This window comes from Triticum urartu, chromosome 6A (assembly GCF_056163025.1).
Source record: "Triticum urartu cultivar PI428250 chromosome 6A, HENAU_Tu73, whole genome shotgun sequence".
Classification (NCBI taxonomy): domain Eukaryota; kingdom Viridiplantae; phylum Streptophyta; class Magnoliopsida; order Poales; family Poaceae; genus Triticum; species Triticum urartu.
In genome coordinates, this window is record NC_141878.1 from 164,877,983 (window position 1) to 164,950,071 (window position 72,089).

General features: G+C 45.2%; 1 long non-coding RNA gene and 1 pseudogene across 1 annotated transcript; one reads left to right on the top strand and one right to left on the bottom strand.

Moving 5' to 3' along the window:
* Positions 1-27,649: 27,649 nt before the first annotated feature.
* On the bottom strand, positions 27,650-31,171 carry LOC147964594 (uncharacterized). Its single transcript, XR_015607757.1, has 2 exons — positions 30,578-31,171; positions 27,650-27,972 (listed from the first exon to the last, which is right to left on the bottom strand). It is a non-coding gene; the product is annotated as an uncharacterized LOC147964594 (long non-coding RNA).
* An 11,062-nt stretch (positions 31,172-42,233) lies between these two features.
* LOC147964595 (uncharacterized) lies at positions 42,234-43,611 on the top strand (annotated as a pseudogene).
* Positions 43,612-72,089: the final 28,478 nt, after the last annotated feature.

Genomic DNA, 72,089 nt, shown 5'->3' on the forward strand with positions numbered 1-72,089 from the left:
TTGGAGATGCCCCCGAGTTGAAGGAAATATGCCCTAGAGGCAATAATAAAGTTGTTATTTATATTTCCTTATATCATGATAAATGTTTATTATTCATGCTAGAATTGTATCAACTGGAAACTTAGTACATGTGTGAATACATAGACAAATAGAGTGTCACTATTATGCCTCTACTTGACTAGCTCGTTAATCAAAGATGGTTAAGTTTCCTAGCCATGGACATGAGTTGTCATTTGATGAACGGGATCACATCATTAGAGAATGATGTGATTGACTTGACCCATCCATTAGCTTAGCACTATGATCGTTTAGTTTATTGCAATTGCTTTCTTCATAACTTATACATGTTCCTATGACTATGAGATTATGCAACTCCCGAATACCGGAGGAACACTTAGTGTGCTATCAAACGTCACAACGTAACTGGGTGAATATAAAGATGCTCTACAGGTGTCTGCGATGGTGTTTGTTGAGTTGGCATAGATCGAGATTAGGATTTGTCACTCCTCGGAGAGGTATCTCTGGGCCCTCTCGGTAATGCACATCACTATAAGCCTTGCTAGCAATGTGACTAATGAGTTAGCTATGGAATGATGCATTACGGAACGAGTAAAGAGACTTGCCGGTAACGAGATTGAACTGGGTATGATGATACCGACGATTGAATCTCGGGCAAGTAACATACCGATGACAAAGGGAACAATGTATGTTGCTATGCAGTTTGACCGATAAAGATCTTCGTAGAATATGTAGGAACCAATATGAGCATCCAGGTTCTGCTATTGGTTATTGACCGGAAGTGAGTCTCGGTCATGTCTACATAGTTCTCAAACCCGTAGGGTCCGCACGCTTAACGTTTGATGATGATCGGTATTATCAGTTTATGTGTTTTGATGTACGGAAGGTAGTTTGGAGTCCCGGATGTGATCACGGACATGACGAGGAGTCTCTAAATGGTCGAGACATAAAGATCGATATATTGGAAGGCTATGTTTGGACACCGGAATGGTTCTGGATGAGTTCGGGCATTTTCGGGTGTACCGAGAGGTTACCAGAACCCCCCGGGGAGTCAATGGGCATTATTGGGCTTTAGTGGGAGAGAGGAGGAGGCGGCCAGGTGGAGGGTGCCCCCCCCAAGCCCAATCCGAATTGGGTGCCCCCTTTCCTTCTCTCCTTCTCCCTCTTCCTTCTTCTCCTACTCCAACTAGGGAAGGGGGAATCCTACTCCAATTGGGAGTAGGACTCCCCCTTGGGCGCGCCATAGAGAGGGCCGTCCCTCCCTCCTCCCCTCCTTTATATAAGGTGGAGGGGCACCCCATAGACACACAAGTTGACGGTTGTCCTAGCCGTGTGCGGTGCCCCCCTCCACAGATTTCCACCTCGGTCATATCGTTGTAGTGCTTAAGCGAAGACCTGCGTCGGTAACTTCATCATCACCATCATCATGTCGTCGTGCTGACGAACTCTCCCTCGGCCTCATCTGGATCAAGAGTACGAGGGACGTCACCGAGCTGAACGTGTGCAGATCACGCAGGAGCCGTGCGTTTGGTACTTGGATTGGTTGGATCGCCAAGACGTTCGACTACATCAACCGTGTTACTAAACGCTTCCGCTTTCGGTCTACGAGGGTACGCAGACACACTCTCCCCACTCGTTGCTATGCATCACGTAGATGGATCTTGCGTGTGCGTAGGATTTTTTTTGAAATTACTGCATTCCCCAACACAAGTGGCATCCCCTCTTTCTTCCAACGACCATCGGTATTTTACTTGAAGCTATATTTTTATCCATCACATGATATGTGTTTTTCTTTGAGTGTCTTGTATGATATGAGTCTTTGCTTGTTTTATTTTGTGTAAAGGGAAGAAGGGGAACTTCAAGAAGAATGGCAAGCAAGTTGCTGCTCGAGTGAACAAGCCCAAGTCTGGACCTAAGCCTGAGACTGAGTGCTTCTACTGCAAAGGGACTGGTCAATGGAAGCGGAACTGCCCCAAGTATTTGGCGGAAAAGAAGGATGGCAAAGTGAAAGGTATATTTTATATACATGTTATTGATGTGTACCTTACTAATGCTCATAGCAGCGCCTGGGTATTTGATACTGGTTCTGTTGCTAATATTTGCAACTCGAAATAGGGACTACGGATTAAGCGAAGATTTGCTAAGGACGAGGTGACGATGCGTGTGGGAAATGGTTCCAAAGTCGATGTGATCGCCGTCAGCACGCTATCTCTACATCTACCTTCGGGATTAGTTTTAGACCTAAATAATTGTTATTTGGTGCCAGCGTTAAGCATGAACACTATATATGGATCTTTTTTGATGTGAGACGGTTATTCATTTAAATCAGAGAATAATTGTTGTTTTATTTATATGAGTAATATCTTTTATGGTCATGCACCCTTGATGAGTGGTCTATTTTTACTAAATCTTGATAGTAGTGATACACATATTCATAGTATTGAAGCCAAAAGATATAAGTTTAATAATGATCATGCAACTTATTTGTGGCACAGCCGTTTAGGTCATATTGGTGTAAAGCACATGAAGAAAGTCCATTCTGATGGGCTTTTAGGAATCACTTGATTATGAATCACTTGATGCTTGTGAACCATGCCTCATGGGCAAGATGACTAAGACTCTGTTCTCCAGAACAATGGAGCAAGCAACAGACTTGTTGGAAATAATACATACTGATGTATGCGGTCTGATGAGTGTTGATGCTCACGGCGGGTATCGTTATTTTCTGACCTTCACAGATGATTTAAGTAGATATGGGTATATCTACTTCATGAAACATAAGTCTGAAACATTTGAAAAGTTCAAAGAATTTTAGAGTGAAGTAGAAAATCATCGTAACAAGAAAATAAAGTTTCTACGATCTGATCGTGGAGGAGAATATTTGAGTTACGAGTTTGGTCTTCATTTGAAACAATGCAGAATAGTTTCGCAACTCACGCCACCCGGAACACCACCGTGTAATGGTGTGTCCGAACGTCGTAATCGTACTTTATTAGATATGGTGCGATCTATGATGTCTCTTACTGATTTACCGCTACCGTTTTGGGGTTACGCTTTAGAGACGGCTGCATTCACGTTAAATAGGGCACCATCTAGATCTATTGAGACGATACCATATGAACTAGGGTTTCGCAAGAAACCCAAGTTGTCGTTTCTTAAAGTTTGGGCCTGCAATGCTTATGTGAAAAAGCTTCAACCTGATAAGCTCGAATCAAATCAGAGAAATGTGTCTTCATAGGATACCCAAAGGAGACTGTTGGGTACACCTTCTATCACAGACCCGAAGCCAAGAAATTCTTTGCTAAGAATGGATCCTTTCTAGAGAAGGAGTTTCTCTTGAAAGAAGTGAGTGGGAGGAAAGTAGAACTTGATGAGGTAATTGTACCTTCTCCCGAATTGGAAGGTAGTACATCACAGAAGTCAGTTCTGGTGATTCCTACACCAATTAGTGAGGAAGCTAATTATGATCATCATGAAACTTCTGATCAAGTAACTACGAACCTCGTAGGTCAACCAGAGTAAGATCCGCACCAGAGTGGTACTGTAATCCTGTTCTGGAGGTCATGTTACTTGACCATGAGGAACCTACGAACTATGAGGAAGTGATGATGAGCCAAGATTCCGCAAAATGGCTTCAGGCCATGAAATCTGAGATGGATCCATGTATGAGAACAAAGTGTGGACTTTGGTTGACTTACCCGATGATCGGCAAGCCATAGAGAATAAATGGATCTTCAAGAAGAAGAGTGACGCTGACGGTAATATTACTGTCTACAAAGCTCGACTTGTTGCGGAAGGTTTTTGACAAGTTCAAGGAGGTGACTACGATGAGACCTTCTCACCCGTAGTGATGCTTAAGTCCATCCGAATCCATTTTATGATTACGAAATTTGGCAAATGGATGTCAAAATTACATTCCTTAATGGATATCTTAAAGAAGAGTTGTATATGATGCAACCAGAAGGTTCTGCGATCCAAAAGGTGCTAACAAAGTGTGCAAGCTCCAGCGATCCATTTATGGACTGGTGCAAGCCTCTTGGAGTTGGAATATACGCTTTGATAGTGTGATCAAAGCATATGGTTTTATAAAGACATTTTGGAGAAGCCTGTATTTACAAGAAAGTGAGCGGGAGCTCTGTAGCATTTCTGATATTATATCTAGATGACATATTGTTGATCGGAAATGATACTAAATTTCTGAATAGCATAAAGGGATACTTGAATAAGAATTTTTCAATGAAAAACCTCGGTGAAGCTTCTTATATATTAGGCATCAAGATCAATAGAGATAGATCAAGACGCTTAATTGGACTTTCACAAAGCACATACCTTGATAAAGTTTTGAAGAAGTTCAAAATGGATCAAGCAAAGAAAGGGTTCTTGCTTGTGTTACAACGTATGAAGTTGAGTCAGACTCAATGCCCGACCACTGTAGAAGATAGAGAGAAAATGAAAGTCATTCCCTATGCTTCAACCATAGGTTCTATCATGTATGCAATGCTGTGTACCAGACCTGATGTGTGCCTTGCTATTAGTTTAGCAGGGAGGTACCAAAGTAATCCAGGAGTGGATCACTGGACAGCGGTCAAGAACATCCTGAAGTACCTGAAAAGGACTAAGGATATGTTTCTCGTTTATGGAGGTGAAAAAGAGCTCCTCGTAAACGGTTATGTCGATGCAAGCTTTGACATACGTATTTTTATTGAATGGTGGAGCTATCAATTGGTGCAGTTCCAAGCAGAACGTCGTGGCGGGACCTACGCGTGAAGCGGAGTACATGCTTCGGAAGCAGGAAATGAAGGAGTCTGGATGAAGAAGTTCATATCCGATCTAGGTGTCATACCTAGTGCATCGGGTCCAATGAAAATCTTTTGTGACAATACTGGTGCAATTGCCTTGGCAAAGGAATCCAGATTTCACAAGAGAACCAAGCACATCAAGAGACGCTTCAATTCCATCCGCGATCAAGTCAAGGAGGGTGACATAGAGATTTGCAAAATACATACGGATCTGAATGTTGCAGACCCATTGACTAAGCCTCTCTCACAGCAAAAGATGATCAGCACCAAGACTCCATGGGTGTTACAATCATTACAATGGAATCCAGATTATTAACTCTAGTGCAAGTGGGAGACTGAAGGAAATATGCCCTAGAGGCAATAATAAAGTTGTTAGTTATATTTCCTTATATCATGATAAATGATTATTATTCATGCTAGAATTGTTTTAACCGGAAACTTAGTACATGTGTGAATACATAGACAAACAGAGTGTCACTAGTATGCCTCTACTTGACTAGCTCGTTAATTAAAAATGGTTAAGTTTCCTAGCCATGGACATGAGTTGTCATTTGATGAAATGGGATCACATCATTAGAGAATGATGTGATAGACTTGACCCATCCATTAGCTTAGCACTATGATCGTTTAGTTTATTGCAATTGCTTTCTTCATAACTTATACATGTTCCTATGACTATGAGATTATGCAACTCCCGAATATCGGAGGAACACTTAGTGTGCTATCAAACATCACAACGTAACTGAGTGACTATAAAGATGCTCTACAGGTGTCTCCAATGGTGTTTGTTGAGTTGGCATAGATCGAGAGTAGGATTTGTCACTCTGATTGTCGGAGAGGTATCTCTGGGCCCTCTCGGTAATGCACATCACTATAAGCCTTGCAAGCAATGTGACTAATGAGTTAGTTACGGGATGATGCATTACGGGATGAGTAAAGAGACTTGCCGGTAACGAGATTGAACTAGGTATGATGATACCGATGACCGAATCTCAGGCAAGTAACATACCGATGACAAAGGGAACAACGTATGTTGTTATGCGGTTTGACCGATAAAGATCTTCGTAGAATATGTAGGAACCAATATGAGCATCCAGGTTCCGCTATTGGTTATTGACCGGAAGTGAGTCTCGGTCATGTCTACATAGTTCTCAAACCCGTAGGGTCCGCACGCTTAACATTCGATGACGATCGGTATTATGAGTTTATGTGTTTTGATGTACCAAAGGTAGTTCAGAGTCCCGGATGTGATCACGAACATGACGAGGAGTCTCGAAATGGTCGAGACATAAAGATCGATATATTGGGAGGCTATGTTTGGACACCGGAATGGTTCGGATGAGTTCGGGCATTTTCCGGAGTACCGGGAGGTTATCGGAACCCCCCGGGGAGTCAATGGGCCTTATTGGGCCTTAGTGGGAGAGAGGAGGAGGCAGCCTGGTGGAGGGCGCCCCCCCCCCCAAGCCCAATCCGAATTGGGGGGGTGTCCCCCCTTTCCTTCTCTCCTTCTCCCTTTTCCTTCTTCTCCTACTCCAACTTGGGAAGGGGGGTAGTTGGAGTACCGGGAGGTTATAGGAACCCCCCGGGGAGTCAATGGGCCTTATTGGGCCTTAGTGGGAGAGAGGAGGAGGCAGCCAGGTGGAGGGCGTCCCCCCCCCAAGCCCAATCCAAATTGGGTGGGGGCGCCCCCCCCCTTTCCTTCTCTCCTTCTCCCTGTTCCTTCTTCTCCTACTCCAACTAGGGAAGGGGGAATCCTACTCCTATTGGGAGTAGGACTCCCCCTTGGGCGCGCCATAGAGAGGGCCGTCCCTCCCTCCTCCCCTCCTTTATATACGGGGGAGGGGGCACCCCATAGACACACAAGTTAACATTTGTCTTAGCCGTGTGCGGCGCCCCCCTCCACAGATTTCCACATCGGTCATATCGTTGTAGTGCTTAGGCGAAGCCCTGTGTCGTTCATCATCATGCCATCGTGCTGACAAAACTCTCCCTCGGCCTCAGCTGGATCAAGAGTATGAGGGACGTCACCGAGCTGAACGTGTGCATATCGCGAAGGTGCCGTGCGTTCGGTACTTGGATCGGTTGGACCGCGAAGACGTTCGACTAAGTCAACCATGTTACTAAACGCTTTCGCTTTTGGTCTATGAGGGTACGTGGACACACTCTCCCCGCTCATTGTTATGCATCACCTAGATGGATCTTGCTTGTGTGTAGGATTTTTTTTGAAATTACCGTGTTCCCCAACATGAGTGGCATCCCCTCTTTCTTCTAACGACCATCGGTATTTTACTCGAAGCTATATTTTTATTCGTCACATGATATGTGTTTTGCTTGGAGTGTCTTGTATGATATGAGTCTTTGCTTGTTTTATTTTGTGTTTTAAGTCATCAATCCTTGCTGGACACCCCTATTTGAGAGAGCCAAAATTATTTCATGACTTGTTAGAATTGCTCTCTATGCTTCTCTTAAATTTTTATGAGCAATCGACTTGCTCTAGTGCTTCACTTATATCTTTTTGAGCATGGTGTGCTTTAGTATTTTTGAAGAAATGCTCTCTTGCTTCACTTACATTTATTTGAGAGTTAGTAATTTTTTTAAAGAAAATCTCTCTTGCTTTACTTAAATTATTTTGAGATAAAGAAAAAATTATGATCATGATCTTCACTTATATTTGTTTGAGCTTATGAAAAGCAACACATCAAAATTAGTCCCAAAGTGATAAATATCCAAGAAGGATAAGTAAAAATTTCATGAAGATCATTGGACAAAATAAACTTGATTCTTAGTAGTAGTTTTGAGATATGATGATGTGATATGTGATTTGTGTTGATGAGTAATTATGCTTTAGTAAGAATATTGGTGTTAAGGTTTGTGATTCCCTATGCATGCACGGAAGTTAATAGTCATGTAATGAAATTATATCCTACTTGTAGTGCATTATTCGGTGTTAATTATGCTTAATGCTTGCTTATGAGATTATACGTTTCTTGCTTGGTCGCTTCCCAATCTTCTGCTAGCCTTCATTTTGCACCAAGTATGATCTCTACTTGTGCATCTAAAATCCTTTAAACTAGTTTTTCCACATGAGTCCACTATATCTACCTATATGTAGTATTCTTTCGCCGTTCTAAGCAAATTTGCATGTGCCATCTCTAATTTTCAAAATAAACTTCTCTTTTGTGTATTTGTCTCGCTCACGGAACGGTAATGGGTGGCTAATATTTTCCATGCTGGATGTGTTATTCTCATTGAGTGTTTATTCACTTGTCATTGCCCGAGAGTAAGGCAAAGGTTTTAGGGATGCCCATTCCCGAAATGCAAAAATGAATTTACTTTATGTTGTCAAATAATAAATTCATTGGAAAGTGTTGGTATGGAGGGCAACCGTGGAGACGGCTAGCCATGGAAAGTGAAAGTATGGTGGAAAAAGGAATAAACTTTATTTTCTGTTTGGGAACCACCTATGGCATATCTAGCATGGAAAGTGTTCGGAACTCTAAGTCGTTTTCATTGGTGGGATGGATACACCTCCCAAAATGTTTTTATATCTAATTTTTTCGCTTTGAGCTCTGGCACCTCTACAAATCCCTACTTCCCTCTGCGAAGGGCCTTTCTTTTACTTTATGCAATTTTTATTTTTGAATTTGAGTCTCCATGTTCTCTTATAAAAGCACCAACTAAGAGGCAATATGATCATACTTGAGTATTGGGTGTAGCTAATATGCGAATGTGTTTCATGAATGGATCAATGTTTGAGCATGATGGGCTAGGGATAACTTATTTTAGCGTTGATATTTTGAAAGACATGGTTGCTTGTTGATATGCTTGAGTATCTAAATTACTATGTCAAAACTAGACTATTGCTTTGAATCACATAAAAGTCCAAATGTCCATGCTATAAAGAAAAGAATATGATATGACATGATAAACAGCACTCCACATCAAAAATTCTGTTTTTATCACTTACCTACTCGAGGACGAGTCGGAGTTAAGCTTAGGGATGCTGATACGTCTCCAATGTATCTATAGTTTTTTATTGTTCCATGTTGTTTTATTATCAATCTTGGATGTTTTATAATCATTTTATATCATATTTTGGTACTATCCTATTGACATAGTGCCAAGTGCCAGTTGCTGTTTTTTTCCATGTTTTTACATCGTAGGAAATCAATATCAGACGCAGTCCAAATGCCACGAAACTTCACGGAGATTTTTTATGGACCAGAAGGAAGATACTGGGCCCTGGTTGCACCTAGGGGGAGTCCTGAGGAGGTGACAACCCATGAGGGCGCGCCATGAGGCCCAGGCGCGCCCTGGTGGGTTGTGCCCACCTCGGGTGCCCCCGGACCGCCTCTTTGCTCTATAAATACCCCCAAAATCCAGGGTGCGCCATGAGGCCCAGGCGCGCCCTGGTGGGTTGTGCCCACCTCGGGTGCCCCCGGACCGCCTCTTTGCTCTATAAATACCCCCAAAATCCCAGAACCCTAGGGGAGTCGACGAAATATTCATCTAGCCACCGCAGAGTCCAGAACCACCAAATGCAATCTAGACACCATCTCGGATGGGGTTCACCACCTCCATTGGTGCCTCCCCGATGATGCGTGAGTAGTTGTTTGTAGACCTTCGGGTCCGTAGTTGGTAGCTAGATGGCTTCCTCTCTCTCACTGAATTCTCAATACAATGGTCTCTGGGAGATCCATATGATGTAACTCTTTTTGCGGTTTGTGTTTGTTGGGATCTGATGAACTTTGAGTTTATGATCAGTCATATCTTTTTATATCCATGAAAGTTATTTGAGTTTCTTTGATATCTTATAGCCTCGTATTTCTTCTCCGATATTTGGGTATTGTTTGGCCAACTTGATCTATTTATCTTGCAATGGGAAGAGGTACCCGGTAGTGGGTTCGATCTTACGGTGCTTGATCCCAGTGACAGAAAGGGAAACGACACGTATGTATTGTTGCTACTAAGGATAAAATGATGGGCCCTATCTCTACATAGATAGATCTTGTCTACATCATGTCATCGTTCTTATTGCATTACTCCGTTTTTCCATTAACTTAATACACTAGATGCATGCTGGATAGCGGTCAATGTGTGGATTAATAGTAGTAGATGCAGGCAGGAGTCGGTCTACTAATCTTGGACGTGATGCCTATGTAATCATCATTGCCTGGATATCGTCATAGTTATTTGGGGTTCTATCAATTGCCCAACAGTAATTTGTTTACCCACCGTTTGCTATCTTTCTCGAGAGAAGCCACTAGTGAAATCTACGACCCCCGGGTCTTCTTTCTCATATATTTGCTTTGCGATCTATTTTATTTGCACTTTTTATTCAGATCTATTAAACCAAAAACATAAAAAAAAACTTTGCTGCACTTTTTTTATTTGCGATCTATTTATTCAATCTATTACAGCCTTCTCCCATCCACGCACTGTTTGAGGCACCGTACCCGAAAGGGATTGACAACCCCTTTAACACGTCGGGTTGCGAGGTGTTGTTATTTGTGTGCAGGGGTTGTTTATGTTGTGTTGCTTGGTTCTCCTACTAGTTCAATAACCTTGGTTTCATATCTGAGGGAAATACCTACCGCCGTTGTGCTGCATCATCCCTTCCTCTTTGGGGAAATACTGACGTAGCTTCAAGCGACATCAGATACCGACGATCGAATCTTGGGCAAGTAACATACCGATGACAAAGGGAATAACGTCTGTTTTTATGCGGTTTGACCGATAAAGATCTTCATAGAATATGTAGGAGCCAATATGAGCATCCAGGTTCCGCTATTGGTTATTGACCGGAGATGTGTCTCGGCCATGTCTACATAGTTCTCGAACCCGTAGGGTCCGCACGCTTAACGTTCGATGACGATTTGTATTATGAGTTGTGTGATTTGATGAACGAAGTTGTTTGGAGTCTAGGATGAGATCACGAACATGACGAGGAGTCTTGAAATGGTCGAGAGGTAAAGATCGATATATTGGAAGGTTATATTCGGACACCGGAAAGGTTCCGAAGTGTTTCAGGTATTTTTTGGAGTACTGGGAGGTTACCGGAACCCCCCGGGGAAGTAGTGCGCCTTAATGGGCTTTAGTGGAAATGAGAGAAGGGCCTCAAGGGGTGCCCCCCATGGCTGGTCCGAATTGGACTAGGAGGGGGCGCCGCCCCCTCTTTCCTTCTCCCCTCTTCCTCCTTCCCTCTCTCCCCCTTGTTGGAATAGGAAAAGGGGGGGCGAATCCTACTTGGATCGGGAGTCCAAGTAGGACTCCCCCCTTGGCGCGCCCCCTCTAGGGTCGGCCTCCTCCTCACGCCTCCTTTATATACATGGGAGGGGGCACCGTAAAGACACACCAAGTCTTCTCTTAGCCGTGTGCGGTGCCCCCTCCACAGTTACACACATCGATCATATCGTCGTAGTGCTTAGGCGAAGCCCTGCGCCGGTAACTTCATCATCACCGTCGCCACGCCGTCATGCTGACGGAACTCTCCTTCGTCCTCAACTAGATCAAGAGCTTGAGGGACGTCATCGTGCTGAATATGTGCTGAACACGGAGGTGCCGTACGTTCGGTACTTGGATCGGTTGGATCGTGAAGATGTTCGACTGCATCAACCGCGTTACTAAACGCTTCCGCTTTCGGTCTATGAGGGTAGGTGGACACACTCTCCCCGCTCATTGCTATGCTTCTCCTAGATAGATCTTGCATAATCGTAGGAATTTTTTTGAAATACTACATTCCCCAATGGATCAAGGTGTCAAGCCGGTGACGATGGAGATCATGACGGTGCTTTGGAGATGGCGATCAAAGGCACAAGATGATAATGGCCATATCATGTCACATATTTTTGATTACATGTGATGTTTATATTTTATGCATCTTATTTTGCTTACTACGGCGGTAGCATTATAAGATGATCCCTCACTAAATTTCAAGGTATAAGTGTTCTCCCTGAGTATGCCCCGTTGCTACAGTTCATCATGCCGAGACACCGCGTGATGATCGGGTGTGATAAGCTCTACGTTCACATACACGGGTGCAAGCCAGTTTTGCACGTGCAGAATACTCAGGTTAAACTTGACGAGCCTAGCATATGCAGATATGGCCTCGGAACACTGAGACCGAAAGGTCGAATGTGAATCATATAGTAGATATGATCAACATAGTGATGTTCACCATAGAAACTACTCCATCTCATGTGATGATCGGACATGGTTTAGTTGATATGGATCACGTGATCATTTAGATGACTAGAGGGACGTCTATCTAAGAGGGAGTTCTTAAGTAATATGATTAATTGAACTTTAATTTATCATGAACTTAGTCCTGGTAGTTTTTTCATATCTATGTTGTTGTAGATCAATGGCCCGTGCTACCGTTCCCTTGAATTGTAATGTGTTCCTCGAGAAAGCTAAGTTGAAAAATGATGGTAGCAACTACACGGACTGTGTCCGTAACTTGAGGATTATCCTCATTGCTGCATAGAAGAATTACGTCCTGGAAGCACCGCTAGGTGCAAGACCCGCTGCAGGAGCAACTCCGAACGTTATGAACGTCTGGCAGACTAAAGCTGATGACTAATCGATAGTTCAGTGTGCCATGCGTTATGGCTTAGAATGGGGACTTCAAAGATGTTTTGAACGTCATGGAGCATATGAGATGTTCTAGGAGTTGAAGTTAATATTTCAAGAATATTCCCGAGTTGAGAGATATGAAGTCTCCAACAAGTTCTATACCTGCAAAATGGAGGAGAACGGTTCTGTCAGTGAACACATACTCAGAATGTCTGGGTACCATAAGTACTTGACTCAGCTGGGAGTTAATCTTCCTGATGATAGTGTCATTGACAGAGTTCTTCAATCACTGCCACCAAGCTATAAAGGCTTCGGATGAACTATAATATGCACGGGATGGAAAGACAATTCCCAAGCTCTTCGCGATGCTAAAGGCTGCAGAGGTAAAAATCAAGAAGGAGCATCAAGTGTTGATGGTTAACAAGACCACTAGTGTCGGTGTCAAAACCGGCGGATCTCGGGTAGGGGGTCCCGAACTATGCGTCTAGGCGGATGGTAACAGGAGACAAGGGACGCAATGTTTTTACCCAGGTTCGGGCCCTCTCGATGGAGGTAAAACCCTACTCCTGCTTGATTAATATTGATGATATGGGTAGTACAAGAGTAGATCTACCACGAAATCAGAGAGGCTAAACCCTAGAAGCTAGCCTATGGTATGATTGTTGTTCTCCTATGGACTAAAACCCTCCAGTTTATATAGACACCAGAGAGGGCTAGGGTTACACAGAGTCAGTTACAATGGGAGGAGATCTACATATCCGTATTGCCAAGCTTGCCTTCCACGCCAAGGAAAGTCCCATCCGGACACGGGACGAAGTCTTCAATCTTGTATCTTCATAGTCCAAGAGTCCGGCCAAAGGTTATAGTCCGGCTATCCGGGCACCCCCTAATCCAGGACTCCCTCAACTAGTTTCAAGAAAAAGGGCAAAGGGAAGAAGGGGAACTTCAAGAAGAATAGCAAGCAAGTTGTTGCTGAAGGGAAGAAGCCCAAGTCTGGACCTAAGCCTGAAACTGAGTGCTTCTATTGCAAAGGGACTGGTCACTAGAGGCGGAACAACCTCAAGTATTTGGTGGATAAGAAGGATGGCAAAGTGAAAGGTATATTTGATATACCTATTATTGATGTGTACGTTACTAATGCTCATAGTAGTGCCTGGGTATTTGATACTCGTTCTATTGCTCATATTTGCAACTCAAAACATGGGCTACGGATTAACGAAGATTAGCTAAGGATGAGGTGATGATGCGCGTTGGAAATGGTTCCAAGGTTGATGTGATCGTCGTCGGCACGCTACCACTACATCTACCGTCGGGATTAGTTTTAGACCTGAATAATTATTATTTGGTGCCAGCGTTGAGCATGAACATTATATCTGGATCTTGTTTGATGCGAAACGGTTATTCATTTAAATCAGAGAATAATGGTTGTTCCATTTATATGAGCAATATCTTTTATGGTCATGCACCCTTGATGAGTGGTCTATTTTTGTTGAATCTCGATCGCAGTGATACACATATTCATAATATTGAAGCCAAAAGATGCAAAGTTAATAATGATAGTGCAACTTATTTGTGGCACTGCCGTTTAGGTCATATTGGTGTAAAACACATGAAGAAATTACATGCTGATGGAATTTTGGAATCACTTGATGCTTGCAAACCATGCCTCATGGGCAAGATGACTAAGACTCCGTTCTCCAGAACAATGGAGCGAGCTACTGACTTATTGGAAATAATACATACTGATGTAAGCGGTCCGGTGAGTGTTGAGGCTCGCGGCGGGTATCACTATTTTCTGACCTTCACATATGATTTGAGCATATATGGGTATATCTACTTAATGAAACATAAGTCTAAAACATTGGCAAAGTTCAAAGAATTTCAGAGTGAAGTGGAAAATCATCATAACAAGAAAATAAAGTTTCTACGATCTGATCGTGGAGGTGAATATTTGAGTTATGAGTTTGTTCTTTATTTGAAACAATGTGGAATAGTTTCACAACTCACGCCGCCTGGAACACCATAGCGTAAAGGTGTGTCCAAACATTGTAACCGTACTTTATTAGATATGGTGCGACCTATGATGTCTCTTACCGATTACCGTTATCATTTTGGGGTTATGCTTTAGAGACGGCTGCATTCACGTTAAATAGGTCACCATCTAAATTCGTTCAGACGACACCATATGAACTATGGTTTAGCAAGAAACCTAAGCTGTCGTTTCTTAAAGTTTGGGGCTGTGATGCTTATGTGAAAAAGCTTCAACCTGATAAGCTCAAACCCAAATCGGAGAAACGTGTCTTCATAGGATACCCAAAGGAAACTGTTGGTTACTGAAGGGTTTCGTAGTAATTTCAAAATTTTCCTATGCTCGCGCAAGATCATGGTGATGCATAGAAACGAGAGGGGGGAGTGTGATCTACGTACCCTTGTAGATCAACAACGGAAGCGTTTGGTTGATGTAGTCGTACGTCTCCACGGCCCGACCGATCAAGCACCGAAACTACGGCACCTTCGAGTTCTAGCACACGTTCAGCTCGATGACGATCCCCGGACTCCGATCCAGCAAAGTGTCGGGGAAGAGTTCCGTCAACACGACGGCGTGGTGGCGATCTTGATGTACTACTGTCGCAGGGCTTCGCCTAAGCACCGCTACAATATTATCGAGGACTATGGTGGAAGGGGGCACCGCACACGGCTAAGAATATGATCACGTGGATCAACTTGTTTCTCTAGGGGTGCCCCTGCCTCCGTATATAAAGGTTCAAGGGAGGGGGGCCGGCCGGCCAAGGTGTGGCGCGCCAGGAGGAGTCCTACTCCTTCTGGGAGTAGGACCCCCCCCCTTTCCTAGTTGGAATAGGATTCGAGGAGGGGGGAAAAGAGGAGAGAGAGGAGGAAGGGGGGCCGGCCCCCTCTCCTTGTCCAATTCGGACCAAGGGGGGGAGGGGCGCGCGGCCCATCTCTGGCCACCTCTCCTCTCTTCCACTAAGGCCCACTAAGGCACATATACCTCCCGGGGGGTTCCGGTAACCTCCCGGTACTCAGGTAAAATCCCGATTTCACCCGGAACACTTCCGATATCCAAACATAGGCTTCCAATATATCAATCTTTATGTCTAGACCATTTCGAGACTCCTCGTCATGTCCGTGATCACATCTGGGACTCCGAACAACCTTTGGTACATCAAAATGCATAAACTCATAATATAACTGTCATCGTAACCTTAAGCGTGCGGACCCTACGGGTTCGAGAACAATGTAGACATGACCGAGACACATCTCCGGTCAATAACCAATAGTGGAACCTGGATGCTCATATTGGCTCCTACATATTCTACAAAGATCTTTTATCGGTCAGACCGCATAACAACATACGTTGTTCCCTTTGTCATCGGTATGTTACTTGCCCAAGATTCGATCGTCGGTATCCTATACCTAGTTCAATCTTGTTACCGGCAAGTCTCTTTACTCGTTCTGTAATACATCATCCCGCAACTAACTCATTAGTTGCAATGCTTGCAAGGCTTAAGTGATGTGCATTACCGAGAGGGCCCGGAGATACCTCTCCGACAATCGGAGTGACAAATCCTAATCTCGAAATACGCCAACCCAACATGTACCTTTGGAGACACCTGTAGAGCTCCTTTATAATCACCCAGTTACGTTGTGACATTTGGTAGCACACAAAGTGTTCCTCCAGCAAACGGGAGTTGCATAATCTCATAGTCATAGGAACATGTATAAGTCATGAAGAAAGCAATAGCAACATACTAAACGATCGGGTGCTAAGCTAATGGAATGGGTCATGTCAATCAGATCATTCAACTAATGATGTGATCCCGTTAATCAAATAACAACTCTTTGTCCATGGTTAGGAAACATAACCATCTTTGATTAACGAGCTAGTCAAGTAGAGGCATACTAGTGACACTCTGTTCGTCTATGTATTCACACATGTATTATGTTTCCGGTTAATACAATTCTAGCATGAATAATAAACTTTTATCATGATATAAGGAAATAAATAATAACTTTATTATTGCCTCTGGGGCATATTTCCTTTAGTCTCCCACTTGCACTAGAGTCAATAATCTAGATTACACAGTAATGATTCTAACACCCATGGAGCCTTGGTGTTGATCATGTTTTGCTCGTGGAAGAGGCTTAGTCAACGGGTCTGCAACATTCAGATCTGTATGTATCTTGCCAATCTCTATGTCTTCCACCTGGACTAAATCCCGGATGGAATTGAAGCGTCTCTTGATGTGCTTGGTTCTCTTGTGAAATCTGGATTCCTTCGCCAAGGCAATTGCACCAGTATTGTCACAAAAGATTTTCATTGGACCCGATGCACTAGGTATGACACCTAGATCGGATATGAACTCCTTCGTCCAGACTCCTTCATTTGCTGCTTCCGAAGCAGCTATGTATTCCGCTTCACATGTAGATCCCGCCACGACGCTTTGTTTAGAACTGCACCAACTGACAGCTCCACCGTTTAATGTAAATACGTATCCGGTTTGTGATTTAGAATCGTCCGGATCAGTGTCAAAGCTTGCATCAACGTAACCGTTTACGATGAGCTCTTTGTCACCTCCATATACGAGAAACATATCCTTAGTCCTTTTCAGGTACTTCAGGATGTTCTTGACCGCTATCCAGTGATCCACTCCTGGATTACTTTGGTACCTCCCTGCTAGACTTATAGCAAGGCACACATCAGGTCTGGTACACAGCATTGCATACATGATAGAGCCTATGGCTGAAGCATAGGGAACATCTTTCATCTTCTCTCTATCTTCTGCAGTGGTCGGGCATTGAGTCCAACTCAACTTCACACCTTGTAACACAGGCAAGAACCCTTTCTTTGCTTGATCCATTTTGAACTTCTTCAAAATCTTGTCAAGGTATGTGCTTTGTGAAAGTCCAATTAAACGTCTTGATCTATCTCTATAGATCTTTATGCCTAATATGTAAGCAGCTTCACCGAGGTCTTTCATTGAAAAACTCTTATTCAAGTATCCCTTTATGCTATCCAGAAATTCTATATCATTTCCAATCAGTAATATGTCATCCACATATAATATCAGAAATGCTACAGAGCTCCCACTCACTTTCTTGTAAATACAGGCTTCTCCAAAAGTCTGTATAAAACCAAATGCTTTGATCACACTATCAAAGTGTTTATTCCAACTCCGAGAGGCTTGCACCAGTCCATAAATGGATCGCTGGAGCTTGCACACTTTGTTAGCTCCCTTTGGATCAACAAAACCTTCCGGTTGCATCATATACAACTCTTCTTCCAGAAATCCATTCAGGAATGCAGTTTTGACATCCATCTGCCAAATTTCATAATCATAAAATGCGGCAATTGCTAACATGATTCGAACAGACTTAAGCATCGCTACGGGTGAGAAGGTCTCATCGTAGTCAATCCCTTGAACTTGCCGAAACCCTTTTGCGACAAGTCGAGCTTTGTAGACAGTAATATTACCGTCGGCGTCAGTCTTCTTCTTGAAGATCCATTTATTCTCAATTGCTTGCCGATCATTGGGAAAGTCAACCAAAGTCCATACTTTGTTCTCATACATGGATCCCATCTCAGATTTCATGGCTTCAAGCCATTTTGCGGAATCTGGGCTCACCATCGCTTCTTCATAGTTCGTAGGTTCATCATGATCTAGTAGCATGACTTCCAGAACAGGATTACCGTACCACTCTGGTGCGGATCTCACTCTGGTTGATCTACGAGGTTCAGTAGTATCTTGTTCTGAAGTTTCATGATCATTATCATTAGCTTCCTCACTAATTGGTGTAGGTGTCACAGAAACAATTTTCTCTGATGCACTACTTTCCAATAAGGGAGCAGGTACAGTTACCTCGTCAAGTTCTACTTTCCTCCCACTCACTTCTTTCGAGAGAAACTCCTTTTCCAGAAAGTTTCCGAACTTAGCAACAAAAATCTTGCCTTCGGATCTGTGATAGAAGGTGTATCCAATAGTCTCCTTTGGATATCCTATGAAGACACATTTCTCCGATTTGGGTTCGAGCTTATCAGGTTGAAGCTTTTTCACATAAGCATCGCAGCCCCAAACTTTCAGAAACGACAACTTTGTTTTCTTGCCAAACCATAGTTCATAAGGCGTCGTCTCAACGGATTTTGATGGTGCCCTATTTAACGTGAATGCGGCCGTCTCCAAAGCATAACCCCAAAACGATAGCGGTAAATCAGTAAGAGACATCATAGATCGCACCATATCTAGTAAAGTACGATTACGACGTTCGGACACACCATTACGCTGTGGTGTTCCGGGTGGCGTGAGTTGCGAAACTATTCCGCATTGTTTCAAATGTACACCAAACTCGTAACTCAAATATTCTCCTCCACGATCAGATCGTAGAAACTTTATTTTCTTGTTACGATGATTTTCAACTTCACTCTGAAATTCTTTGAACTTTTCAAACGTTTCAGACTTATGTTTCATTAAGTAGATATACCCATATCTGCTTAAGTCATCTGTGAAGGTGAGAAAATAACGATATCCACCACGAGCCTCAATATTCATCGGACCACATACATCTGTATGTATGATTTCCAACAAATTTGTTGCTCTCTCCATAGTACCGGAGAACGGCGTTTTAGTCATCTTGCCCATGAGGCACGGTTCGCAAGTACCAAGTGATTCATAATCAAGTGGTTCCAAAAGTCCATCAGTATGGAGTTTCTTCATGCGCTTTACACCGATATGACCTAAACGGCAGTGCCACAAATAAGTTGCACTATCATTATCGACTCTGCATCTTTTGGCTTCAACATTATGAATATGTGTGTTACTACTATCGAGATTCAATAAGAATAGACCACTCTTCAAGGGTGCATGACCATAAAAGATATTATTCATATAAATAGAACAACCATTATTCTCCGATTTAAATGAATAACCGTCTTGAATCAAACAAGATCCAGATATAATGTTCATGCTTAACGCTGGCACCAAATAACAATTATTTAGGTCTAATATTAATCCCGAAGGTAGATGTAGAGGTAGCGTGCCGACTGCGATCACATCGACTTTGGAACCGTTTCCCACGCGCATCGTCACCTCGTCCTTAGCCAATCTTCGCTTAATCCGTAGTCCCTGTTTCGAGTTGCAAATATTAGCAACAGAACCAGTATCAAATACCCAGGTGCTACTGCGAGCATTAGTAAGGTACACATCAATAACATGTATATCACATATACCTTTGTTCACCTTGCCATCCTTCTTATCCGCCAAATACTTGGGGCAGTTCCGCTTCCAGTGACCAGTCTGCTTGCAGTAGAAGCACTCAGTTTCAGGCTTAGGTCCAGACTTGGGTTTCTTCTCTTGAGTAGCAACTTGCTTGCTGTTCTTCTTGAAGTTCCCCTTCTTCTTCCCTTTGTCCTTTTTCTTGAAACTAGTGGTCTTGTTGACCATCAACACTTGATGCTCCTTTTTGATTTCTACCTCCGCAGCTTTCAGCATTGCGAAGAGCTCGGGAATAGTCTTATTCATCCCTTGCATATTGTAGTTCATCACGAAGCTCTTGTAGCTTGGTGGCAGTGATTGGAGAATTCTGTCAATGACGCAATCATCTGGAAGATTAACTCCCATTTGAATCAAGTGATTATTATACCTAGACATTTTGAGTATATGCTCACGGACAACTATTCTCCTCCATCTTGCAGCTATAGAACTTATTGGAGACTTCATATCTCTCAATCCGGGCATTTGCTTGAAATATTAACTTCAACTCCTGGAACATCTCATATGATCCATGACGTTCAAAACGTCGTTGAAGTCCCGGTTCTAAGACGTAAAGCATGGCACACTGAACTATCGAGTAGTCATCAGCTTTGCTCTGCCAGACGTTCACAACATCTGGTGTTGCTCCAGCAGCAGGCCTGACACCCAGCGGTGCTTCCAGGACATAATTCTTCTGTGCAGCAATGAGGATAATCCTCAAGTTATGGACCCAGTCCGTGTAATTGCTACCATCATCTTTCAACTTTGCTTTCTCAAGGAACGCATTAAAATTCAACGGAACAACAGCACGGGCCATTTATCTACAATCATACATAAACAAGCAAGATACTATCAGGTACTAAGTTCATGATAAATTTAGGTTCAGTTAATCATATTACTTAAAGAACTCCCACTTAGATAGACATCTCTCTAATCCTCTAAGTGATTACGTGATCCAAATCAACTAAACCATGTCCGATCATCACGTGAGATGGAGTAGTTTCATTGGTGAACATCACTATGTTGATCATATCTACTATATGATTCACGCTCGACCTTTCGGTCTCCGTGTTCCGAGGCCATATCTGTATATGCTTGGCTCGTCAAGTATAACCTGAGTATTCCGCGTGTGCAACTGTTTTGCACCCGTTGTATTTGAACGTAGAGCCTATCACACCCGATCATCACGTGGTGTCTCAGCACGAAGAACTTTCGCAACGGCGCATACTCAGGGAGAACACTTCTTGATAATTTAGTGAGAGATCATCTTATAATGCTACCGTCAATCAAAGCAAGATAAGATGCATAAAAGATAAACATCACATGCAATCAATATAAGTGATATGATATGGCCATCATCATCTTGTGCTTGTGATCTCCATCTCCGAAGCACCGTCATGATCACCATCGTCACCGGCGCGACACCTTGATCTCCATCGTAGCATCGTTGTCGTCTCGCCAATCTTTATGCTTCCACGAATATCGCTACCGCTTAGTGATAAAGTAAAGCATTACAGCACGATTGCATTGCATACAATAAAGCGACAACCATATGGCTCCTGCCAGTTGCCGATAACTCGGTTACAAAACATGATCATCTCATACAATAAAATTTAGCATCATGTCTTGACCATATCACATCACAACATGCCCTGCAAAAACAAGTTAGACGTCCTCTACTTTGTTGTTGCATGTTTTACGTGGCTGCTACGGGCTTAAGCAAGAACCAATCTTACCTACGCATCAAAACCACAACGATAGTTTGTCAAGTTGGTGCTATTTTAACCTTCGCAAGGACCGGGCGTAGCCACACTCGGTTCAACTAAAGTTGGAGAAACTGTCACCCGCAAGCCACCTATGTGCAAAGCACGTCGGGAGAACCGGTCTCGCGTAAGCGTACGCATAATGTCGGTCCGAGCCGCTTCGTCCAACAATACCGCCGAACCAAAGTATGACATGCTGGTAAGCAGTATGACTTATATCGCCCACAACTCACTTGTGTTCTACTCGTGCATATAACATCAACATATAAAACCTGGCTCGGATGCCATTGAAGGGTTTCGTAGTAATTTCAAAATTTTCCTATGCTCACGCAAGATCATGGTGATGCATAGCAACGAGAGGGGGAGAGTGTGATCTACGTAGCCTTGTAGATCGACAACGGAAGCGTTTGGTTGATGTAGTTGTACGTCTCCATGGCCCGACCGATCAAGCACCGAAACTACGGCACCTCCGAGTTCTAGCACACGTTCAGCTCGATGACGATCCCCGGACTCCGATCCAGAAAAGTGTCGGGGAAGAGTTCCGTCAGCACGACGGCGTGGTGACAATCTTGATGTACTACCGTCGCAGGGCTTCGCCTAAGCACCGCTACAATATTATCGAGGACTATGGTGGAACGGGGCACCGCACACGGCTAAGAATATGATCACGTGGATCAACTTGTTTCTCTAGGGGTGCCCCTGCCTCCGTATATAAAGGTTCAAGGGAGGGGGGCCGGCCGGTCAAGGTGTGGCGCGCCAGGAGGAGTCCTACTCCTTCTGGGAGTAGGACTCCCCCCCTTTCCTAGTTGGAATAGGATTCGTGGAGGGGGGGAAAAGAGGAGAGAGAGGAGGAAGGGGGGCCGGCCCCCTCTCCTTGTCCAATTCGGACCAAGGGGGGGAGGGGCGCGCGGCCCATCTCTGTCCACCTCTCCTCTCTTCCACTAAGGCCCACTAAGGCCCATATACCTCTCGGGGGGTTCCGGTAACCTCCCGGTACTCCGGTAAAATCCCGATTTCACCCGGAACACTTCCGATATCCAAACATAGGCTTCCAATATATCAATCTTTATGTCTCGACCATTTCGAGACTCCTCGTCATGTCCGTGATCACATCCGGGACTCCGAACAACCTTCGGTACATCAAAATGCATAAACTCATAATATAACTGTCATCGTAACCTTAAGCGTGCGGACCCTACGGGTTCAAGAACAATGTAGACATGACCGAGACACGTCTCCGGTCAATAACCAATAGCGGAACCTGGATGCTCATATTGGCTCCTACATATTCTACGAAGATCTTTTATCGGTCAGACCGCATAACAACATACGTTGTTCCCTTTGTCATCGGTATGTTACTTGCCCGAGATTCGATCGTCGGTATCCTATACCTAGTTCAATCTCGTTACCGGCAAGTCTCTTTACTCGTTCTGTAATACATCATCCCGCAACTAACTCATTAGTTGCAATGCTTGCAAGGCTTAAGTGATGTGCATTACCGAGAGGGCCCGGAGATACCTCTCCGACAATCGGAGTGACAAATCCTAATCTCGAAATACGCCAACCCAACATGTACCTTTGGAGACACCTGTAGAGCTCCTTTATAATCACCCAGTTACGTTGTGACATTTGGTAGCACACAAAGTGTTCCTCCGGCAAACGGGAGTTGCATAATCTCATAGTCATAGGAACATGTATAAGTCATGAAGAAAGCAATAGCAACATACTAAACGATCGGGTGCTAAGCTAATGGAATGGGTCATGTCAATCAGATCATTCAACTAATGATGTGATCCCGTTAATCAAATAACAACTCTTTGTCCATGGTTAGGAAACATAACCATCTTTGATTAACGAGCTAGTCAAGTAGAGGCATACTAGTGACACTCTGTTCGTCTATGTATTCACACATGTATTATGTTTCCGGTTAATACAATTCTAGCATGAATAATAAACTTTTATCATGATATAAGGAAATAAATAATAACTTTATTATTGCCTCTAGGGCATATTTCCTTCAGTTACACCTTCTATCACAGATCCCAAGGCAAGATATTCGTTGCTAAGAATGGATCCTTTCTAGAGAAGGAGTTTCTCTCGAAAGAAGTGAGTGGCAGGAAAGTATAACTTGACGAGGTAATTGTACCTTCTCCCGAACTGGAAAGTAGTTCATCACAGAAATCAGTTCCAGTGATTCCTACACCAATTAGTGAGGAAGCTAATGATGATGATCATGAAACTTCAGATCTAGTTACTACCGAACCTCGTAGGTTAACCAGAGTACGGTCCGCACCAGAGTGGTATGGTAATCCTGTTCTGGCGGTCACGTTACTTGACCAGGACGAACCTACGAACTATGAGGAAGCGATGATGAGCCCAGATTCCGTGAAATGGCTTGAGGCCATGAAATCTGAGATGGGATCCATGTATGAGAACAAAGTGGTTGACTTGCCCGATGATCGGCAAGCCATAGAGAATAAATGGATCTTCAAGAAGAAGACTGACACTTACGGTAATGTTACTATCTACAAAGCTCAAGTTGTTGCAAAAGGTTTTCGACAAGTTCAAGGAGTTGACTACGATGAGACTTCCTCACCCGTAGCAATGCTTAAGTCTGTCCGAATCATGTTAGCAATTACTGCATTTTATGATTATGAAATTTGGCAAATGGATGTCAAAACTACATTTCTTAATGGATATCTTAAAGAAGAGTTGTATATGATGCAACCAGAAGGTTTTGTCGATCCTAAAGGTGCTAACAAAGTGTGCAAGCTCCAGCGATCCATTTATGGACTGGTGCAAGCCTCTCGGAGTTGGAATATACGCTTTGATATCAAAGCATATGGTTTTATACAGACTTTTGGAGAAGCCTGTATTTACAAGAAATTGAGTGGGAGCTCTGTAGCATTTCTAATATTATATGTGGATGACATATTGTTGATTGGAAATAATACATAATTTTTGGATAGCATAAAAGGATACTTGAATAAGAATTTTTCAATGAAAGACCTCGGTGAAGCTGCTTATATATTAGGCATCAAGATCTATAGAGATAGATCAAGACATTTAATTGGATTTTCACAAAGCACATACCTTGATAAAGTTTTGAAGAAGTTCAAAATGGATCAGTCAAAGAAAGGGTTCTTGCCTGTGTTACAAGGTATGAAGTTGAGTCAGACTTAATGCCCGACCACTACAGAAGACAAAGAGAAAATGAAGGTCATTCCCTATGCCTCAGCCATAGGTTCTATCATGTATGCAATGATGTGTACCAGACCTGATGTGTGCCTTGCTATAAGTTTAGCAGGGAGGTACCAAAGTAATCCAGGAGTGGATCACTAGACAGCGGTCAAGAACATCCTGAACTACCTGAAAAGGACTAAGGATATGTTTATCGTTTATGGAGGTGACAAAGAGCTTGTCGTAAATAGTTATGTCGATGAAAGCTTTGACACTGATCCGAATGACTCAAAGTCACAAACGGGATACATATTTATATTGAATGGTGGAGCTGTAAGTTGGTGCAGTTCCAAGCAGAGCATTGTGGCAAGATCTACATGTGAAGCGGAGTAGATAGCTGCTTCGGAAGCAGCAAATGTAGGAGTCTGGATGAAGGAGTTCATATCCGAACTAGGTATAATACCTAGTGCATCGGGTCCAATGAAATCTTTTGTGACAATACTAGAGCAATTGCCTTGGCGGAGGAATCAAATTTCACAAGAGAACCAAACACATCAAGAGACCCTTCAATTCCATCTGCGATCAAGTCAAGGAGGGAGACATACAGATTTGCAAGATACATACGGATCTGAGCGTTGCAGATCTGTTGACTAAGCCTCTTCCATGAGCAAAACATGATCAACACCAAGACTCCATGGGTGTTAGAATCATTACTATGTAATCTAGATTATTGACTCTAGTGCAAGTGGGAGACTGAAGGAAATATGACATAGAGGCAATAATAAAGTTGTTATTTATATTTCCTTATATCATGATAAATGTTTATTATTCATGTTAGAATTGTATTAACCAGAAACTTAGTACATGTGTGAATACATAGACAAAAACAGAGTGTCCCTAGTATGCCTCTACTGGACTAGCTCGTTAATCAAAGATCGTTAAGTTTCCTGACCATAGACATGTGTTGTCATTTCATGAACGGGGTCACATCATTAGAGAATGATGTGATGGACAAGACCCGTCCGTTAGCTTAGCATAATGATCGTTAAGTTTTATTGCTATTGCTTTCTTCATGACTTATACATATTCCTCTGACTATGAGATTATGCAACTCCCAAATACCGGAGGAACACCTTGTGTGCTATCAAACGTCACAACATAACTGGGTGATTATAAAGATGCTCTACAGATGTCTCCAAAGGTGTTTGTTGGGTTGGCATAGATCAGGATTAGGATTTGTCACTCCGAGTATCGGAGAGGTATCTCTGGGCCCTCTCGGTAATGCACATCACTATAAGCCTTGCAAGCAATGTGACTAATGAGTTAGTTGCGGGATGATGCATTACGGAACTAGTAAAGAGATTTTCCGGTAACGAGATTGAACTAGGTATGATGATACCGACGATCGAATCCCGGGCAAGTAACATAGCGATGACAAAGGGAATAACGTATGTTGTTATTGCGGTTTGACCGATAAGGATCTTCGTAGAATATGTAGGAACCAATATGAGCATCCAGGTTCCCCTATTTGTTATTGACCGGAGATGTGTCTCGGTCATGTCTACATAGTTCTTGACCCCGTAGGGTCCGCACGCTTAACGTTCGATGACGATTTGTATTATGAGTTATGTGTTTTGGTGATAGAAGTTTTTTTGGAGTCCCAGATGAGATCACAGACATGACAAGGAGTCTCGAAATGGTCGAGAGGTAAAGATTCATATATTGGAAGGTTATATACGAACACCGGAATGGTTCCGAAGAGGTTCGGGGATTTTTCAGAGTACCGAGAGGTTACCGGAACCCCCCGGAAAAGTTAATGGGCCTCATGGGCCATAGTGGAGAGGAGAAGGCAAGCCACGGGTGGTGGCGCGCATCCCCCAAGCCAATCTGAATTGGACAAGGGGTGGGGGCGCGACCCCCCTTTCCTTCTCCCTCTCCACCTCTTTCCCCTTTCCTCTCTCCGTTGGAAGGAAGGGGGGAGCCAACTAGGACTAGGAGTCCTGGTGGGACTCCCCCCACATGGCGCGCCCCCTAGGGCCGGCCGACCTCCCCTCTCCTCCTTTATATAAGGGGCGGGGGGCACCCCAAAGGCACATCAATAGTTCTCTTAGCCGTGTGCGGTGCCCCCCTCCACAGTTTACTCCTCCAGTCATAGCATTGTAGTGCTTAAGCGAAGCCCTGCGCGGATCATACACCATCACTGTCACCACACCGTCGTGCTGACGGAACTCTCCCTCGACCCTCTACTGGATCAAGAGTTCTAGGGACGTCATCGAGCTGAACGTGTGCTGAACACGGAGGTGCCGTATGTTCAGTACTAAGATCGGTTGGATCGTAAAGACGTTCGACTACATCAACCGTGTTAGACTAACGCTTCCGCTTTCGGTCTATGAGTGTACGTGGACACACTCCCCCCCCCCTCTCGTTGTTGTGCATCTCCTAGATAGATCTTGCATGATCGTAGAATTTTTTTGAAATTGCATACTACGTTCCCCAACACTTATGTCCAGAAAAAAATCGTCAAAAAGTTTCGTAGCGTTTGGACTCCGTTTGGTACTAATTTTCTGGAAAACAAAAAAAATATGCAAAAACAACAACTTGAAGGAAATATACCCTAGAGGCAATAATAAAGTTGTTATTTATATTTCCTTATATCATGATACATGTTTATTATTCATGCTAGAATTGTATTAACCGGAAACTTGATACATGTGTGAATACATAGACAAAACAAAGTGTCCCTAGTATGCCTCTACAAGACTAGCTCCTTAATCAAAGATGGTTAAGTTTCCTGACCATAGACATGTGTTGTCATTTGATGAACGGGGTCACATCATTAAAGAATGATGTGATGGACAAGACCCATTCGTTAGCTTAGCATTATGATCGTTGAGTTTTATTGCTATTGCTTCCTTCATGACTTATACATGTTCCTCTAACTATGAGATTATGCAACTTCCGAATACCGGAGGTATGACGCCCCCGATTCAATCATACACTAATCATACACGCAAACATGTACGATCAAGATCAGGCACTCACGGGAAGATATCACAACACAACTCTACAAATAAAATAAGTCATACAAGCATCTTATTACAAGCCAGGGGCCTCGAGGGCTCGAATACAAGTGCTCGATCATAGACGAGTCAGCGGAAGCAACAATATCTGAGTACAGACATAAGTTAAACAAATTTGCCTTAAGAAGGCTAGCACAAGCTGGGATACAGATCGAAAGAGGCGCAGGCCTCCTGCCTGGGATCCTCCTACACTACTCCTAGCCGTCGTCAGCGGGCTGCACGTAGAAGTAGGCACCTCCAGTGTAGTAGGAGTCGTCGTCGACGGTGGCGTCTAGCTCCTGGGCTCCAGCATCTGGTTGCGACAACCAAAAAGAAAGGAAAGGAGGAAAAAGAGGGGAGAAAGCAACCGTGAGTACTCATCCAAAGTACTTGCAAGCAAGGAGCTACACTACATATGCATGGGGATATGTGTAAAGGGCCATATCGGTGGACTGAACTGCAGAATGCCAGAATAAGAGGGGGATAGCTAATCCTGTCGAAGACTACGCTTCTGGCAGCCTCCGTCTTGCAGCATATAGAAGAGAGTAGACTGAAGTCCTCCAAGTAGCATCGCATAGCATAAATCCTACCCGGCGATCCTCTCCTCGTCGCCCTGCTAGAGAGCGATCACCGGGTTGTATCTGGCACTTGGAAAGGTGTGTTTTATTAAGTATCCGGTTCTAGTTGTCATAAGGTCAAGGTACAACTCCAGGTTGCCTGTTACCGTGGACACGGCTATTCGAATAGATCAACTTCCCTGCAGGGGTGCACCACATTACCCGACACGCTCGATCTCATTTGGCCGGACACACTTTTCTGGGTCATGCCCGGCCGCGGAAGATCAACACGTCGCAGCCCCACCTAGGCACAATAGAGAGGTCAGCACGTCGGTCTAAACCTAAGAGCACAGGGGTCTGGGCCCATCGCCCTTAGCACACCTGCAAGTTGCGAGGGCGGCCGGAAGCAGAACTAGCCCCCTTAATACAAGAGCAGGCTTACGTTCCAATCCGGCGCGCGCCGCTCAATTGCTGACGTCACGAAGTGCTTCGGCTGATACCACGACGCCGGTTGCCCATATCTTGTCCCACGTGGCGGTTAGTGCGTATAAGGTCAACGACCCAACTCAAATCAAATACCAAAATCTCGTTAAGCGTGTTAAGTATCCACGAACACGACCAGGGTCAGGCCCACCTCTCTCCTAGGTGGTCTCAACCTGCCCTGTCGCTCCGCCACAAAGTATCAGTCGGGGGCCGTCGAGAACCCAGGCCGACCTCTATCGGGATGGAGCCACCTGTCCTTTCAACCCCCTCATCAGAATCACTTGCGGGTACTCAACGAGCGAACCCGACTTTAGTCACCACATGTGTCATGTATATAAAGTATATAGTATATACCCGTGATCACCTCCTTAGTGATCACGGCCCGATAGTATAGCACAGCAGACGGACAAAAATGTAGGGCCACTGATGGAAAACTAGCATCCTATACTAAGCATGTAGGATTGCAGGTAAAGGTAACAACAGTGGTAACAAGGACAGGATATGCATCAGGATAGGATAACGGAAAGCGGTAACATGCTACACTACTCTAATGCAGGCAGTATAGAAGAGAATAGGCGATATCTGGTGATCAAGGGGGGGCTTGCCTGGTTGCTCTAGCAAGAGAGAGGAGTCGTCAACACCGTAGTCGTATTGGGGGTCGCCGGCAGTCTCGGGGTCTACCGGAAAGAAGTAACGGAGGGGGAACACAATAAATAATAGAACAATCAAAGCAACACAAAGCATAATATGGCAATATGCGGTGCTAGGTGTGTCCTAACGTAGTACTAGGTGATACGGCAAAGGGGGAAACATCCGGGTAAGTATCCCCGGTGTTTCGCGTTTTCAGACAGATGAACCAGAGGGGGAAAGTTACGTGTTTGCTATGCTAGGGATGTGTGGCGGACGAACGGGCTGCGTACCCGGATTCATCTCGTCGTTCTGAGCAACTTTCATGTACAAAGTTTTTCCATCCGAACTACGGTTTATTTTATATTAATTTTCTAAACTCTAATCATTTACCAAATTTATTTTAATTCGAAAATAAAACAGTAAAATATTTTTGTTACCTAGTGCTACCTAGGCCATGTGTATGACAGCGGGACCCGGGGGCTGGTCAACACAGTTAAAATGACTGGTCAAAAGTGGAGGTGGTGGCCTACTTGTCATTGGCACAAAAATTAAACTAGTGTAGAATTAAAATGGGGTTCACATGTCATTGGGCCAACCAAGTTTACCTAACACTAAACAAATCCTAGCACTAATCCAAGGATGTTGGCTGGCTGCAGGCACGCACATGAGCATGCAAGCCCCTGCGTAGGAGCACCGAATGCTCTGTATGCACGCATGCTTGGCCGGCTATGGCCGAAGTGCAGCACGGCGAGCGCGCGTAGAAGGCCGTGGGCCGTCAAGCAGCGGCGAGTGCGGTCGGGCGCAGCAGCAGCCGAGCCGCAAGGCAGCAGCAACAGGCAGGGAAAGGAGCAGACTAGCAGCTCAACAGCTAGCAAAAGTAACAGATAGCAGCGGTAGCCGCATGAGGAGCAGCCAAAAACGGCAACAGTAGCAACAAGCAGCAATAGAAGCAGGCAACAGCAGCAGCAGCAAAGCAGTAGGCACGGCGTGCGGCGAGCGTGGCCAGGCGCCGCCGGTCGCGGCCGTGGGCGCGAGGCGGAGGTGGGCTCGGTCAGGAGGGGGCGCAAGGCGGAGTCGGGCAGCACGGCAGGCCACAGTGGGCGGCTGCAGCGGGGCAACAGATGTTGTAGCGGCCGACAGGGGCGCCGGTGACAAGCGCTGGCGGCGGCGGGGATCGGACTAGATCGGGCGCGTAGCTACGGCACACGAGGAAGAGAGGGGAGAGGTCGCGAGGGACCGGGGGCTCACAGAGAGTGTCGCGGGCGTCTCGGTGAGGCCGGAGGTGGGCGAGGTCGAGCGGATCGACCGGCGAAGTGCGGCGGCCGTGGCGGAGTGGAAGGCGATGGATCCGGCACCGTGAGGCTCTCTGGCTTGGCTTGGTCGGCGAAGAAGAAGCGGCGGCCTCCGGCGGTGCTCCTGGTGCAGGCATAGGCGATGGGGACGATGGTGGGCGCACGGACAGCGGCGGCCATGGCTTCGAGGTGCTCGGGCACGGCAGGAAGGGCGAGGGGAGAGAGATGGGGGCGCGAGGGAGCAGAGTCTAGGGTTCGGGGGGAGGGGTCGCGGGGTTGCTTTTAACCATCAGGGGGTGCCAGGGATGGCCGGCACGTGGAGGGTGCCATGGGGATGGCCTCCACGCAGCCTCCAGTTCCTGTAGCAGCGAGAGGTAGGGGACGCTTGGGAGGTTGGGCTGGGTCAGATTCACAATGGCCACCAAAGCCCGGTTGAAAAGTACTTACCTAGGCCCTTTTCTATTTTATTTCATTTTTACTTTTCTGCTATGTATTTTCCTACTGTTTTGTATTTATTTGAGCGAGCAAACGAATTTTATTACAGATGAAACTTGGCACATAAATACAAGGCATTGCTATGAGCTAGCACAACAAGTTTCAATTTATTTTGAAATGTGTAAATATTTATTTAATTGAAATTGGATCAATTAAAAGTTGTTGGTCCAATTTTAAATAGGTTAAGGGCGTTTTAATAATTCAAATAATAATTGGTTTGTTCATGAAAATTTGTTAGTGAATTCTTGCAACCCAATGAGCACTTTTAATTTTTTTTTTGAAACTATAATTTGACTTGTTATTTGAATTTGTATTTGAACTTACTTTGAAGCAAGTGAGGTTTAGCAAAATTTTAATTACGATGACCTGGCATCATTAACACGGGTTTACTGTAGCTTAACTATCGGGGTGTCACAGGAGGAACACCTTGTGTGCTATCAAACGTCACCAACGTAACTGGGTGACTATAAAGATGCTCTACAGGTGTCTCCGATGGTGTTTGTTGAGTTGGCATAGATATAGATTAGGATTTGTCACTCCGGTTGTCGGGGAGGTATCTCTGGGCCCTCTCGGTAATGCACACCACTATAACCCTTGCAAGCAATGTGACTAATGAGTTAGTTGCGGGATGATGCATTACGGAACGAGTAAAGAGACTTGCCGGTAACGAGATTGAACTAGGTATTGAGATACCGACGATCGAATCTCGAGCAAGTAACATACCAATGACAAAGGGAACAATGTATGTTGTTATGCGGTTTGACCGATAAAGATCTTCGAAGAATATGTGGGAGCCAATATGAACATCCAGGTTCCGCTATTGGTTATTGACCGGAGACGTGTCTCGGTCATGTCTACATAGTTCTCGAACCCGTAGGGTCCGCACACTTAACGTTCGGTGACGATCAGTATTATGAGTTTATATGTTTTGATGTACCGAAGGTAGTTCGGAGTCCCGGATATGATCACGGACATGATGAGGAGTCTCGAAATGGTCGAGACGTAAAGATCGATATATTGGAAGCCTATGTTTGGACATCGGAAAGGTTCCGGATGAGTTCGGGCATTTACCGGAGTACCGGGAGGTTACCGGAACCCCCCGAGGAGTATACGGGCCTTATTGGGCCTTAGTGGAATAGAGGAGAGGAAGGGAAAAGGTGGAGGGCGCGCCCCCTAGCCCAATACGAATTGGGTGGGGGCCGGCCCCCCTCTTTCCTTCCCCCTCTCCTCCCCTTCCTTCTATCCTACCCCTACTACATGGAAGGGGGGAATCCTACTCCTGATGGGAGTAGGACTCCCCATGGCGCGCCATAGTAGAGGGTCGGCCCTCCCCTCCTCCACTCCTTTATATACGAGGGAGGGGGCACCCCATAGACACACAAGTTGATCATTGATTACTTAGCCGTGTGCGGTGCCCCCCTCCACCATAATTCACCTCGGTCATATCGTTGTAGTGCTTAGGCGAAGCCCTGCGCCGGTAGATTCATCATCACCGTCATCACGCCGTCGTGCTGACGAGGCTCTTCCTCGACACTCTACTGGATCATGAGTTCGTGGGACGTCATCGAGCCGAACGTGTGCAGATCATGGAGGTGTCGTACTTTCGGTGCTAGGATCGGTCGATCGTGAAGACGTGCGACTACATCAACCGCGTTGTCATAACGCTTCCGCTTACGGTCTATGGGGGTACGTAGACAACACTCTCCCCTCTCGTTGCTATGCACCACCATGATCTTGCGTGTGCGTAGGAATTTTTTTAAAATTACTACGTTCCCCAACAGTGGCATCCGAGCCAGGTTTATGCGTAGATGTTATATGCACGAGTAGAGCACAAGTGAGTTGTGGGCGATAATAGTCATACTGCTTACCACCATGTCATACTTTGATTCGGTTGTATTGTTGGATGAAGCGGCCCGGACCGACATTACGCGTACGCTTACGCGAGACTGGTTCTACCAACGTGCTTCGCACATAGGTGGCTGGCGGGTGTCAGTTTCTCCAACTTTGGTTGAATCGAGTGTGGCTACGCCCGATCCTTGTTGAAGGTTAAAACAACACATACTTGACGAAAAATCGTTGTGGTTTTGATGCGTAGGTAAGAACGGTTCTTGCTCAGCCCGTAGCAGCCACATAAAACTTGCAAAAACAAAGTAGAGAACGTCTAACTTGTTTTTGTAGGGCATGTTGTGATGTGATATGGTCAAGACATGATGCTAAATTTTATTGTATGAGATGATCATGTTTTGTAAAGGAGTTATTGGCAACTGGCAGGAGCCATATGGTTGTCGCTTTATTGTATGAAATACAATCGCCATGTAATTGCTTTACTTTATCACTAAGCGGTAGCGATAGTTATAGAAGCAATAGTTGGCGAGATGACAACGATGCTTTGATGGAGATCAAGGTGTCAAGACGGTGATGATGGTGATCATGACGGTGCTTTGGAGATGGAGATCAAAGGCATAAGATGATGATGGCCATATCATATCACTTATATTGATTGCGTGTGATGTTTATCCTTTATGCATCTTATTTTGCTTAGTTCGGCGGTAGCATTATAAGATGATCTCTCACTAAATTTCAAGGTACAGGTGTTCTCCCTGAGTATGCACTGTTGCAAAAGTTTGTCGTGCCGAGACACCACGTGATGATCGGGTGTGATAAGCTCTACATTCACATACAACAGGTGCAAGCCAGTTTTGCACACGCAGAATACTCGGGTTAAACTTGACGAGCCTAGCGTATGAAGATATGGCCTCGAAACACTGAGACCGAAAGGTCGAGCATGAACCATATAGTAAATATGATCAACATAGTGATGTTCACCATTGAAAACTACTCCATCTCACGTGATGATCGGACATGGTTTAGTTGATTTGGATTACGTGATCATTTAGATGACTCGAGGGATGTCTATCTAAGTGGGAGTTCTTAAGTAATATGATTAATTGAACTTTAATTTATCATGAACTTAGTCCTGATAGTATTTGCATAACTATGTTGTAGATCAATAGCTCGCAATGTACCTCCCCGTTTATTTTTTATATGTTCCTAGAGATAAACTATGTTGAAAGATGATAGTAGCAATGGTGCGGACTAGGTCCGTGATCTGAGAATTATCCTCATTGCTGCACAAAAGAATTATGTCCTTGATGCACCGCTAGGTGATGGACCTAATGCAGGAGCAGATGCAGACGTTATGAACGTTTGGCAAGCTCAGTATGATAACTACTTGATAGTTTAGTGCGCCATGCTTTATGGCTTAGACCCGGGACTTCAAAAATGTTTTGAACGCCACAGAGCATATAAGATGTTCCAAGAGTTGAAATTGGTATCTCATACTCATGCCCGTGTCAATAGGTATGCGACCTCTAGCAGTACTTTGCCTACAAGATGGAGGGGAATAGCTCAACGAGTGAGCATGTGCTCAGAATGTATGAGTACTACAATCACTTGAATCAAGTGGGAGTTAATCTTCCCGATAAGATAGTGATTGACAAAGTTCTCTAGTCACTATCACCAAGTTACTAGAACTTTGTGATGAACTATAATATGCAAGGGATAACGGAAACGATTCCCAAGCTCTTCGCGATGCTAAAATCGGCGAAGGTAGAAATCAAGAAAAAAGCATCAAGTGTTGATGGTTGACAAGACCACTAGTTTCAAATAAAGGGCAAGGGAAAGAAAGGGAACTTCAAGAAGAATGGCAAGCAAGTTGCCACTCCCATGAAGAAGCCCAAAGCTAGACCCAAGCCTGAAACCGAGTGCTTCTACTGCAAAGGAAATGGTCACTAGAAGTGGAACTGCCCTAGATACTTGGCGGATAAGAAGGATGGCATAGTGAACAAAGGTATATTGGATATACATGTTATTGATGTGTACTTTACTAGTGTTTATAGCAACCCCTCGGTATTTTATACTGGTTCAGTTGCTAAGAGTAGTAACTTGAAACGGGAGTTGCAAAATAAACAGAGACTAGTTAAGGGTGAGGTGATGATGTGAGTTGGAAGTGATTCCAAGGTTGATAAGATCACCATCGCACACTCCCTTTACCTTCGGGATTAGTGTTGAACCTAAAATAAATGTTATTTGGTGTTTGTGTTGAGAATAAATATGATTGGATCATTTTTATTGCAATGCAGTTATTCATTTAAGTCAAAGAATAATTGTTGTTATATTTACATGAATAAAACCTTCTATGGTTATATACTCAATATAAATGGTTTATTGAATCTCAATCGTAGTGATACACATATTCATAATATTGAAGCCAAAATATGCAAAGTTAATAATGATAGTGCAACTTATTTGTGCCACTGTCGTTTAGGTCATATTGGTGTAAAGCGCATGAAGAAACTCCATGCTGATGGGCTTTTGGAATCACTTGATTATGAATCACTTGATGCTTGCGAACCATGCCTCATGGGAAAGATGACTAAGACTCCGTTCTCTGGAACAATGGAGCGAGCAACTGACTTATTGGAAATTATACGTACTGATGTATGCAGTCCGATGAGTGTTGAGGCTCGCGGCGGGTATCGTTATTTTCTGACCTTCACAGACGATTTGAGCAGATATAGGTATATCTACCTGATGAAACATAAGTCTGAAACATTTGAAAAGTTCAAAGAATTTCAGAGTGAAGTGGAAAATCATCGTAACAAGAAAATAAAGTTTCTACGATCTGATCACGGAGATGAATATTTGAGTTACGTGTTTGGTCTTCATTTGAAACAATGTGAATAGTTTCGTAACTCACGCCACCTGGAACACCACAGCGTAATGGTGTGTCCGAACGTCATAACCGTCCTTTATTAGATATGGTGCGGTTTATGATGTCTCTTACCGATTTACCACTATCGTTTTGGGGTTATGCATTAGAGACAGCTGCATTCACGTTAAATAGGGCACTATCTAAATCCGTTAAGACAACACCATATGAACTATGGTTTGGGAAGAAACCTAAGCTGTCATTTCTTAAAGTTTGGGGCGGCAATGCTTATGTGAAAAAGTTTCAACCTGATAAGCTCGAACCTAAATCAGAGAAGTGCATCTTCATAGGATACCCAAACGAAATTGTTGGGCACACCTTCTATCACAGATCCAAAGGCAAAATATTCATTGCTCAGAATGGATCCTTTCTGGAGAAGGAGTTTTTCTCGAAAGAAGTGAGTGGGAGGAAAGTAGAACTTGATGAGGTAACTATACCTGCTCCCTTATTGGAAAGTAGTTCATCACAGAAATCTGTTCCCGTGACTCCTACACCCATTAGTGAGGAAGCTAATGATGGTGACATTTAACTTCAGATCAAGTCCTACCGGACCTCGTAGGTCAGCCAGAGTAAGATCCGCACCAGAGTGGTACGGTAATCCTGTTCTGGAGGTCCTCTTACTTGACCATGACGAACCTACGAACTATGAGGAAGCGATGATGAGCCCAGATTCCGCGAAATGGCTTGAGGCCATGAAATCTGAGATGGGATCCATGTATGAGAACAAAGTGTGGACTTTGATTGACTTGCCCGATGATCAGCGAGCCATTGAGACTAAATGGATCTTCAAGAGGAAGACGGACGCTGATAGTAGTGTTACTATCTACAAAGCTAGAATTGTCACAAAAGGTTTTCAACAAATTCAAGGTGTTGACTACGATGAGAGTTTCTCACTCGTATCTATGCTTAAAGTCTGTCCGAATCATGTTAGCAATTGCCGCATTTTATGAAATTTGGCAAATGGATGTCAAAACTGGATTCCTTAATGGATTTCTTAAAGAAGAGTTGTATATGATGCAACCAGAAGGTTTTGTCAATCCGAAAGATGCTAACAAAGTGTGTAAGCACCAGTGATCCATTTATGGACTGGTGCAAGCATCTCGGAGTTGGAATGTACGCTTTGATAGTTTGATCAAATCATATAGTTTTATACAAACTTGCGGTGAAGCCTGTATTTACAAGAAAGTGAGTGGGAGCAGTACAACCTTTCTGATAAGTATATGTGAATGGCATATTGTTGATCGGAAATGATGTAGAATTTTCTGGAAAGCATAAAGGAGTGTTTGAAAGGAGTTTTTCAAAGAAAGACCTCGGTGAAGCTGCTTACATATTGAGCATCAAGATCTATAGAGATAGATCAAGACGCTTGATAAGTTTTTCAATGAGTACATACCTTGACAAGTTTTTGAAGTAAGTTCAAAATGGAACAGTCAAAGAAGGAGTTCTTGCCTGTGTTGCAAGGTGTGAAGTTGAGTAAGACTCAAAACCCAACCATGGCAGAAGATAGAGAGAGAATGAAAGCCATTCCCTATGCCTCGGCCATAGTATCTATAAAGTATGCCATGCTGTGTACCAGACCTATTATACCCTGCCCTGAGTTTGGCAAGGGAGTACAATAGTGATCCAGGAGTAGATCACTGGACAGTGGTCAAAATTATCCTTAGAGGACTGAGGAAATATTTCTCGGTTATGGAGGTGATAAAGAGTTCGTCGTAAAGAGTTACGTTGATGCAAGCTTTGACACAGATCTGGATGACTCTAAGTCACAATCCGGATACATATTGAAAGTGGGAGCAATTAGCTATAGTAGCTCCGTACAGAGCATTGTAGACATAGAAATTTGCAAAATACGTATGGATCTGAATGTGGCAGACCCGTTGACTAAACTTCTCTCACAAGGAAAACATGATCACACCTTAGTACTCTTTGGGTGTTAATCATATGGCGATGTGAACTGGATTACTCACTCTAGTAAACCCTTTGGGTGTTGGTCACATAGCGATGTGAACTATGGGTGTTAATCACATGGTGATGTGAACTATTGATGTTAAATCACATGGCGATGTGAACTAGATTATTGACTCTAGTGCAAGTGGGAGACTGAAGGAAATATGCCCTAGCGGCAATAATAAAGTTTTTATTTATATCTCCTTCTATCATGATAAATGTTTATTATTCATGCTAGAATTGTATTAACCGAAAACTTGATACATGTGTGAATACATAGACAAAACAAAGTGTCCCTAGTATGCCTTTACTTGACTAGCTCCTTAATCAAAGATGGTTAAGTTTATTGACCATAGACATGTGTTGTCATTTGATGAACGGGATCACATCATTAGAGAATAATGTGATGGACAAGACCCATTCGTTAGCTTAGCATTATGATCGTTGAGTTTTATTGCTATTGCTTTCTTCATGACTTATACATGTTCCTCTAACTATGAGATTATGCAACTCCCGAATACCGGAGGAACACCATGTGTGCTATAAAACGTCACAACGTAACTGGGTGACTATAAAGATGCTCTACATGTGTCTCTGATGGTGTTTGTTGAGTTGGCATAGATCGAGATTAGGATTTGTCACTCCGATTGTCGGGGATGTATCTCTGGGCCCTCTCGGTAATGCACATCACTATAAGCCTTGCAAGCAATGTGATTAATGAGTTAGTTGCGGGATGATGCATTACGGAACGAGTAAGGAGACTTGACGGTAACGAGATTAAACTAGGTATTGAGATACCGACGACCGAATCTCGGGCAAGTAACATACCGATGACAAAGGGAACAACATATGTTGTTATGCGGTTTGACCGATAAAGATCTTCGAAGAATATGTGGGAGCCAATATGAACAACCAGGTTCCGCTATTGGTTATTGACCGGAGACGTGTCTCGGTCATGTATACATAGTTCTCGAACCCGTAGGGTCCGCACGCTTAACGTTCGGTGACGATCGGTATTATGAGTTTATATGTTTTGATGTACCGAAGGTAGTTCAGAGTCCCGGATATGATCACGGACATGACGAGGAGTCTCGAAATGGTCGGGACGTAAAGATTGATATATTGAAAGCCTATGTTTGGACATCGGAAAGGTTCCGGATGAGTTCGGGCATTTACCGGAGTACCGGGAGGTTACCGGAACCCCCCGGGGAGTATATGGGCCTTATTAGGACTTAGTGGAATAGAGGAGAGGAAGGGAAAAGGTGGAGGGCGCGCCCTCCTAGCCCAATCCGAATTGGGTGGGGGCTGGGCCCCCTCTGTCCTTCCCTCTTTCCTTCCCTTCCTTCTCTCCTACTCCTACTACATGGAAGGGGGAATCCTACTCCCGGTGGGAGTAGGACTCCCCATGGCGCGCCATAGTAGAGGGCCCGCCCTCCCCTCCTCCACTCCTGTATATACGGGGGAGGGGGGGCCCATAGACACACAAGTTGATCATTGATGTCTTAGCCATGTGCGGTGCCCCTCCACCAAAATCCACCTCGGTCATATCGTCGTAGTGCTTAGGTGAAGCCCTGCGCCGGTAGCTTCATCATCATCGTCATCACACCATCGTGTTAACGAAGCTCTTCCTCGACACTCTACTGGATCGTGAGTTCGTGGGACGTTACTGAGCCGAACGTGTGCAAATCGCGGAGGTGCCGTACCCTCGGTGATAGGACCGGTCGATCGTGAAGACGTACGACTGCATCAACCGCGTTATCATAATGCTTCCGCTTACGGTCTTTGAGGGTACGTAGACAACACTCTCTCCTCTCGTTGCTGTGCATCACCATGATTTGCGTGTGCGTAGGATTTTTTTTGAAATTACTACATTCCCCAACACAACTGGCACTGGGCACTAGGTTAATAGGTTAGTCCCAAAAAAAAGATATAAAATTGTATATAATTGCATATAAACATCAAAGATTGAAACTATGATTGCGTGGAACAGTAAAAAAATATAGATACGTTGGAGATGTATCAGGCCAACATCCTGGTGTCGTTGATGCTGCTTTTGTGGCTCCTGCTACTACCATTGACCAGTATGACAACTACGACGGTGATTACGAGGACGAGGTTCCTCAAAATCAGAACTACGTGCAATCACCAGCTCCAGCGCCAGGTCGTCCACATGCATACAATCGCAATGGCAGCGCTGCACCACCCCCTCAGGTACGAAATCATGACTATGTCCCTAAGCTGAAATTGAATATTCCTCCATTTGAGATGCATATCTTACTTGGGAGTTAGTAACTTAACAACATTTTACATGCTTACAATATCCCGAGGATAGACGTGTTGTTGCTGCTTTTGTTTGTGAATTCACTAGTTTTGCTTCTTTTGATGGTCTGAACATTGTACATTATATCATGATAATATCCTAACTACTTGGGCTACTTCAAAAACTGATATGCGTACTCGTTGGGTTTCACCATATTACGAACGTGAAGTACTTCAAATATTACACCATTTAAGGCAAGGAAACAAATTATGTAGAGACATATTATCGGTAATTACGAACTGACATGATTAGTTGTGGTATTGCTGAGGATAATAAAACTATGTTTGCATGTTTTATGGGTGGTTTAAATAGAGAAATTCAAACCACCTTAGAGTATAGGATTATAACAATATCACTCGTTTATTGCATCTTGCTTGCAAAGCTGAACGTCAAGTGCATGATTGACAGACGCGAACTAATTTTGCTGCGGGTCTGACCTTCATCATGGACACCGCGTACATCATCTACTTCCACACGTCCTGCTGCAACAACGCCTAGTTCAGCCCGCCAACTCCAACCGATATACAAGAAAATAGGCACCACCACTACCCTCCGCCAAGAGCACACCTTCGGGTCCTGCACACAACTTTTCATCATCCATGGCATCAAAAGGGCAAACGCGTGATGGTATATGTTGTCGTTGCAAGGATGAAGGTCATTATGCGAGCCAATGCCCATCGAAGCATGTGATGATCATTACTAAGAATGGTGGGTCTGAGTTCACGAGTGATTATGATGTCGAGTGAAAAGTCGCAAACGGTCCCAGCCTAGGTAAAGTGACAGCCGTGTGTACCATGCATCAGGAACATTTTTTAAATATTTGATTAGCATTTTTTTGATACATGATCAACATTTTTTTAAATTTATGTTTTTAATCACTTTCTACATTTTTGGTACATACTAGGAACATTTTTTTACATGTTCAACATTTTAAAATAGATAATTATCTTTTTAAAAGCATATATTTTACACATTTAATATATGTTTAACATTTTGAAATATATGACTAACATTTTCTTTATACACGATCTACATTTTTCAAAATTTATGGTTTTATATTCAAAAAATTTAATACACATTCTACATTTTTCGTGTACATCAGTAACATTATGTTGTACAGTTTAACATTTTTGAAAAAGATGATTAAATTTTTTTCAAATATCTGTGTTTGATGGTACTTTTTTCATACTCATCATATATTTAAGGTATACATCAGGAACATTTTTATACATATTTATCAATTTTGAAATATGTGATTAGCATTGTTCTGATGCATGATCAACATCTTTTGAAATTTATATTTTTATGTACAATTTTTTAATACACGTTCTACATTTTTGGTATACATCAGGAATATTTTTTTACATGTTTAAGATTTTTGAAATAGATAGTTAACATTGTTTTAAAAACATATATTTTTAGATGTCTACTTTTTCTATACACATTATACTTTAATTTTTTCTTCAGGAACAATTTTTGTGTACATCTTTAACATTTTCCAAATAAGTGATTAACATTTTTAAAAACTTATATTTTATGTCTACTTTTTTTCATACCCATTGCACATTTTTTGTATACATCAGAATCATTTTCTCTATCCGCATTTAACATTTGTCAAATGCATGATTAACAATTTCAAAAATCTCTCTATATATAAAGCTTATATTTTTAATGTACTCCCTTGGTTCCTAAATACAAGTCTTTTTAGTTAGAGATTCCAATATATACTACATATGGAGCAAAACAAACTATGTCTATGTATATCCATATGTAGTCTATATTGAAACCTGTCAAAATACTTATATTTAGGAACGGAGGGAGCATTTGAAAGTATAAACAAAAGTGAAGAAAAGAAATAAAAAAATAAAAAATGGAGAATAGAGAATTTTTTATAAAACAAACGAGGAAGTGGCCTCCTGCGCCCCTGGGCCGGCCCAGTATGCGCTCGCTTCACTGTAGCTTCGTTGAGCCATATATATATGCAAGCTGAGTAGAACAGGTTAGGTTTACCGACTGCGCCGCCGCCGCCGCCCCCCACCCCCACAACCCCCCAACCCCCAGTTGAATCCTCCGGACGCCATGGCCGCCGTCCCCTCCTCCTCCTCGTCGTCGACTCGCCCGAGTCTGCCTCAACTCCCCGATGGAGAGGCGACGAGCCTCCAAACTGGGTTCTCCTCGACATCCTGGGCTACATCGTTGAATGCCCCAACGCAACCTTCGCCGAGAGCTCCACCAGCAGCGGCCATCGCATCCAAGTATCCTTCTACACCGCCCGCCCGCCTAACGTCTCCCACTTCTGTGTCCACTGCCCAGGTGTTAAACCATCAGAATATCTTATGGCTCCCAAGGTCATCAGCGCAGAGGCCAATCTCATCCTCTTCTGCCTTTCTGTGACCCCCTACGCCTGCTTCAATCCGCGTTACCGCGACTACTTCCTCTACAGGGCGCACCCACGGAACCCATCACTGGACCTTCTTCCGCATCCGTACCCCAACTCCTTCGGTGACCAGGAGGTCGCCCTTCTGAGCTTCGACGGCGACGGCGACGATTACGCCGTCGCTGCTCTCACAAGCAGGTGCGACACCGTGGCTCTCGAGGAGGATGACACACTCAACAAGACGGAGTTCGGTCTCCATCTGTACCGCTCCTCCAAAGCTCAGGAGGGGTGGACCTCCAAGGTGCTGTCGACATTCTGTGCCCTGTGGATCGAGGCCTGTATCATGAGACCACGAAGGTGATCGTCCTAGGGCGTGGCAGCCTAGCCATGGTAGGTTGGGTTGACCTCTAGCGTGGCATCCTCGTCTGCAATGTGCTCCAGGAGAATCCCGTTCTCCATGACATACTGTTGCCGCCACCGGCGAGGGGTAACTGGGCACTCTACCACAAATGCCGCCCGTACATCATTCGGGACGTCACCGTCAGCTTGCTCAAAGATTCCATCAAGTACATTGAGATGGAAGTTTGCCCACCGGTTGTTGACCCTGGCGACCCTCCTGCGTCCTATGCTAACTGGTTTCGTCAAAAGCCTTGTGAATGGCAGTGCAGAACGCCTTGTGTAGGCTAGAGAGCCACCACATGGATCCTATCAATCTCAAATATTACATCTGCAAAGTGGAACATTAACTGCACCTTTGATATTGCTGATGTCACTGTCGACCCAATGCATTCTGAGCTGCTGCCTAAGCTGAGCAGCATCAACGACAATCCCAGTGAAGCATCATTGCAGTGCCTCGTCGTTGGTTTTCCCACCATGAGCATGGATGAGGATGTTGTCTACATGCTGTCTAAGGCCTGCCCCATGGGTTCGATGGAAGTTGTGATTGCTATTGACATGAAGAGGAAGAAGGTGCAAGGAGTTGCGAAGCTTGTTACCGGAAAAGACTTCACTTATACGCGTAACTGCACCAGTGAAGTCTCCAAATATCTTAATGAAGATAAGGTAATTATTCTGTTCTAGACCTGTATGAATGGTCTGCTTATCCTATATGTTGAGTTGGTGAAATGAAACCCTACACTTATGGGTTCTTGACAAACCTGTTTGTGCTACTTGCTTAGCAGTCTGATGCCATCATTTTTCCAACTAAGTGAAATGTTAAGATAGTGGAGTTCATCAGGACTGAAAATCTAGGCACTTGTAAAGGATGCCCAATTTTTAAAGAACTGTGAACCAATAGTGCCTTCTCATATTACTCAATTGGCAATTGCTTAGGATGGTCCAAATGACTTGCTAATCGTGGATAGACATTCAAGGTTGTGTTCCCCTTTTGTTCTTGTTAGATCATAACTCTAGTTGTTAGTGGACTTAATTCTGGTGTGTTTAGCTTGATTACGACGATGGTGTGCAATGAGATGGTAGTTTGAACCGCTGTTCTATTCCAAATCAAGCTGCATGAGGTGTATATATCAGCTGATATAACAATTCTTGGGGCTCCAGGCTGTAGTAAGCAAAAAACAAATACTCCCTCTGCTCCAAATTAGTTGTCACTCAAACGGATGTATCTAGCACTGAAATATGTCTAGATACATCCGTTTCAGCGACAACTAATATGGATCAGAGGTACTCCATCTATACACAATTATACAAAACGTCTTGTGATTGTTTACAATGGGAGTAGTAAATTATGTTCAACTGATTTTGTGTTCCCTTTCATTGTAAAGCAACCGTTTCTAACAGACCAGCAGAGCTGGTGTACAGATGCATTTAGAGAACTTTCAGATTTCTTTAATGGTACTAAATGTGGGGTGTCATAAGAAGGATCTGAACAGCACGTGTCGAATGGTCGTCAAAAAGTCTGCATAATTATTATAGCGGTGAGGATAGGCATTGAAGCACCCCTTGGTGTAACGCTCTCTCTTCGTGGAAAGACAGTATTAGAAAAGAATGAAAACAAGCACCATAGTTGTTGCGTTAGCACATTACAAAGTTTTTTACTTACCAAAGATTAGACTTTGCAATGCTATATGTAATTTTTTTTGCTAATGTTATGTATTTAAAAAAAAACTCACTAAAGCAATCTAATAATAGTCGCAGCACTCATCAATTTCCAGGACTCATCGATTTCCCGGACAAATAAAAAAGAACGCATGTAGGAATACTGTATGATAAAAACATACCTTCAAAAGTATTTGTCCTGTAGTTTCTTTTTCGCTTTGTGGAACCATGATTACTGCCAGTTCTTGTTTTCTGTTCTCTACATCCAATGGACAACATCTGTGTTCATCTTTGATCGAAAAGAAAGTGTATCTTGTAGTTTTTTTTGTCAAATCAATAGTTGTTTTATTTTGTACAGGCACAAGTTAAGCTTGATGAGCAGACATAAAGGTCATATATGCAGGAATTTGATCAGTAGACATCTGAGCAGCTGGTCAAGGTGGGAGGGCTATTGAATGGATGAGAATATCGGAAGTCCCCTTTGCTACTGATTACTTTATTGTGTTCTATCGCTGCTGCACAATCTTGGGTATATGTCTGCTTAATGTAATGAACTCTTGTGGTACTTGTCTATTATAATGAACTCTTAGAGCAACTTCAACGGGCCGACTCAAATAGACGGTGTCTTTGTCCGTTTTTTGTTTGTTTGGTCGGCCGCCTGCCCGTTGTCCGTCCTCTTTTATTTTTGGGTCGGCAGTACGCTCAACGGGCCGACCATTTCATGACCGCGCGCGCTTTAGATCATGCCAGCGGCCATGCCGTCGCCTTGGTTTTGGCGCTCCAGCGCGCGGGAAAGGTTCGCGCGCGCCGCGGCCAGCGCTCGTTATAAGAAGGCGCTCCATCCACACTCTGTCCGTCGCCCACTCGTCTCGCCCCCTCTCACTAGCCTTGCCGCCTCTGCGCCGCCTGGGTGCTTCGGATTTTCGCGGAGTCCGCGAGCGCCGCTCCGGCGGCTTCTCCGACGAGATCTGGTTTCGTGAGAAACGCCTCATCCTCGGCACCTTCGACACCGCAGAGGAGGCGGCCCGCGCGCACGACGTGCCGCCTCCTGAGGCCTCGTCGGGATATGAATTTTCCCGACGTGCCGAGCCAGCGAGCGTACGATCTCGTGCCTCTCTCGTGCCTCGCCATCGCCGAGATGGACGCGGAAGCCATGGTGGTGTGGCGCGATTGCTTCCCGCAGGACATCGTCGACGAGCGCCAGTTCTACAAGCAATGGAGGTTGGAGAGGGACGCAAGGAGGACGGAGCGAGCCCCCTATCGGGAGGACAAGCATTCGCGGAAGCAGGCCGCTCAATTGAAACTGAAGTTACGAGAAATGTCGGGTTGAGACTTCGAAGACGAGCAGCATGCTGACGCCTACATTCAGACGTCGGAGGAGGACATTACCGAGTCGGAGTCGGAAAGCAACGAGTAGTTGGTCTTTTCTTTTATCTGTGTATGCTAGAACTATCTTTCTATCGGAAAAAATAGCCGGCGTTGTTGGCGACGAAATAGGCGGGCGAGGGTGTGCTGTTTGATGTGGAGAGGCCAATCCAATGTGCCACCGAGCCCGGTGAGGAAAGAGGGCGAGCGCGCGCGCATCCGTCTTGTGCCCGCGCCGACGCAAATCCGGTTAAAAAATGGGCCAAAAATGGATCGGCAGGCGAACAAAAGCGGACGCACGTCCGTTTGGTCGGCACGTTGGGCCGACTTTTCTGTCTGCGCCGACCCAAACGGACGACCGCAGACGAAATGGATCGTCCCATTTGAGTTGCTCTTATCATATTTTTTTTCACTGTCGGCTAGAACCTTCGGCTGTTTGGTTGCCATTCTTGAGATTCTATAGGATAGCGTGTGGTGTTGGTTTGTTTGGGGTTTGTTTTTGTGGAGTTTTCAAGAATTTGTTATACATTCTGCATGCGTGTATATTTGTGTGAGTGAGAAAATAATTGTGCAATTGTAGTTTCTAGGTAAAGTTTTTACATTGCCATGGCGTGGGTTGGTCTTAGGGCACTGGGCTCCATGGCTTTGACAGTGCGGGAGAGGTCAGAACGAACACTATAAACAAATTTCATGGGAAAAAAAGCAATAAAGGAAAATGTTTAATATCTTTGAAACTTTTTTCGTACAAACTTGACTTATTGGACTACTCATAAAAAAGTCGACCATAAAAAATTGCCATACAAAAAATCTGAGCATCTCGCTACTTCTAACTAGTAGAATGCTTGTGCGTTGCTGTATAGAATGGACACATTCGGATAATAATTGAAGTCCACTTAACTTTCCTTTGTGTGCTTAAGAAACTCTCACCCTGACCTCCACATCTTCAAACCCCACACCAAGCTCGGAACTTCGCTGCCCACTCCCTTCACGTTCGAGCTCCGATTCGATCTCATCCATGCCGCTGCCATCTTCCCTTTAATCAGCTCCAACCTCATCTACTCTGGTCTCTTACACGACATGCTACTCCATCCATTGGTATGCAATAGTGGTTCGGTCTAGTCGTGTACTCCATCCATTGGTACACAGTGGTGGTTCGGTCTCGAGGGGTAACAATCGAACACAGCCACTAGGCCACAGCTCCTACGATGTTTACTTTGAGGACAAATAACCCTTATTATACAGCCAGCCTGGTATTATTTTATGATAAAATGAATGCAAAATATTAAAAACGTGAATTTCAAGAAAGTTCATAAAATTGGAAAGGTTCGTACAAACTGAAAAAAACGTGAATTGAGAAAACTTCAGGAATTCAAAAAAAGTTCACAAAATTTAGGATAAAGTTCATGAAAATTTGAAAAAAGTTCATCGATTTTAAAAATAGTTCACTGATTTTGAACAAAAAGTTTGCCAATTTAAAAAAATCATCGATTTTGAATAAAAAAGTTCATCAAATTTGAAAAAGTAGTTCACTGATTTTGGAAAAGTTCATCGATTTTGAAAAAAGTTCGTCAACTTAGAAAAAGTTCATCGATTTGAAAAAAGTTCATCGAAATTGAAAAAAAAATCATTGATTTTGAAAAAAATTCATCAAATTTGAAAAAGTTCATAGAATTTCAAAATAGTTCATTGAATTTGAAAAAAAGTTCATTGCAGGGGGAACCTGGTCGTACAAAAAGGAAAAAACAGGGAACAAAAAGGGAAAATGTAAAAGGAAAAAGGGGAAAAGGAGAGAATAAAAGGGAGAAAAGGTTACAACTTATCATTACCTTGTGCGTGGTGGGGTGGTAACAGAAGCATGCAGCGGCAAGGGAGGTCCGAGGTTCGAGTCTCAATGTTGATTTATATCTCCACACGAGACCAGTTGCAGTTGGTCGCCTCCATGCCACCACACGCACATGCTGTATGCGGCCGCTGGTGCCATATCCGTTTTCACATTGCAGGCTCAGCTCTAGCTCCATGCAGCCAAGCACATTGCAGGTTCGAGTCACAATCCGCTCCATCACTTTTTTGCGTTCTAAAAATATAGAAGAAGGAAAACGTCAGCGCTAAATAGGAAACGCCGTCTTGATGGCGTCGCCGCTGCGGTGGTTCCATTCCGGCCACATCGTCGGCCCGTTCAAGATGGGGTGCGTCCATTGGGCTAGCCTGCCCAACAAGATAGTGGTGTGGCTCGACATCGTTGTTGCTTAAAGATGGTTTCTCACAATGAAAGAAGTCCACATAACCCCCTCAGATTTTAGAAATCGGTCACTTAACCCCCTCAACTCTAAAACCGGGCATTTGCCCCCCTGAAGTTTAGAAAACCAAACATAACATCCCCTGATAGCTTTGGAGGTGGTTTTAAGAGTGGTTTTATCCACCAGGCCTGTAACCACATGATTTCTCGTGGAATGACGATCGACACTCATGCCATCGTTTTGGCCGTGCTTCCTTGCCATCAGTATCTACTTTGCCACTAGATGCTGCTACTTGCCCTCACTGGCATCTCAATGTTGATTTATATCTCCACACGAGACCAGTTGCAGTTGGTCGCCTCCATGCCACCACACGCGACCTGTAACCACATGATTTCTCGTGGAATGACGATCGACACTCATGCCATCGTTTCGGCCGTGCTTCCTTGCCATCAGTATCTACTTTGCCACTAGATGCTGCTACTTGCCCTCACTGGCATCTCAATGTTGATTTATATCTCCACACGAGACCAGTTGCAGTTGGTCGCCTCCATGCCACCACACGCACACGCTGTATGCGGCCGCTGGTGCCATATCCGTTTTCACATTGCAGGCTCAGCTCTAGCTCCATGCAGCCAAGCACATTGCAGGTTCGAGTCACAATCCGCTCCATCACTTTTTTGCGTTCTAAAAATATAGAAGAAGGAAAACGTCAGCGCTAAATAGGAAACGCCGTCCTGATGGCGTCGCCGCTGCGGTGGTTCCATTCCGGCCACATCGTCCGCCCGTTCAAGATGGGGTGCGTCCATTGGGCTAGCCTGCCCAACAAGATAATGATGTGGCCCGACGTTGTTGTTGCTCAAAGATCAGTGCGTTTCTCACAATGAAAGAAGTCCACATAACCCTCTCAGATTTTAGAAATCGGTCACTTAACCCCCTCAACTTTAAAACCGGGCATTTGCCCCCCTGAAGTTTAGAAAACCAGACATAACACCCCCTGATAGCTTTGGAGGTGGTTTTGAGAGTGGTTTTATCCACCAGGCCTGTAACCACATGATTTCTCGTGGAATGACGATCGACACTCATGCCATCGTTTCGGCCGTGCTTCTTTGCCATCAGTATCTACTTTGCCACTAGATGCTGCTACTTGCCCTCACTGGCATCTCAACGTTGATTTATATCTCCACATGAGACCAGTTACAGTTGATCACCTCCATGCCACCACATGCACACGCTGTATGCGGCCGCTGGTGCCATATCCGTTTTCACATTGCAGGCTCAGCTCTAGCTCCATGCAGCCAAGCACTCTCCGGCGACATGGGACGACGTCAACGAAGCATGCTGACGGTTTCGCTCAATCCTTGCTACGACTCTGCTATGTGGCTAGCTTTATCTATCCCAATCAATTAACATATGCATGCACAATAGACCCGGCTGATTGATCATGCAGCCGGCCGGAAGGCAACACACACACGCGTACACAAGGTTCTTATCAATCTTTGCTTTGTCCGATTCAGTACTACTCCTAGTAGCAACGTACGTATCACTCAAAATGATCGGATCGCCACAAGCAGTGCCAGTTTCGGACAAGCCTTCGCGTTCTCGCCATGAACAACTCCAACCACTACTCGTCCATGCTGCCAACGATAGAAGAAGCAGCACTGCAGCAGGAGCAGCACCATCAGGCAGTACGAGTCGCGTCGTGAACAGTTAGGCCCTATGTGCACCTTAGCTTTTTCCTTCTGTAGTTCTGTTAACTCGTGCCACATTGCAAAACTGCCTAGTGAAACCGCTTATAACAATGTGTGGGGGTGTTTTGTCTGGTTTTCTAAATATCAGGGGGTTAAATACCCGGTTTTAGAGTTGAGGGGGTTAAGTGGCCGATTTGTGAAATTTAAGGGGGTTATGTGGACTTCTTTCTTCTCACAATATATTATTGAGAAGACGAAGTAGTGGCCCTCTTTCCTCTACATCAGTGTAGCTTTGCTGGCTTATTAGCTCTCGAAATAGGCTTTCGCCCCTTTTTATATATAAAGCATCAAACTGAACAGTACACAACCGAACGATACAAAGTGATGAGATGACTCTCTTACAAAGCGGATCGAAAGATACACAGATAAACTAGAGCTAGCCTAACACCTCGCCTAGGATCAACCGAGGACACCAAAACTCCACGACAACGCCCCCAAGAAGGTGACGGCGCGATGCGTTGCCGCTGCCAAGTCTGAGATCATACAAGAGTTTTCACCCGGAGCCCTGGCACATGAACAAGACCCACAGTTACGCCTTCAAGAAGGAAATGACACCCATGGGCGCCGCCATCGCTGGCGCCAAGCGCGAAGCTTTCGCTCCGGAACTCGCCACTACCACCAGGAGGCGCCCTTGCCGAACCGACAGCGAGTCAGGCCAGCCCCACCAAATCCGGGCATGCCCACAGCCTGCCAGAGCCATCCACCCCTACCCCCATGCCGCCCACACGACCAAGAGGAATAGGCATCACCGTCACCACCAGGCCTGCCGAAAGCCCACCATGGATCTGTTGGGAAACGTTGCATGGAAAACAAAAAAATTTCTATGCACACGCAAGGTCTATACATAAAGATGCATAGCTACAAGAAGGGGAGAGCATCTACATACCATTCTAGATCGCTGTTGGGGAACGTAGTATTTCAAAAAAATTGCTATGATCACGCAAGATCTATCTAGGAGAAGCATAGAAACGAGCGGGGAGAGTGTGTCCACGTACCCTCGTAGACCGAAAGTGAAAGCGTTTAGTAACGCGGTTGATGTAGTTGAACGTCTTCGCGATCCAACCGGTCCAAGTACCGAACGTACGGCACCTCCGTGATCAGCACACTCTTCAGCTCGGTGACTTCCCTCAAACTCTTGATCCAGTTGAGGCCGAGGGAGAGTTCCGTTAGCACAACGGCGTGGTGACGGTGATGATGAAGTTACCGGCGCAGGGCTTTGCCTAAGCACTACGACGATATGACCGAGGTGTGTAACTGTGGAGGGGGCACCACACACGGCTAAGAGAAACTTTGGTGTGCCCCCTCCCACGTATATAAGGGGGGAGGAGAGGAGGCCGGCCATAGGTGTGGCGTGCCAGGGGGGGAGTCCTACTTGGGCTCCCGGTCCAAGTAGGATTCACCCCCCTTTCCTATTCCCACAAGGAGAAGGGGAAAAAGAGGAGGAGGAGAGAAGGAAAGGGGGGCCGCCCCCCAACCCTAGTCAATTTGGTTTGGGCTTGGGGGGGGGGGGTGCGCGCCTCCACCTGGCTGCTGCCTCCTCTCTTCCACTAGGGCCCATGAAGGCCCATTAACCCCTCGGGGGGTTTCGGTAACCTCTCGGTACTTCGAAAAATACCCGAAACACTTCGGAACCATTCTGGTTTCCGAATATAACCTTCCAATATATCGATCTTTATGTCTTGACCATTTCGAGACTCCTCTTCATGTCCGTGATCTCATCCGGGACTCCGAACAAACTTTGGTACATCAAATCACATAACTCATAATACAAATCGTCATCAAATGTTAAGCGTGCAGACCCTACGGGTTCGAGAACTATGTAGACATGACCGAGACACATCTCCGGTCAATAACCAATAGCAGAACCTGGATGCTCATATTGGCTCCTACATATTCTACGAAGATCTTTACCGGTCAAACTGCATAACAGCATACGTTATTCCCTTTGTCATCGGCATGTTACTTGCCTGAGATTCGATCGTTGGTATCATCATACCTAGTTCAATGTCGTTACCGGCAAGTCTCTTTACTCGTTCCGTAATGCATCATCCCATAACTAACTCATTAATCACACTGCTTGCAAGGCTTATAGTGATGATCATTACCGAGAGGGCCCAGAGATACCTCTCCGATACACGGAGTGACAAATCCTAATCTCGATCTATGCCAACTCAGCAACCACCATCGAAGACACCTGTAGAGCATCTTTATAATCACCCAGTTACGTTGTGACGTTTTATAGCACACAAGGTGTTCCTCCGGTACTCGGGAGTTGCATAATCTCATAGTCAGAGGAACATGTATAAGTCATGATGAAAGCATTAGCAATAAAACTAAACGATCATAGTGCTAAGCTAACAGATGGGTCTTGTCCATCACATCATTCTCTAATGATGTGATCCCGTTCTTCAAATGACAACACATGTCTATGGTTAAGAAACTTAACCATCTTTGATTAACGAGCTAGTCAAGTAGAGGCATACTAGGGACACTCTGTTTGTCTATGTATTCACACATGTACTAAGTTTCCAGTTAATACAATTCTAGCATGAATAATAAACATTTATCATGCTATAAGGAAATATAAATTAAAAATTTATTATTGCCTCTAGGGCATATTTCCTTCAGTCTCCCACTTGCACTAGAGTCAATAATCTAGTTCACATCGCCATGTGATTTAACACCAATAGTTCACATCTTTATGTGATTAGTTCACATCTCCATGTGACTAATACCCAAAGTGTTTACTAGAGTCAATAATCTAGTTCACATCACTATGTGATTAACACCCAAAGAGTTATCATGTTTTGCTTTGTGAGAGAAGTTTAGTCAACGGGTCTGCCACATTTAGAGCGGTATGTATTTTGCAAATTTCTATGTCTACAATGCTATGTACAGAGCTACTCTAGCTAATTGCTCCCACTTTTAATATGTATCCAGTTTGAGACTTAGAGTCATCTAGATTAGTGTCAAAGTTTGCATCGACGCAACTCTTTACAACAAACTCTTTATCACCTCCATAACCGAGAAATATCTCCTTAGTCTTCTAAGGATAATTTTGACTGCTGGCCAGTGATCCACTCCTGGATCAATATCGTACCCCTTGTCAAATTCATGGCAAGATACACAATAGGTTTGGTACACATCATAACATACTTTATAGAACCTATGGCTGAGGCATAGGGAATGACTTTCATTCTCTTTCTATTTTCTACCATGGTCGCGTTTTGAGTCTTACTCAACTTTATACCTTGCAATACATGCAAGAACTCCTTATTTGACTGTTCCATTTTGAACTACTTCAAAATCTTGTCAAGGTATGTACTCCTTGAAAAAACTTATCAAGCATATTGATCTATCTATAGATCTTGATGCTCAATATGTAAGCAGCTTCACCGAGGTCTTTCTTTGAAAAACTCCCTTCAAACACTTCTTTATGCTTTCCAGAAAATTCTATATCATTTCCGATCAACAATATGTCATTCACATATACTTATCAGAAAGGCTGTAGTGCTCCCACTCACTTTCTTGTAAATACAAGCTTTTCCAAAAGTCTGTATAAAACTATATGCTTTGATCAACTCATCAAAGCGTATATTCCAACTCCGAGATGCTTGCACCAGTCCATAGATGGATCATTGGAGCTTGGACACTTTGTTAGCATCTTTAGGATTGACAAAACCTTCTGGTTGCATCATATACAACTCTTCTTTAATAAATCCATTAAGGAATGCAGTTTTGACATCCATTTGCCAGATTTCATAAAATGCGGCAATTGCTAACATGATTCAGACAGACTTAAGCATCGATACGAGTGAGAAGATCTCATCGTATTCAACACCTTAAACTTGTCAAAAACATTTTGCGACAATTCGAGATTTTTAGACAGTAACACTACCATCAGCGCCCCTCTTCCTCTTGAAGATCCATTTATTCTCTATGGCTTGCCGATCATCGGGCAAGTCCACCAAAGTCCATACTTTGTTCTCATACATGGACCCCATCTCAGATTTCATGGCCTCAAGCCATTTCGTAGAATCTGGGCTCATCATCGCTTCCTCATAGTTCGTAGGTTCGTCATGGTCTTAGTAACATGACTTCCAGAACAGGGTTACCGTACCACTTTGGTGCGGAACGTGCTCTGGTTGACCTACGAGGTTCGGTAGTAAGTTGATCTGAAGTTTCATGAGAATTATCATTAGCTTCCTCTCTTGTTGGTGTATGCATCACGGGAACGGTTTTCTGTGATGATCTACTTTCCAATTCGAGAGAAGGTACAACTACCTCATCAAGTTCTACTTTCCTCCCACTCACTTCTTTCGAGAGAAACTCCTTCTCTAGAAAGGATCCACTCTTAGCAACAAATATCTTGCTTTCAGATCTGTGATAGAAGGTGTACCCAACAGTTTCTTTTGGGTATCGTATGAAGACGCACTTCTCCGATTTAGGTTCGAGCTTATCGGTTTGAAACCTTTTCACTTAAGCATCACAACCCCAAACTTTTAAGAAACGATAGCTTAGGTTTCTTGCCAAACCATAGTTCATATGGTGTCGTCTCAACGGATTTAGATGGTGCCCTATTTAACGTGAATGCAGCTGTCTCTAATGCATAACCCCAAAACGATAGTGGTAAATCAGTAAGAGACATCATAGATCGCACTATATCTAATAAAGTACGGTTACGATGTTCGGACACACCATTATGCTGTGGTGTTCCAGGTGGCGTGAGTTGTGAAACTATTCCATATTGTTTTAAATGAAGGCCAAACTCGTAACTCAAATATTCGCCTCTGCGATCAGATTGTAGAAAATTTATTTTCTTGTTACGATGATTCTCCACTTCACTCTGAAATTCTTTGAACTTTGCAAATGTTTCAGACTAGTGTTCCATTAAGTAGATATACTTATATCTGCTCAAATCATCTGTGAAGGTCAGAAAATAACGATACCCGCCGTGAGCCACAACACTCATTGGACCGCACACATCGGTATGTATTATTTGCAATAAGTCATTGGCTCGCTCCATTGTTCCGGAGAACGGAGTCTTAGTCATCTTGCCCATGAGGCATGGTTCGCAAGCATCAAGTGATTCATAATCAAGTGATTCCAAAAGCCCATCAGCGTGGTGCTTCTTCATGCGCTTTACACCAATATGACCTAAACGGCAGTGCCACAAATATGTTGCACTATAATTATCAACTTTGCATCTTTTGGCATCAATATTATGAATATGTGTATCACTACTATTGAGATTCAATAAACCATTCACCTTGGGTGTATGACCACAGAAGGTTTTATTCATGTAAACATAATAACAATTATTCTTTGACTTAAATGAATAACCGTATTGCAGTCCAATCATATTATGCTCAACGCAAACACTAAATAACATTTATTTTAGGTTCGACACTAATCCCGAAGGTAAAGGGAGTGTGCGATGGTGATCTTATCAACCTTGGAATCACTTCCAACACACATTGTCACCTCACCCTCAACTAGTCTCTGTTCATTTTGTAACTCCCGTTTCAAGTTACTAATCATAGCAACTGAACCAGTATCAAATACCTAGGGGCTACTATGAACACTAGTAAAGTACACATCAATAACATGTACATCATATATACTTTTGTTCACTTTGCCATCCTTCTTATCCGCCAAGTATTTGGGGCAGTTTTGCTTCCAGTGACCATTTTCTTTGCAGTAGAAGCACTCAGTTTCAGGCTTGGGTCTAGCTTTGGGCTTCTTCATGGGAGTGGCAACTTGCTTGCCATTCTTCTTGAAGTTCCCTTTCTTTCCCTTGCCCTTTTACTTGAAACAAGTGGTCTTGTCAACCATCAAGACTTGATTTTTTTCTTGATTTCTACCTTTGCTGATTTCAGCATCGCGAAGAGCTCAGGAATCATTTTCGCCATCCCTTGCAAATTATAGTTCATCACGAAGTTCTAGTAACTTGGTGATAGTGACTACAGAACTCTGTCAATTACTATCTTATCTGGAAGATTAACTCCCACTTGATTCAAGCGATTGTAGTACCCAGACATTCTAAGCACATGCTCACTGCCTGAGCTATTTTCTTCTATCTTGTAGGCAAAGTACTTGTCAGAGGTCTCATACCTCTTAACGCGGGCATGAGTCTGAAATATCATTTTCAGCTGTTGGAACATCTCATATGTTCCTTGGCGTTCAAACCATTTTTCAAGTCCCGGTTCTAAGCTGTAAAGCATGGTGCACTAAACTATCAAGTAGTCATCATACTGAGCTTGTCAAACATTCATAATGTCTATATCTGCTCCTGCAATAGTTCTGTCACCTAGCGGTGCATCAAGGACATAATTCTTCTGTGCAGCAATGAGGATAATCCTCAGGTCACGGACCTAGTCCGCATCATTGCTACTATCAACTTTCAACTTAGTTTTCTCTAGGAACATATCATAAATAAAACGGGGAAGCTATACGCGAGCAATTGATCTACAACATAGATATGCAAATACTATCAGGACTAAGTTCATGATAAATTTAATTTCAATTAATCATATTACTTAAGAATTCCCACTTAGATAGACTTCCCTCTAGTCATCTAAATGACCACGTGATCCAAATCAACTAAACCATGTCCGATCATCACGTGAGATGGAGTAGCTTTCAATGGTGAACATCACTATGTTGATCATATCTACTATATGATTCACGTTCGACCTTTCGGTCTCAGTGTTCCGAGGCCATATCTGCATATGCTAGCCTCGTCAAGTTTAATCCGAGTATTCTGCATGTGTAAAACTAGCTTGCACCCATTGTATGTGAACGTAGAGCTTATCACACCCGATCATCACGTGGTGTCTCAGCACGAAGAACTGTCGCAATGCTGCATACTTAGGGAGAACAATTATAGCTTGAAATTTTAGTAAGGGATCATCTCCTAATTCTACCGTCATACTAAGCAAAATAAGATGCATAAAAGATAAACATCACATGCAATCAAAATATGTGACATGATATGGCCATCATCATCTTGTGCCTTTGATCTCCATCTGCAAAGTACCGTCATGATCTCTATCGTTATTGGCATGACACCATGATCTCCATCATCTTGATCTTTATCAACGTGTCGTCACATGGTCGTCTCGTCAACTATTGCTTTTGCAACTATTGCTATCGCATAGTGATAAAGTAAAGCAATTATATGGCGCTTGCATCTTATGCAATAAAGAGACAACCATAAGGCTCCTGCCAGTTGCCGATAACTTTAACAAAACATGATCATCTCATACAACAATTTATATCTCATCACATCTTGACCATATCACATGCTCTGCAAAAACAAGTTAGACGTCCTCTACTTTGTTGTTGCAAGTTTTACGTGGCTGCTACGAGCTTCTAGCAAGAATATTCTTACCTACGCATCAAAACCACAACGATTTTTCTTCAAGTGTGCTATTTTAACCATCAACAAGGACCAGGCATAGTCAAACTCGATTCAACTGAAGTTGGAGGAACAGACACCCGCCAGCCACCTGTGTGCAAAGCACGTCGGTAGAACCAGTCTCATGAACGTGGTCATGTAATGTTGGTCCGGGCCGCTTCATCCAACAATACTGCCGAATCAAAGTAAGACGTTTCTGGTAAGCACTATGACAATTATCGCCCACAACTCATTGTGTTCTACTCGTGCATATAACATCTACGCATAGACCTGGCTCAGATGCCACTGTTGGGGAACGTAGTATTTCAAAAAAATTCCTATGATCACGCAAGATCTATCTAGGAGAAACATAGCAACGAGCAGGGAGAGTGTGTCCACGTACCCTCATAGACCAAAAGCGGAAGCGTTTAGTAACGCGGTTCATGTAGTTGAACGTCTTTGCGATCCAACCGATCCAAGTACCGAACGTACGGCACCTCCGCGATCAGCACACGTTCAACTTGGTGACATCCCTCGAACTCTTGATCCAGTTGAGGCCGAGGGAGAGTTCCATCAGCACGACGGCATGGTGACAGTGATGATGAAGTTAATGGCGCAGGGCTTCGCCTAAGCACTATGGCGATATGACCGAGGTGTGTAACTGTGGAGGGGGGCACCACACACGGCTAAGAGAAACTTTGGTGTGCCTTTGGGGTGCCCCCCTCCCACGTATAAAGGGGAGGGGGGAGGAGAGGAGGCCGACCATTGGTGTGGCGAGCCAAGGGGGGGAGTCCTACTTGGACTCCCGGTCCAAGTAGGATTCGACCCCCCCTTTCCTATTCCCACAAGAAGAAGGGGGGAAAGAGGAGGAGGAGAGAAGGAAAGGGGGGCCGCCCCCAACCCTAGTCCAATTTGGTTTGGGCTTGGGGGGGGGGGCGCCTCCACCTGGCTGCTGCCTCCTCTCTTCCACTAGGGCCCATGAAGGCCCATTAACCCCCCGTGGGGTTCGGGTAACCTCCCGGTACTCCAGAAAATACCCGAAACACTTCGGAACCATTCTGGTGTCCAAATATAACCTTCCAATATATCAATCTTTATGCCTCAACCATTTCGAGACTCCTCGTCATGTCCATGATCTCATCCGGGACTCCGAACAAACTTCGGTACATCAAATCACATAACTCATAATACAAATCATCATCGAACGTTAAGCGTGCGGACCCTACGGGTTCGAGAACTATGTAGACATGACCGAGACACATCTCCGGTCAATAACCAATAGCGGAACCTGGATGCTCATATTCGCTCCTACATATTCTACAAAGATCTTTATCGGTCAAACCGCATAACAACATACGTTATTCCCTTTATCATCGGTATGTTACTTGCCCGGGATTCGATCGTCGGTATCATCATACCTAGTTCAATCTCGTTACCGGAAAGTCTTTACTCGTTCCGTAATGCATCATCTCGTAACTAACTCAATAGTCACATTGCTTGCAAGGCTTATAGTGACGATCATTACCGAGAGGGCCCAGAGATACCTCTCCGATACACGGAGTGACAAATCCTAATCTCGATCTATGCCAACTCAACAAACACCATCAGGGACACCTGTAGAGCATTTTTGTAATCCTCCAGTTACGTTGTGATGTTTGATAGCACACAAGGTGTTCCTCCAGTATTTGGGAGTTGCATAATCTCATAGTTAGAGGAACATGTATAAGTCATGATGAAAGCATTAGCAATAAAACTAAACGATCATAGTGCTAAGCTGACGGATGGGTCTTGTCCATCACAACATTCTCTAATGATGTGATCCCGTTCATCAAATGACAACCCATGTCTATGGTTAGGAAACTTAACCATCTTTGATTAACGAGCTAGTCAAGTAGAGGCATACTAGGGACACTCTGTTTGTCTATGTATTCACACATGTACTAAGTTTCTGGTTAATACAATTCTGGCATGAATAATAAACATTTATCATGATATAAGAAAATATAAATAAAAACTTTATTATTGCCTCCAGGTCATATTTCCTTCAATCGCTAAGTGGAAGCGTTTATCACGTGATTGATGTAGTCGTACTCTTCGCGATCCGATCATGATCCAACCGATCTAGTGCCGAACGAACGACGACTCCGAGTTTAGCACACATGCGGCTCGACGACGTCTCCTCCTTCTTGATCCAGAAGGTGGGAGAGGAGAAGTAGATGGTATCACAGCCAACATGATGTCGTGGTGGTGATGGTGGTGGTGGAGCACCGATAACGCTTCGCTAAGCGTCACCGGGATGAGGCGGAGGAACTACGGAGTAACGGGAGAGAGAGGGGCGCCAAGGGCTTGGTGTGTACTCTTGGGGCACCCCTCCCCTCTATATATAGGTGGAGGGGCATGGGAAACAGCCCCTCCAAGCCCTAGGGCGCAGCTAAGGGGGAGAGGACTTGGGCTCCAAATCCAATCCTATTCCTACTAGGACTCCTTCCTCTTTTGCCTTCCCTAGCCACATGGGCTTTTGGGGACTTGGTGCGCCTAGCCCAATAAGGCCAGGGTGCCTCCCCGGAGCCCATGCTAGCCCTTGGGTTGTGGTGGACCCACTTGTGGACTTCCGGACCCCTCCGGAATCCTCCGGAACCTTCTAGAAGCTTCCCGGTACAATACCGAAAAAACTGCACCTTTTATCGAAACCCAAAATATAACTTCCCATATATAAATATTTACCTCTCGACCATTCTGAGACTCCTCATGATGTCCCGGATCTCATCCGGGACTGTGAACAACATTTGGTTACCACTCATCAAATATCCCAATACTACTCTAGCGTCAACGAACGTTAAGCGTGCAACCCTGCGGGTTCGGGAATTATGTAGTCATGATCGAGACACCTCTCCGGTCAATAACCAATAGCAGGACCTGGATGCCCATATTGATTCCTACATATTCCACAAAGATCTTTTATTGGCTGAACCTTTATGACAACATACGTAATTCCCTTTGTCTGTCGGTATGTTACTTGCCTGAGATTCGATCGTCGGTATCTTTATACCTAGTTCAATCTCATTACTGGCAAGTCTCTTTACTTGTTTCATAATACATCATCTCGTAACTAACTCCTTAGTCACTTTGCTTGCATGCTTCTTGTGATGCTGTATTACCGAGAGGGCCCAGAGATACCCCTTCGATACACGGAGTGACAAATTCCAATCTCGATCCATGCCAACTCAACAAACACCTTCAGAGATACCTGTAGAGCATCTTTATGATAACCCAGTTACATTGTGATGTTTGATAGCACACAAGGTATTCCTCCTGAGTCCGGGAGTTGCATGATCTCATGGTACTAGAAACATGTATTTGACATTAAGAAAGTAGTAGCAATAAACTGAACGATCATATGCTATGCTAACGGCTGGGTCTTGTCCATCACATCATTCTCCTAATGATGTGATCCCATTATAAAGCGACAACACATGTCTATGGTTAGGAAACCTTAACCATCTTTTGATCAACGAGCTAGTCTAGTAGAGGCTCACTAGGGACACGATATTTGTTTATGTATTCACACATGTATTTAAGTTTCCAGTTAATACAATTCTAGCATGAATAATAAACCTTTATCATGAATAAGGAAATACAATAATAACAACTTTATTATTGCCTTTAGGAATATTTCCATCAGTCTCCCACTTGCATTAGAGTCAATAATCTAGTTCACATTGCCATGTGATTTGTTATGATTTAATTAATCCTATTAATCCATGCTTTTCCTAAGAGAGGCGGTGGCCTCACATCCCTTTCGCATCCATTCAGGGGACAAGGCGTCGATCGTGGCGGCGGCAACAGCGCAGCGACATGCAGAGCCAGCGCCATGGAGCATTCGAATCAGCCATGAAGAGGCCGGTGGAGCAAGTCATCGATGGACATGCAGACATGCAGAAATCCAACTTGATTGTCTATTTGCGATTAACATGATCTTTTGGCTGATCGTTTTTCTCTGAATTAATCAGCGATTGTATGAAATCACTACTACATCCTCGAGACGGTGGTTACACACGGCCCGGCCGAATGAACAACGACAACGCCGGGCATGGCTCGGTCCAAGCGCAAGGCGAAATCGCGACCGCGACATCCGGTTGATCGGCGGCCGCTGATCGCCTGGGTGTGGTGGCGATGCTACAAGCCACCGGCTTCAAGACACCGCACAGACGCTGATCGAGAGGGGAAGCTCTACAGGCAAAAGGTAAAATGAAAGGGTCCGTCTATATTACATCTAGATGTGAGATAATATCTACCGTTAAAGTCTATATTTTGTCATTTTGACATTATAATTGCTTTACAAAGTGCTCTCCCACACATTTTACTAAGTCATGACATAAGGCATTACAAACAAGTATCTACTGATTTCATCAGATTATACTCTCTAATGCTGCGAGATCTACTCCATTTTGAAGATTATCTTTAAGGTGTCATATTTAACAATTTGAGATTCACACTAATGGTTTCAAGACAACTTCTTGAAATACCCATTGATTTTGCTAAGTTCATTACAACATCAGCCATGATGGTCTTTAATTTACTGGTTATAAATTAATTATCTCTGGTTTACCCATAGAGGTAACATATGGCTATAGAGTTTGAGGCATTCGCCCACAATGGCCACCCCTGCCCTATCTGGGCCATGGACATCATGATCGCTCTTGTGTCTCGTGAGATAATGTGTGCAATCTTGGATTCACCTCTGGCCAGGATCACACCGCTAACAGAAAAATGGTGTCTTATATATATATCATAAGGCATTAGATTCAGATCTCAGCATCTAATTATTTTGTATCAACAATTCATGGGATACAATGAACCTCAAGGGCAAAGGTTTGAACCTTACTTCAGCCTTCAATCCGACATCACCAGCCGTGACGGGGCCCTATGTGTCGGCATCCTGGGAACGCGGGTCCCCAGACTTGCCTGCCTGCGGCCCAGGGCGTGGCTCCATCTTCATCAACAACCACTCAAGACCCTCGCGAGGGGCCAAGCCTCGTGAGGCGGACAACGCCAAGACCTCCTCAGGGGCAGCCTCACTAGGCTGGCTCTTGAGGAGCGAAGATATCTATGCAAGGGGCACCTCGCGAGGTGCATGTGACATGAGCCATGACGACCAAGGCCAGGCGGGCGCCAACGAGCGTAGAGTACCAGTTTCCTCTTTGGTGCTAAAGGGGCAAGCGCAGGCGAGGAGTCCCGAGGGATCAGGCAAAGGTTTCCATATCAGTGCAACGAGACCAAGACCAGCAGGATGGCAGGACGGAGGTCACCGCGGAGCCCACGGCGGCGTCACAACTAGAGCCTTTGGCAGGTGAAGACCACCTTTTGGCAGGATAACTTGTACTAGTTGCCCCCCTCCAAATTGGCCATTATGGGATCCCTTCCCGCCTAATATTTGGGAAGAGGACCAAGGCCTCTATAAATAGGACTAGCCACCACCATAGGAGGGGACGGATCTCATCTGGGATTGGACTCATTCCACCAAGGCCAACTCACAAGCTCCTCGAGCTCAAGAACACCTCTCCTCAGGAGGCTGTTCATCCCTTGTACTTGTTCATCCTCAGCCTACAAGGCAATCCACCACACTACACTGGAGTAGGGTATTACACCACAATGGTGGCCCGAACCAGTATAAACCCTTGTGTCTCTTGATCTTTGGGTTCGGCGAGCTAGGCCTTGAGATCTTCGTGTGAGTGAGCTAGGGCGAGAGAGATCTTTGTGTGCACCCTAGTGTTCGAACCTCAAGGGTTTGCCAGAACCCGTAATCTGAGATTTGGCGCGCCAGGTAGGGGCGCGCTGAAGCCTTTCTTCCGCCGATCCACGTTCCACTACTTCACCGCGTCCATGGCCGACGCTCGCCGAGCTCGCGCTGAGCGCCGGGCCGCTCTTGCTGCACGCGTCGCTCAGACAGTGCCCGTCGGCGGACCACCCCACCGTTCTCCATCGCCCGCCACCAATGCTGCCACCGGCCCGGCGGGAAGCGAGCAATAAACTTCATTGCTGCACCCTTCCATGCGGCGAGATGGACGTACCGCTACCCCGTCGCTGACTCCGTCCGGCTCGTCGTCTCACGCTCGTTGCGCGCCCACGGACGCGCAGGCCGTGCTACTCACGGCGCACGAGCTCCTGTGTTACCGCCCCGTCGACGACCTCTATGAGGACTGGCTGGACCACATCGCTGATCTCATCAGCACTGATTGGGGCTCTCCTGCACCGTCACTTTCGCTACCTCGACCACCTCCAGCAGCGGGCGGCGTCGCCCACGGAGCACCTCCGCCACCTCCGCATCAATACGGCGCCCTCGCACCAAGATGCGCGGCCCCGCGGCATGACCCTCCACGCCGGGCGCCCGTGCATGAAGAAGGAAGCTGCCAAGAAGTCCTTCGACCGCAAGAAAACGCCCATGCACTCCCGACACCACGGCGCCAAGACCACGCGCTGCCTGCGGTGGCGGCACGTGGACATCCGGATTAGGCTCCACCTCCGTGACGGGCTCCGGTGACCACGACGGGCTGCCGTGCCTTCACTCCGGAGCTGCACAACATCATCTGGCCCGACAAGTTCAAGCCGGACCTGCCTCCGTGCTACGATGGCACCCTCGACCCCACGGAGTTCCTGCAGCTCTACGAGCTGAGCATCGAGGCGGCCAACGGTGACAAAAAAGTCATGGCAAACTGGTTTCCCAATGCCCTCAAAGATGGCGCGCTTGTGGCTCCAGAACTTGCCTGCGGGATCGATCTCTTCCTGGGGCGAGATGCGCGAACGCTTCGTCGCCAACTTCCGGGGCACTCGCGACCGCCCACCAGCCGCGGGTGACCTACGGCGCATCAAGCAGCAGCCAGGAGAAACTCTGCAGAAGTACATCCAGCGCTTCAATAGCGTTCGCCTCAAGATCCCCAAGGTGACGGACGAGGCCATCATCTCCGTGTTCTCTGATGGCGTCCGTGATGTCAAGATGAAGGAGGAGCTCGCCAACCACGAGGAGCTATGCACGGCCCTGGAGATGTTCAACATGGCGACGAAGTGCGCAAGAGCTGAGGAAGGGTGCCTTTCCCTCCTCGAGCTACCAGCTGCCAACCAAGAGGACAAGAAAGCCAAGGCCGAGGACGTGAAGCGCAAGGGAGTAGCCATGCTCGCGGTTGAGCCAGATACGAAACGCGGCTGGGACCACCCCGAGTTGTCCAAGAGCAGCCGTCCATTCTATGCCATCCACAACGTACACAGCCACAACACCAGCGGCTGTCAAGAGCTCAGGGCCATTCGTGATGGACGCTTCAGTCGATGCCCCGAGTGCAATGACCGGGGCTATGGTCGAGGAGGAGGACGAAGTGGGGGACGCTGGGACGACCGCGGCCCCCGCCAGGAATGGCGCGACCGGCCTCGTGAGGACCACTGGCAGGACCAGCCTCATGAGGGCGCCTGGAGGGACCAACCTCGTGTGGACCGTCCTTAGGGCAACGCCGACCTCCCTCCGCTGCCGCCGCCACCAAGGAGGAACGACGACCATCATCAGGACGAGGGGGCTGGGGACTTCCAAGAGCCTCGTGCCATCGCCTGCATCTTGGGTGGCGCTCAAGCCCTAGCCTCGCAGCGTATCTTCAAGCAGTTGGCTCGCGAAGGGAACGCAGCCCTTCCCAAGCTCGATGCCACGCGCCCGCTCAGGTGGTCCAAGTGCGCCATCACCTTCAGCTCATCGGACCAGCTCAAGTGCGTGGCGACTGCCGGCACCCTCCCGATGCTCATCTCACCCGTCATCAGCAACGTTCAAGTCACCAAGACCCTCATCGACGGCGGCGCAGGGCTCAACGTCCTGTCTGTCGAGACGTTCGACAGCGTCCAAGTTCCATATGATCAGTTGCAGCCTACCAAGCCATTCTCAGGAGTGACCGATGACTCCACCACCCCGATAGGGTAGGTCTACCTCCCTGTCACCTTCGGCCAGCGTAACAACTACCGCACCGAGCTCATCGACTTCGACGTCACCCATATCCGCCTGCCGTACAACGCCATCCTTGGGTATCCAGCCTTGGCCAAGTTTATGGCAGTGACCCACCACAGCTACAACGTCCTCAAGATGCCAGGGAGCAGCGACATCATCATGGCCCCCTGCGAAGAAAGAGATGCGGTGTGCTCCCTCAAGCGCACTTACCAAGCTGCAACGGCCGAAGACCCCCACAATGAAGGCACCCTGCACCCTCCCGAGGCCATCCCCAAGAAGAAGAAGCAGCTACTCCGCGAAGGGCCTCCGGAGAGCGGCTTCTCCGGTGGCACTACCTCAATACCTACTCCCGTAGATGGGGCGCCTCCCTCCCTCACATAGGAAGGTGCGCCCGGCGCCCTCCTCAGGCTAGGCTCGGGTGCTCTCTTCTGGAGGGCCTCTGACCTAGCCAACGTCACGAGGGAGGCGCTCGGGCACCATGTGGATGCGTGCTTTGCTGCACGTTTCCCTCAAGAGGGAACAAGGCGTGGAGCGCCTAGTGCTCGGGAGTTCATCATCAAGACGATCCATGAGCTTCAAGAGGCAAGGACCATATGCGGCAACTGCCGCCCACCACCCGGCGCAGCTCCCCATCCTGGCGAGGACGGCGGGCTGCGCGTCTGCGTCAACATTCCGGGGCTCAACAGGGCCGCATCTCAGGGACGTTTCTGACCTTCGCGTGTTGGACGGTGCGAGGGTCCACCTCACAGCTACATTCGCATGCCGTTTGGCTTGCCGAACGCGGCTGTCACCTTTCAGCGCCACATGTGGAGCATCCTGGCGGCTCAGGAGGCCAGGCATCACGCCGTCCTGGAGGAGATCGCGACGGTTCTTCAGGAACCACCTGGGCCTGCGGAGGCTCCTGAGGCTCAGGACCCTGGCGGCTCGTGAGGAACAACCCTTCGACATGCCTCTTCAGCTACTCCAACACCACTCCAGCTATGGCATCAGGTGACCCTTTCCAGTTCATTCAGTTGGGGGCGCCCCTCGGGCAACATTATCCCCAAGTCGCACGGGCCTGTCCCTGCGATGTGTATCTTTTTGCATTACTCACTTACTCTGTTGGGGGCGCCCCTCGGGTTGCATCATCCCCAGGCCGCATGGGTCGGTCCCTGTGGCATGTATCATTCTTATATTTATCTGGATTTGCTTGTCTTCTTGCATGAGTTCCCTACGATTATCACTTGCCTGACTACACCTCGCGGCACCCCGCGTTGCTAACCAATCTCCTGTTTGCCCCGCGACGAGAGCTCCACATATCGGCACGGTGCTTGTGCTCTGGTCCGTCCCTGCAACGCTGATAAACCTAAGATATTGAGCTCTGGCTCGTGGCCCGCTCCGCGCATGTCACCTCACCAGATCCTCAGTGCCTTCATCTTCCTGTGGAACAATCGGCGGCTGGGTAACCAACACGATTACTGGTTGTGTTCTTCTCCGACTGACTCGCAGGAATCTCCGGAGCACCGGCTACTGGCGGCCCCGTCAGCTTGTTCCTTCTCTCATGCAATTTTCTTGCGCGTGAAATGGGGGGCTCCTGAGCATCGCGCCTCAGAAGCCCTTACTGACTCTCCAGCCCTCCCCCTGGCCTTGACCACGGTATCACGACCTGGCATACCAGCGGCGGCTGAGCATTGCTCGAGGGTCGGGACCCGAGAACACAGAGCACTCAGGAGAGCAAGAGAGGAGGAAGGATCTAACGTGAGCCTGACCTGATAGCACCACCACCACGAACGCGCAAGCCGGGCACGACACAAAGACTCGACCCGGGAGCGCTAAAGATAAGTCACGCATTCGAACTAGCCCGGCGCTGAGATACAGAATTCCTAGCCCTAGCGGCCTTGATACGACAACGCCACCTACCTTTCCTACCTTTCCTACCTTTAGGGATTTGCTTGCACGCTAAAGGGGACCTTTTGAGCATCGCACCTCAGGAGCTCTCATAGGACCTCGGGCCGCTCACCTCCTGGCCTTGACCACGGCATCACGACCTGGCATACCAGCGACGGCTGAAGCCTGCCTGGGGACTGGGACCTGTCAGTGTAGAGCGCCAGGATGCCATGAGGTTGGAAAGGGGGGACCAAGCCGCTGCAAGACACGCAATCATAGGATTTCATAATAAGGGTGATATTAACACAAAAGGCACTTTAGATTTTTTACACACTCCCATGGGGTTCATCTCGATTCCTCGCTGGGAACAATAGTAAAAGGCCATCGGAAGCAGTATCTGTGGGCGTCGCCGCTGACGCCATCATCAACAGTGGGCCACGGGAGGCCGACGCCAACCCCATCCAGATCAACAGCGGCGAGGGGCGGATGCCGCTGTGTAAGTGCATCTAGTGCCCCTTAGTGATTTTGGTGTCTTAAAGACTTATAGGTTAAGGGACTAATATGTTTGTGAGTGTACACATGCTCTATAAGTCAATGAGGAGTTTGATATTTACAGTGAAAGTCGACCCCTAAAAATGAATGTCTTCGGCTGAAGACTTTGGTTCTCCTGAATACTTTGAAAGTGAAGAAATTGGTGTGACCTTGAAGACTTCATTATTCATACGAGGAATCTGGAGTGTGAAGACTTTTGTTTTCGTAGTTTCATTTTCTTCTTCTTGAGTCATAGGAAACACCGTACTGTTAAAGGGGGTCGAGGTAATACTAAGGAAACAGATTTCCAAGTGATGCTCATCTCAAAATCCTACACCTACCCAATCCTTCGAGTGAAGCCATTGGAAATCTCATATCAGTTTAGTCAATTTCTTCAGTGACAGAGACGAAGATCTTCTGGTCTTTGAGGAAATTGTTCTGACCGAGGAGTTAGGAATTCGCCAGTGTGGATTGCCTACACAGTGAGGATCATGATAGCCCTGAGGAATTCGAACCTCAAAATATCTGATCGTTGCTGAGCCGCGCACTAGCCATTCCAAAATATCCTACCACCTAACGGTCATATCTGCCAAGGGCATTTATGTCTTATCATGTCGGGCTGCTCCCTAGGCTATAAATAGCCGCCCCCTACAACCACTAGCTAGTTGGCTGCTCCGAGTGAAACCGACACTTGTCATTTGAGAGCATCCCATCCTCCGAGGACTTTGAGCGAAAATCATCAAGTGAGGAAAACCCAAACCTACAAACCACAAAGTGATTGAGCATCACTGAAGAAATTGTTCCTTTGTGGAACCGACGCTTGTTACCTTTGAGGACTGTGTATCCTCCAGACGGTTAGGAATCATGGTCTGAGCATCCAAGAGGAATTGTGGATTGCCGAGTGACCAAGTCTGTGAAGGTTTGGAAGTCACCTGTGAAGACTTACCACTACTGTTGGGCGAGGTCTGTGTGATCTTAGCTCAAGGAGAATACGGTGAGGACTGTGTGTCCCCGAGTTTAAATACTCAGCCGCTCCGACCAGACGTACAACTGTCACAGCAGTTGGAACTGGTTTACCAAATCATTGTCTTCACCAAGCCAACTGGTTCTATTTCCTCAACCCTTTCATTTCCTCATTATGTGTTGATGTACCTGATCATTACTGTTTGAAGACATTGACTGAAGACTTTCTCTATTTCCTCAATCCTATTTCTTCAGTCTGTTTGTCTTCATCCTGCTTATCCTGTGTTTACGCTTTCTCTACTCTGTGTTTGTCTTTCATTTCATCATGATGACTATGCTGTTACTCTGTTTTGCTTATACCTGAGTACTTATTCCGCTGCAAGTAGTTCTTCGCTTAGGAATTTCCTCACCCTGAAATTCCCCAGTGAAGAATTCATAAAAATTTTCTATTCACCCCCCTCTAGTCGACGCAACGCACTTTTAATTGGTATCAGAGCAAGGTACTCCCTTGTTCTGTGTGATTTTGGTTTGACCGCCTGGAGTTTTGGTTATGTCGATTGCAGGAAAGAGGAGCGTGTCCTGCCCCATCTTTGACGGTCATGAGGATCCCAAGTGGAAGGCCATGATGAAGAGCGACTCATGGCTATGAATAGCGAGCTGTGGACCGTCACTGAGATTGGTCTTACCGATCTATGCAAGATGGCGGAGGCTAATGACATTCGCAAGTACACTCTACTCAACCTCACAGTGAAGGATGTCATTTGCTCCTGTTTGTCCCAAAATCAGTTCAGGAACGTCATGCATCTCAATCATGCGAAGCTAATCTGGGACCGGCTCTCTAAGGTCTACGAAGGTCCTCGTACTCGTCATGATCCTTGGTTTGAGGATTTCAAGGAATCACTCATGGAGATGACTTTCGCACCTGAATCATCATCCTCTTCATCATGCCTTATGGCAAAGGGTGCCAAGGTAACTGAATGCTACCTTTCCGAATCTAGTGATGATGAATTTGGCACCAGCTATGTCAAACTTGCTTCCCTTGCCACTAAACAACAAAGAGCTCTTGAAAAAGTTCAAAACATGCTAGATGAAAGCGATGATATGTTGGGTGAGCAATTGGATCAAAATAAGGCTTTGACTGATAGTCTTCAAAAACTTTAGTCAAAGTTTGACAACCTTCAAAATCATCATAACACTCTCTTAACTGATCACGAGATGCTTTCTTATGAATTTCTTCAGAGAAAGCAAGATCTTGAGATGTTAAAAGAGAGTTATGAAGATCTTTAGAAGGAAAACGATTCATTGCTTGCTCAACAGATCGGTTCCGCTCAGGAAGAATTTATTCCACCATGTCTTAAATGCATTGAGCATGAATCTGCTAATTCATCACCTGAAGGTTCAAATGCTTCTCCTGCTGCAAATTCTTCAACTGTCTCTGTGGTTACAAATTCCTCATCTGAGGATACCACATGTATCACTGACGATAATGCAGGACTGAAGGAATTGTATGTGACTAGGCATTTACAAAAGCCTCAAAGGGCATCCGACTCTTTGTGATGTGCTCAAAAAGCGGATCTTGAATAGGAACCCTAGGAAAGAGGGTATTTCCTTTGAGAGGAAACTCAATGCTGATGGAACCTACTGGAAACCTGAGCAGTACCCCAAAACCTCATGGGTTGTTGCGAAAGGAACTCCTGTAGACCCATGCAATTTATCTGGCTTTACTTCTGATTCTTCATATTCCTCTGATGAGTCATTTGACTCCAACTATAAACTGTTCAAGAATCAGAACGGTGAAGTATTTGCTCGATATGCTGGTACTAACTGCAGGAATGACCCCCCTATGAAGAAAATCTGGGTTCCTAAAAGTTGCCTTGAAAATCTTCAGGTGAATGTCATCATGACACCACCCATGAAGAATAGGAACCCCAGATCAAATTCTTCATACTGACCAAATTCTTCATATGGATCCAAGTCCTCATATGGACCAAATTCTTCACGTGGATCAAATTCCTCACATGGATCAAAATCCTCATATGAACATCATCGTGCTAACTCTTCTGTTTCACAGGGAAAGTCTAAGGGCCATGAATATGTGCATTATTCTTCAAACCATTATGTTCATAAGTCCACGAAGAATTTCTCTGCTTATTCATATGCTTATCCTAACCACTCTTCTGTGAAACGAAATGCGCTGGCTTCTATGCCATCATTTTCTTATGGAGCTCGTAGAATGATGAACTCTTTGCCACCCCTCCAGATGTGGGTGGTGAAGAAAAAGAACTAATCTCTTATGCAGGGTCAGGTCTCCAGACGAACTAAATCGTCTGAAGAATTTGCTGGAGACCTGAATGTGCTTGAAAGGACGCAAGCTAAACATGAAGAAATGAATCATTCATTTCTCACATCCTCATATTGCTATATTTGCTACTGATTGATGAAATTGATATCACATTCTTCACTGATGAAGTATATGGGTTCGTAAGTTGCATTAATTCATCTACAGGACAAACAACCCAAAGCTACTGAGTGGGTCCTCAACAATGGATGTACAAATCACATGACTGGTGACAGAAGCTTGCTGATGGACACTGATTTGTCACCATCTCATTTGAAGCATATCACTTACGCTGACAAATGCAAAAGCAAGGTATTGGGTCCAGGTAAGGTTGCAATCTCAAAGGATAAACACATGGACAAAGCCATGCTTGTTGAGTCCTTAGGATTCAATCTTATGTCGGTCTCAATGCTTTGTGATCTTGATATGGTTTTTGTTTTCGGCAAATTTCGTTGCCTTGTGCTAATGGAATCTGACAACTCCAAAGTCTTCGAAGGCTTTAAGAAAGGAGACTTGTATATTGTTGATTTCTCTACAGGACCACAACCAGCCATATGCCTACTCGCAAAAGCTTCAGAATGCTCGTTATGGCATCGGCAACTTGGTCATGCTGGGATGAGGAACTTGCATACACTCGCGAAGAAGAAGCACATCATTGGCATCGAGGGTGTCAAATTCCTCAAAGATCATCTTTGTGGGGCTTGTGAGGCTGGAAAGATCACCAGAGCCAAGCATCCCACGAAGACTATCATGACCACTTCTCGTCCCTTTGAATTACTTCATATGGATCTATTTGGCCCTACTCATTATGCCACATTCACTAGTTTTGCATCATTATATGGCTTTGTCATAGTTGATGACTATTCTCGTTACACATGGGTGCATATCATCACTTATAAAAATGAAGTGCAGGAAGTCTTCAGACGATTTTCCTCAAGGGCTTCCACTAACTTCGTGTGAAGATCAAGCATATCAGGAGTGATAATGGAACCGAGTTCAAGAACACTGGCCTCGATGAATATCCCGATATGCTTGGTATTACTCATGAATTGTTTGCTCCTTATACTCCTCAACATAA